At 38.5% G+C, this 72089-nt stretch overlaps 2 protein-coding genes across 2 annotated transcripts; one reads left to right on the forward strand and one right to left on the reverse strand.

The window, feature by feature from the left end:
- Nucleotides 1-26889: 26889 nt before the first annotated feature.
- LOC110700208 lies at nucleotides 26890-29355 on the reverse strand. The gene is made up of 5 exons (XM_021877716.1): nucleotides 29305-29355; nucleotides 27874-28249; nucleotides 27596-27775; nucleotides 27358-27476; nucleotides 26890-27258 (listed from the first exon to the last, which is right to left on the reverse strand). The coding sequence occupies exons 1-5, from the start codon at nucleotides 29353-29355 to the stop codon at nucleotides 26890-26892; spliced, it is 1095 nt and encodes a 364-aa protein (XP_021733408.1).
- Nucleotides 29356-44048: 14693 nt separating this feature from the next.
- Nucleotides 44049-44582, forward strand: LOC110700210 (ATP-dependent DNA helicase pif1-like). The gene has a single exon (XM_021877717.1). It carries the CDS (start codon nucleotides 44049-44051, stop codon nucleotides 44580-44582), a length of 534 nt encoding a protein of 177 aa, XP_021733409.1.
- Nucleotides 44583-72089: the final 27507 nt, after the last annotated feature.

The raw sequence follows: 72089 nt of genomic DNA on the forward strand, positions 1-72089 counted from the left end.
GGGCTGTCATTAGGCAACACGCAAACACGGTTGTGCAAATAAGCTAACTCCTGAGATACCGATTGAAGCACCGTGTCTTCAACTAATGGAGTAGCTTGCGTAGCTGAACATCGTGAAGGGCTCTTCATCGACGCTTTTCCACTCACCGAGCCATGTTCACTCCTGTTCTTTGGCCCCTCCACCCTCTTCTTTGGAGTTTGGCTTTTCTTCGATGACTAATAAGACAAATCATATAAATAGTTAGAAAAGATTTCCATCCAACTCTTGGGAAGAAAAGATTAAATCGTGAAATCTAAATCTTAATTACCTGGTTCATCAACCGTATCCAAGCAGATGGCCATTGCACAAAACTACCTTTTGCTGCCCAGAGTGTAGTGAACTCATCCTCCTCCATGGGCACAGGTATTAAGATCTCCTCGAACCCAGGAACCACAGAATGGATCCCGACAGAATAATGCTCAGGCAGAAGAGGTCGAAGATGGACCGTACCTTGTTCAGCCGGTTGTACACTACCATAGGCAACAACATTCAAAGGTCCATCATATGATTCGCCCGGGTGAAGAAGTTCACAACGGGTCTCTTCCTGCACCAATTACAAAGATACTTCATTTACATATTCATAACTAAGTATCTTAGGTGTAATATAGGAGTTAATTCAAGCATTGAGCTGAAATCATGAAAAGTGGGCAAGTTAGAACTCATTTAGGCAATTTTGAACCGTAAATACTCTAAATGAACCTAAAACTTGTGGAATTGCTTTTTTTATGTTGTTTCAAGCCATAAATATTCATAACTAAGTATCTTAGGTGTAATAAGGAGTTAATTCAAACATTGAGCTGAAATCATGAAAAATGGGCAAGTTAGAACTCATTTTGCCCATTTTGAACCGTAAATACTCTAAATGATCCTAAAACGTGTGAAGTTGCTTTTTTTTTATGTTTTTTCAAGCCATAAATATTCATAACTAAGTATCTTAGGTGTAATATAGGAGTTAATTCAAGCATTGAGCTGAAATCATGAAAAATGGGCAAGTTAGAACTCATTTTGCCCATTTTGAACCGTAAATACTCTAAATGATCCTAAAACGTGTGAAGTTGCTTTTTTTATGTTGTTTCAAGCCATAAATATTCATAAATAAGTATCTTAGGTGTAATATAGGATTTAATTCAAGCATTGAGCTGAAATCATGAAAAATGGGCAAGTTAGAACTCATTTTGGCCATTTTGAACCGTAAATACTCTAAATGAACCTAAAACTTGTGAAATTGCTTTTTTTATGTTGTTTCAAGACATAAATATTCATAAATAAGTATCTTAGGTGTAATATAGGAGTTAATTCAAGCATTGAGCTGAAATCATGAAAAATGGGCAAGTTAGAACTCATTTAGGCCATTTTGTACCGTAAATACTCTAAATGAACCTAAAACTTGTGAAATTGCTTTTTTTATGTTGTTTCAAGCCATAAATATTCATAACTAAGTATCTTAGGTGTAATATAGGAGTTAATTTCAAACATTGAGCTGAAATCATGAAAAATGGGCAAGTTAGAACTCATTTTGCCCATTTTGAACCGTAAATAATCTAAATGATCCTAAAACGTGTGAAGTTGCTTTTTTTATGTTGTTTCAAGCCATAAATATTCATAACTAAGTATCTTAGGTGTAATATAGGAGTTAATTCAAGCATTGAGCTGAAATCATGAAAAATGGGCAAGTTAGAACTCATTTAGGCCATTTTGAATCGTAAATACTCTAAATGATCCTAAAACGTGTGAAGTTGCTTTTTTTATGTTGTTTCAAGCCATAAATATTCATAACTAAGTATCTTAGGTGTAATATAGGAGTTAATTCAAGCATTGAGCTGAAATCATGAAAAATGGGCAAGTTAGAACTCATTTTGGCCATTTTGAACCGTAAACAATTTAAATGAACCTAAAACTTGTGAAATTGCTTTTTTATGTTGTTTCAAGCCATAAATATTCATAACTAAGTATCTTAGGTGTAATATAGGAGTTAATTCAAGCATTGAGCTAAAATCATGAAAAATGGGCAAGTTAGAACTCATTTTGGCCATTTTGAACCGTAAACACTTTAAATGAACCTAAAACTTGTGAAATTGCTTTTTTATGTTGTTTCAAGCCATAAATATTCATAACTAAGTATCTTAGGCGCAAAAAAAGAAAAAGAAAAAAAAAACCAAAACCAGTGCAAAAAAAAAAAACCGGAAACCGGGCGGGAAGGGCAGCGTGTGCACAGCGAGGAGGCTGCACAGCTGCAGCCTCCTCGCTGTGCTGCAGCCTCCTCGAGAAGAAAGAGAAGGAGGAGGAGGAGAAGGAGAAGGAGAAAGAGAAGGAGAAGGAGAAGGAGAAGAAAGAGAAGGAGGAGGAGGAGAAGGAGAAGAAAGAGAAGGAGGAGGAGGAGGAGAAGGAGAAGAAAGAGAAGGAGGAGGAGGAGGAGAAGGAGGAGAAGGAGAAGGAGGAGAAGGAGAAGGAGAAGGAGAAGCAAACAACAACAACACATCACATCAACAAAGCAACACCAACAACACAACACAATCCAAAAACAAATATCATTATCACAAACAAGTAAGTAAAAAATCACCTGTAGAATAGGAAAGTCATGAGGTGTCAGAGTATCAAGCCCCCTTGAGTTCGCATGTGAAGGAGTACCAATCTGCAATAGTGTATTGATAGTGAAACATTAATTAGAACCGCACCCACGTAACTCAACATATCAAAACTTATAGAGTTGAATTCTAATCACGTACCTCCTCGTGTGCATTTATCTCCTGTTCTCCTTCTCTTCGTGGGTGGCTACTTGAGTCGGTCGGTGTTGTCGAGGAAAAGGGCAAAGTCGGCAAATTCATTTGCTTCGCCCATGCATTGAACTCTTCGCGCATCTCATTGCGCACTTGCTCTTTAATTGATGCCACTGTGGCATCGAAGTTCTATGGCGAGTTCACACTTGCTCGGGATCTTCCAGATTTGGTATATTCGGGACCCATTACCTTCTCCCATCCTAGCAAGCTCCCCCCAGCACCTAATACCCGTCCCGGATGGTAGGGCTTTCCCATAGCCAAGGTGAAGGGATCCTTCTCTACCGTCGAGACGAGCTTGCCTTCAACAAGCTCTCCAGTGTACTCAAGCTATAGCAAAAACAAAATGGCAACATGAAGTAAGTGTTTATATAAAGTGATATACATGAAAATGAATAAAGTAGTTCACTAGTTCAAGCTTGCTTACTAGCTTATCTGTCATTTCTTTGGTTTCCGAAGCCTTGATGGACCATTTTCCGGTCTTCTTGTCCCGCGAATGCATAGAGCAAAAGAAAATCCCCAGCACGACTCACCAAAGTACTGGTTGTGGAGTCAGACGGCGCTGTGGAGGACCCTAGAAGCGCAGTGGGGTATACACCTTCACTCACCCACGTATCCCTCCATTCATCATACGTCATTGCTCCCATATGATGGTGGTATTGCTTTTGCAATGCATTCCTGGAATTCTGCTCCCTCATTTCCTACATAAAAAGATATATATGTTAGTTTCATTACTAATAAAAAAGACGATAAATTACAACACAATTTTCATCAGAGTTCTTTAAACTTACAATTTCTTCTTTTTTACATTTTTGATGAACGAAAGCTTCCCAATCATCCTTCGATATGCTAGGCCATATTTGCCAAGGGAGTTTCTCTTCATCGATGACATCATCATCACTGCCACCTCCTTTCTTGTTCTTTGGTTTCCTCACAAGTTTCTTTGTGATAAACCGACGAACTAAGTTACACTTGAAGCTTTTGAATCTTGCCGCAAGTAAGGATTCAAACACCCTTCGCTTGGCGTACTCATTTGGAATGTTAAATAGACTCTGCAAGCACAAATAAAAAATATTATTAGTTTGCCAATAACATAACAATAAATTGAAATTGTTTATAAATAATCACATCAAATCAAACTTACCCTGGTATCATTCCAAAACGTGTCAATCAAGCCTGTAGGTACGTCGCTCATACGAAGCGTAATGGGGATTTTGCGCGCACAAATCCCAACTTGACCAGCATACTGACGACGCCATTTACCTGAGGGTTGCCCTACCCTGTCATACTCCAAGACCATAGGACCGACATGTTTCTTGAAAGCTGTCGTCGGACCCCTCTGCTTTTTCTTCGCTGGTGCCTGCACCCCCCCTCCACTTTGATCCTCACGAAACGGCTCCATCATTTCATTATCGATTGGAGGCGCTTGCTCAGCTGCAATTTCAAAGTCATCTATCATTCTCTCCAATACATCTTGCGCCTGATCTTCTGGCTCACCTTAATCAGTTTCCTTGTTCATATCATACGGCTGGTCCCCATCATTAGATGAATCATCTGAGTTAGATTCAACATCCTCAACTCGAACACGGAATTGATCGTCCGCCATTAGATGTTAAAACCTGTCATTACAAACATAACACGTTATTAGCTGCTGAATTGAAAGGTAAACTTATAATCATATATAAATTGCTGAATTATAATACAAATAAACATAGAAAATGGTGATGCAAGTTACTTTATTCAATTAAAAGAATATAAGAAAAATGGGCAAGTAATTCAACAATTTCATTCATTTTCACCTAAAATGTGATTTTTTAATTCTTTCTACGCCTACAATTCAAACTAACAGAAAATATACAGTACCTCAATCTAATATTCCTTCATCGTGGTCTGATCTCATGTAATTGGCTTGGTCGTCTATCTCATTTGGCACAGCAGGTCTAGGAACAGTGAAAGGTGCCGAGTCATCAAAGGCATCATATTCTTCCTCATCCTCGACATCTCCAACGCCAAGGATTCTTCTTTTGCCGGCTACCATAATAGACCATTTTAAGTCGGCAAGGTCAGATACGTAAAACACCTGCTTAGCTTGAGATGCAAGGATGGATGGTTCCGTACTATCATTCAGGTTGCCAAGATCTACAAGAGTAAAGTCATCAAATTTGACGTTATGCCTGATATTATCAACCCACTTACACCGGAAAAGAGCAATCGTGAAGTCACAATAATCAAGCTCCCATATTTCTTGAATTTGACCGTAGTATGACAACTCTGCATCAACGGGTGATTTATCCTTAGCACTTGCAAACTCCCTTGACGATGCCACAATCGTTACACCACTGTTTTGGGTCGAGGACGATTTCAAATCTTGACGCTCAGTCCAAAATGTGTACCCGTTTATGTCATATCCCTCAAATGAGAGAACATCATCCCTAGGACCATAAGCAAGCCACCTTACTGTAGCTGTGACACTCTAATCCATTCCACCCATCACTCGATCATGAAACCAACTCACAAACTTCTTATTGTGCAACTGCATCAGTGCCCTTTCACCTTTCGACGGAAACTCATCACGCAAACTAGCCATGTGCTCGTCTAAATATGGGTGAACATCTGCAACATGGTGCAACACATAAAGGTGTGCTTGTAAGAACTTCTCTCGATCAGGTGACATTCGTTTCGACCCGATTGTGCCATGAACATCAAGTCTACCTTCATGTCGAGAAGTAGGAATACCAATAGGTTCAGCAATGGCTACATAGTCGGCCACAAAGTTCCCAATCTCCTCGGCCACGGTCCCTTGAATCATACTTCCTTCCGGGTGAGCCCGATTCCTAACTTTATCTTGCAATGTACCCATGTGTCTTTCAAAAGGATAGCAGCACCTCAAGAACACTGGACCGCACAACTTAATCTCACGCACCAAATGAAGAATCAAATGCACCATTATGTCGAAAAACGAGGGCGGGAAGTACATCTCAAATTTGCACAAAGTCACAACCACATCCGCCTGTAAAGCATCAAGGGTACAAGGATCAAGCACTTTGCTACATATTGTATTGAAAAACGAACAGAGGCTTGTAATAGCTTCCCTCACGTGCTTTGGCAAAATACCACGTATTGCAATTGGTAGAAAAACTTGCATCAGAACATGACAATCATGGGATTTCACACTTGTCAGCTTCAATTCTCCATTTAAGGATACAAACCTTTTCATGTTAGATGCGTACCCTGATGGAACCTTAATGCCATACAGACATTCACAAAACCTCCGTTTTTCTACCCTTGACAATGTGTAGCAAGCCAGAGGTAAATAGGCCTTCCCCTCTTTGGCTTTTCCCTCATTTTTCTTCTTCGATGCATCCGCGGCCTTTCCCTTTCCCTTGATCTTCCCCTTTTCCTTTTTCGAACCCATTTCTTTTTCCTTTTCCTGTTCCTTTCCCTTACTAACCCTTTGCTGAACCCACAATTCTGGACGCACCCCCATCTTTTCCAAATCTAAACGTGCACCCTTTCCGTCCTATGTCTTGTTTTGAATATTCATCAGCGTTCCCACAAGAGCGTCACACACATTCTTCTCTATATGCATTACATCAAGACAGTGCCTAACGTCATGTTCTTTCCAGTACGGGAGCAACCAAAAGATTGATTCTTTTTTAAAGAGAGCAATTGATTCCGCCGCTTTTTCAGATTTCCCAAATACTGTTCGTACACCCTTAACCCGAGCGTAAACCTCCTCACCAGTCAGTGGCCTAGGAGCAGTCCCCTCTTCCACCGTCCCATCGAAAGCCTTTTTCTGCCGACGGTACGGGTGATCGCGCCTGAGCAGCCTTCTTGTCCTCAAATACACCTGTTTGAAAGAATGATCAAGGCGTCTGCTTGGCGTATCATCAATACAAATGGGACATGCCTTTTTCCCTTTATTCTTATACCCAGACAAGTTGCCATATGCAGGAAAATCATTAACGGTCCACATAAGAGCTGCACGCAATGTGAACATCTCATTCTTATGAGCATTAAACACAGAAACCCCTTTGTCCCACATCTTTCTCAAATCATCAACCAATGGCGCAAGATACACATCTATGTTGTTTCCAGGTTGCCTTGGCCCCGATATCAAGAGTGAAAGCATCACATATTTCCGTTTCATGCACAACCAAGGAGGCAAATTGTAGATCACTAAAAGTACCGGCCATGTGCTGTGATGGGTACTAAGAGTGCCAAATGGATTCATCCCGTCCGTCCACAAACCAAGCCTTCAATTTCTGACTTCATCACCAAATTCCCCAAACTTCATATCAAGGTTCTTCCATTGTGGGGAGTCGGCTGGGTGCTTCAGTATTCTGTTTTTCTTTCTTCCCTCTGCATGCCACCTCAAGTTTTTAGCGTCTTTTGGTAAAGAGAACAGACACTTAAACCTTGGAATTATGGGAAGATACCACAACACCTTAGCAGGAGGTCCCTTCGTACCATCATTGCCATTCTTGCGCTTGTAGCGCGACTTCTTGCATCTTAGACACTCCTCCAATTGTTCATATTCATTTCGGTAAAGAATACAATCATTAGGACATGCATGTATCTTCTTATACTCCAAACCAAATGGACACATGAGCTTCTTAGCGTAATAGTAAGACTTAGGAATTTCATTCCCATCGGGCAACATCTCACTTAACACGCTCAACAAGGAAGTAAAACTACTGTCCGTCCACCCATGCTTCGACTTAATGTTAAAAAGAGTAAGCACGGCTGATAGTTTGGAGTATTTTTTGCACCCAGGATACAAAGACTTTTTAGAAGCCTCCGATAATGACTCAAACACGTCACCTTCAAAACCACGCATCATCTCATCCACACCTTCATCCTCAACCTCATCCACATGATCATCCTCAAATCCCTCCTCAACACCATCATCAATAATATGTTCATCATTCTAGTATTCCTCGTCCACACGGATATCATTGCTTCTATCATCATGCACATCATACCCAATAACATCCCCACTGTACTCTCCTTCTTCACCATGCCAAATCCACACATGATATTTAACCCTAAACCCACGACAAACTACATGATCTCTAATGATATCAACACTATTGACCACCTTCACATTATTACAATCAACACAAGGACAATAGAGGCACTCGAAACCCATTCTGCGCTGATAAGATGAAGCCGTCTCGCAAGACTCTTGAACCCCATTAAAGAATTCCAATGTATCACGTCTACCATACATCTATCCACGATCCTTCTCCATTAAGTAAATTGTCTCTAAACATGGCAACATATTACGAATAATAATGTATAATTGCTACATCTACTATATATATAAATCAAATTCAAACACACACCATGCATATAACTTTCATATACATACACAAATGAATATATGCTTCCAAAGGGTCCTTATCACTCCAACCTAACCCATCCTTGAGCGTTTACTCTCACTAGTGAATGTATGTCAACTTTCCAATTTTAAGGAAAATCCGGCAGCATTTCCCCCCAGTTCTCCAAGTACACGACGTAGGTAATTACTTACCCACATATGTACCCAGAGAACATGGTGATCGAGGAAATGGTAAGCCAAGATGTTCCTTAAAATCGAAAAAAGACATACATTCACCACCTAAGTGAGAGTAAACGTTCAAGAACAGTCCCAACCGGGGACTATTCAAGACTTTGTCCTAATGAGAAAGCCTTGAACGGGTATCTAGGCATATGATGATGCAATGCAAACATTTCATATATTTATTGTTGTATTTAGTTTGTCATGAAAACACTTTTATTAAGACAATAAAGAGATAGATATATATATATATATATATATATATATATATATAGCTTATTAGAGAAGTTTATAATTCATACCAATACAATGGATAATGTATTCTTTTTAACTTCGCACTTGAGGTATATATGTAGTCTTCAAGCTTAAACTTGAACTTCAAATTACATATGAATCTATAAAAACGCAAAAAGAAAAAACAAAACAAAAAACAAAAGTTAGTAAGTATGAGAAATGGATAATAAGAAAAGATAGGGCCATATATATAATTAAGGAACTAGAGAGAAAATAGGGTAACAAACCACACCAACCACAAAAGGTAAAACACAAAAAGGACAAATATAAGCTACTTCAAACAATTTCTATATTAATTAGGGCAACAAATGACCAAAACTTGGGACATATTCCCCATAGGAGCATCATCAATGGAGAATTTCAATACTCCTAACCTCAACATTGAGGGGCACTACCTAGCCTCAAACAAGAAGGGACCTTATAGGAAGGGTACTTCGAGCAAGGACTAGGACATTAAAAACACCCAAAACAAGAATAAAACAAAACCAAACACCAGCCAAACAGGCCACAACCAAGACAGCAGCTGGACAAAAATAGCAGCTACAGAAAACAGCACGTTTAGCATAAAGGCAGAACCGAGCCATCAGAAAAACAGCACAACTCAAACCTAAGCAAACTTTTTCACAGGAAAAACCATAATTGCATTAGATAAAATACAAGTAAGTGGTTAACATGGAAAAAGGAACTTGCATCGATGCATATCAAATACTCCAAAATCAAACTATACTTAAACATTGTCTGAGAGTTCTAATCCCCCTTGAACCTAGCAGAACAAGAAGACTAGCCCAAATTGCAGTCAAGGAATAAAACCCAGTAGGCATGTTGGACTGTCGTACACATATTGAAACATAACTTGCAAATACGGCTTAACACAACCTTATTCACTAAAATCACTTACATTTTCTATACCCAAGTATATATGTGGATGGAGGGTCATTGTGGAGGGGGGCCGTATGTGCGCTTGTAGTTGAGAAACCCTATATTTCAACATACTAATTACAATTACTAAAATGCAAAACAAATCCTCAAAAAAAGCATGAATGTGAAGGAATTCAATGGAATAATTGAAACCTAGGTATACTAGGTAGCTTACCTCGAAGATGCTTCAATGGAAGGGCGGCAATTGCGTATGGAATTGGTGGTGCGTATGGCGGCAGCTGCGTCGGGTGCTCCAATGAAATGGCAAGAAGAGGGAAGCAATGAAGAGGGTCGAAGAGAAGAGGGACGAAACAAAGAAGAGAAGAGGGAACGAATTGAATGAAGAGACGTTGGAATTGCATGAAGCAGTATACCCGGGGTTTTTTTTTTTAAAAAAAAAATTGGCAACTGTTAACCGTTGCCAACACTTAACATTTTAATTTTTTTTTTTAATTGGCAACGGTTAACCGTTGCCAACTCTAACTATTTTTTTTAAAAAAAAAAAAATACTCAATTGGCAACGGTTAACTCTGAAATTTAAAATGGGGCTCATTTAAGTTGGCAACGGTTTTTATAAACCGTTGCCATAGGGGGGTTGCCTATTTCTTTTTTTCTACTACTGAAGAATGATTTTGGACTCTGCAGCTAACGGAAGATTTATGAATTTGGATGAGAATATAGCGAGCAATGTTGTCGAAGTGATGGCTATTCATAATTTCCAATATGGGAATCCCAGAGGATTTGCAAATAAGGGAAAACACCAAGTCGATTCTATATCCTTTTTGCAAGCACAATTGACTTCTATTAGCAAAAAACTAGACAATATTAATAATTCTAATTCATCTTTCGTTGCTAATGTTTCTGCTATTGGTACTAACTCTGCAATAATTTGTGAAAATTATGGTCTTTTAGGTCATTGGGCACAGGAATGTAGGAGTTCACTTGAGAAGATTAATGTTTTTCAGACCTATAAGCAAATTAGTCCATACTCTAACACCTACGATGCAGGGTTGAAAAATAACCAAAATATGTTGTACAATAGTACGAATGTGCTTAACCTCCCACCACAGGTACAACAACAACATCAGAGGTACTACCAACCTCCACATCAGAGACCACAACAGGTTGTTACTCCTCCATCTGATTCTGGACTATCAGAAATCAAAACTATGTTAGCCAATATGCAGAAGCATATGTAAAGTAAGGATGCGCAAATTGATTCGATGCTAGCTCATAATAAAATTATAGATAATCAAATTGTGCAGATATCCTCTACTCTACAAACTCTCCAGCAGGGAGCCCTGCAGCACAGCTAGTACAACCTACAGATCACGTGAATGGAATTACCCTGAGAAGCGGTTCAAAATACGATGGACCTTCTATGCCCAAAGATGATGAACCTATAATTACAAATATTGCTAATCTTGATTCCGCTATACCAAATATTGTTGTTATTAGCCCTACAAGGCCCCAGAGTAAAACTAACTCTTCTGATAATAAATTGCAGGGTAAAAATCAAGATAAGATCAGAGATGTGCAGAATCTTGCTATCAAACTTCCATTCCCAAATAGACATCTTAAGAGTAAGTTAGATAAGCAGTTTGGTAAGTTTTTGGAGGTTGTCCAAAAATTTGCAGGTAACAATTCCTTTCACATAATTAATTACTCAAGTTCCTGCATATTCTAAATTTATGAAAGAAATTTTGACTAGAAAAAGATCTATTAGTGAGGTAGAGACGGTTGCTTTTACTGCAGAATGTAGTGCTATATTACAGAATAAATCTCCACCTAAACTAAAAGATCCGAGTAGTTTTTCTATTCCTTGTCATATTAGTAATCTGATGATTGATAAAACTTTATGTGATTTGGGTGCTAGTGTAAGTGTTATGCCATTATCTGTGAGCTCTAAATTAAATATGGGTAAATTAAAAGCTACAAATATTATTCTGCAATTGGCCAATCGTTCTGTTATTTACCCTTTATGTGTTTTAGAGGATGTTCCTGTTAGAGTAGGTAATTTTATATACCTGTTGATTTTGTTGTTCTTGATATGGAGGAAGATTTGCAAATTCCGATTATTTTGGGTAAACCATTCCTTCATATTGCAGGGGAAATAATAAATGTGAAAAGTGGTAAACATACATTATGTGTAGAGGATGATAATATTACTTTTAATCTAAATAATGTCCCTAAAAGTCCCATATTAGAGGAAAAGTGCTTTAGTATTGGTGTGGTCGATGTAAATAATTTTTCTAATAAGCCCTAAGCTCTCGTTAGAGATCCCTTGGAGGCGGTATTTTGTGTTACATCCTCCACAGGAAAAACTACTACATGAAAAGATGAAGTGGATGCTGATTAGGGCATTTCAGGGCATTTCATCCCACCACGTGGACCAATGAAATCCTGCCACGTGTCATCCACATGGATCAACCATAGTCCGCCACGTGTCATTCAGTGGAGAGTCTAAAGTGGATCAATCAGAGCACGACATGTGGCAGATGGATTGCCAACCAGGAAAGGTGGCCTTTAATGGCTAAACTCCGAGGCAGCCCAGTCCATCCTAAGTTTCCGTAACCTAGGACTAGGCACGCACTTCAAGACCCTAAAAAGGGAGATGTTTCCTCCTCGAAAACACAGATTCATAAATATACAAAAAAAAACTGAGCAATCATTAATTGCGAATACTCTCTTGGAATCCGCGAGAGACTTTACTCTTCCGCACTTTACATCTTCCGAACATGTTCTAACTTGATCGTCGGAGGCGGAACTCCACCCAACCGGAGTCTCCGTTGTTTTGTAGGTACAGGCGCCCAGAGACAAATTTTGGAATTGTAACTTTCCCGTAGGACACTTAAAAAACCCCGAAACATATGACGCCGTCTATGGGGAGAGTACTTCTAAGATGGCTTCACAAGAATCTGTACTTCCTCCTAATGAGAAGCGGCCTACGGCCGACGCTCAAGTCTATACGGACCAAGACACTGATGACGACTTTGAGGTCGAAACATATGTGGCTGTCGACGGTTCACTGAGAACAAGACGCACTCGTCCCATAGAAAGAAGGGAACGGGACAATGATCAAGCAGGTCCTAGTCAACCATCCGGACAACCGAATAGACAAAACCAGGCGGCTAAAGGCGCAACCCCAGTTACCAGAAGTGAGCTCATGGAATTTATGACCACCTTCAAAGGGGAAATAAAAGATTTGATCAACAAGTAGACGGCTGTCTCCACCAGGGGATAGTCGACCAAGAACCCTTCTTCCTCAAAGAAGAAGAAGCCAATCAAGGACAGAGTTCCTACTCCCCATCCTAAATCAAAGGAGGGGAATCAGACTTTGATTAACTTTTCCAAAATCCACTTCCCTGAAACGGAGAAGAGGAAAGTCATCCGGCATACTCAGCCGGATGGTTAAAAAAAGATGTATTCTGATGCCCGGTTACTAATTAAGCATAAGAAGAATCAATAACTGTCTAAGTCGGCTTCAACGTCGACTTACCCAGACAGCTTTCAGAATACCTCAATAAGGTATTCACCATCCAACCGAGAGGGTCAGTCAGGCGGCCTGTCCGTCCACTCTGGCCCTCAGATGATCCTTTCGGCTCCGTATGTGCCTCACCAACCATACATGTCGTATGGACAACCATACATACAGCCGGCCCTCTTCGGGGGGCAGGAGGCACAACATGTCCAACCTTTGGACTGGCAGCTCCGACTGCTAAGGCTTGGGGAACAACCGTTTGCGTTCTCCAAGGAAATAACCGAGGCGGCACAACCGGCCAAGGTTAAAAATGTTCTGGTAGGTACCTATGACTGTAACACCAATCCAGAAGATCACCTTATGGCCTACACCAACCTTATGTATTTACAAAGGTTGGATGATGCCGCATGGTGCCGGTGCTTCCCAGCCACATTGAAGGGCGTCTCCCAACAATGGTTCGGCAACCTGCCAGCCGGATGCATCAATAATTTCAAGACGCTTGCATACTTGTTTGCGTCCAACTTCTCAATGAACATCCCTGCTAAGAAAACAAGTCTTGACTTGGATGCAATTCAGCAGGGAGAGAGGGAAGGGCTTCGGTCATATATCAGGCAGTTCAATCTGATGAGAATTCAGATTTAAGGGCTGTTTGATGAAGTGGCCTATACAGACTTTTTCAAAGGTCTAAAAGATGGGTCGGCCTTTAAGTTTGACCTTGTTAGAAAGAGGGTTGTTATCTTCCAAGAAGCACTGATGGAGGCGGACGCCTATATACAGGCGACTGAACTCTGCAACATTAGTAAGCAGTCGGACTCAAAGCAGTGTGAAAAAAAAGAAAGTCGGCCATCACAGCTGGCTATGAAAGAAGAAAAAAAGAGAAAAGAGGTCTGGGCGGCCGACAGCTCTGAGCAGCCGTCCTAGAAGAAAAGGAAAGAATTTAAATCGTACTCCCCAAAGTACGAGTTTAATAAATACTGTTACTCCATCCTCATGGAGATAAAAGACCGGGTGACCATTAGAAGCCGGCTGCTATGAAGAGTTCCGCCAAAAACCGGAACAAAAATAGATAGTGCCATTTCCATGAGGACATTGGCCATTGCATGACACCAACGACTGCTATAGTCTTAAGAAGATGTTCGACCGTCTGGTTTACAAAGGGGTGCTGAAGTCTTACATTTTGAGGTCCAAGGTTACCCTGCGAACTAACCATGGGCAGTCGTCCAAAAAGAAGCCCCAAATTGCTAATAGTTCAGACACTGACGAAGAAACAATCTATACAATAGCAGGCGGCTTTGCTGGAGGCGGCCTAACAAGCTGGGGTACTAAGAAATACATTAGACGGCTGGATGTCAACTCAGTCGATGAGGGGCAGGCGTCCATGGACTCTTTCCCCAAAGTTATTATCACTGAGAAAGACAGATGCAAGGTTCGGAGGCCGCATGATGACCCCATTGTCATTGAATGCAAAGTGGCCAACCAAAGGGTAGGCCGAATCCTCATTGACACCAACAGTTCCTCTAATCTCATCAGCCATAAGTGCTTAGCAAAGCTCAAGTACAAGCTTGAAAGCATGCACCAGGTATCTCACCCCTTAGTTTTTGTGGGTGGAGTGGTGCATCCGGTAGGCCGATAGATTTACCCATCCGGCTAGGGGAGAAGGGAGAAGGACGCCACATGGTGGTCCGATTCTTGGTTGTTGAAGAACTGATCGCCTATAATCTAATACTGGGACGTCTTACCCTAAATGAATCCAAAGCTGTTATCATTCTTTCACTTATGCTTCTGAAGTTTGAAAGTGATGATAGATCAGCCGGCTCCCTAAGGGGAGACTAGAAGACGGCCAGGGAGTGTTACCTCTCGGACGTCAAGCCTATTGTGGTCGCATTCGGCCATAGTGAGGAGGCTATAGACCATGATGCAATCAAGGAAGCCGCGCTTGCTCCCATAACAGGCGGCAAAAAGAGAAAGGCCAACCAGTTGGTGGCCGTGAAGAAAGAAAAGCAATAGCAATCACTGACTAGAGAACGGTCGGATGAACTCCGTCCCCAGCCAACTTGTGAGCATGTTGATATCATTCTGGATGACACAAGTCCAGAATGTACTGTTAAGGTGAGGACAACTGCTTTTACTAAACTGGGTGCAAACTTGCAAGATTTGTTGAAAGAATTCAAAGACATCTTTGCCTTTGAAGAGGATGAGATTCCAGGCATCAGCTCGAATCTAGCCGTCCAAAAACTTGTTGTGGATCCCAAAAAGAAGCCGGTTAGGCAAAAGAAAAGGAACCATGGCGAAGAAAGAAGCCAGGTGGCATTCGCTGAGGTGAAAAAGCTATTAGATGCTCGGTTCATTTGACAATGTTACTTCCCTAATTGGGTTACCAATATGGTTCTCATCAAAAAGCCGATTGGCACCTGGCGCATGTGTGTTGATTACACAGATTTGAACAAGGCATGTCTGAAGGATAGTTACCCTCTTCCAAAGATCGACAGTTTGATCAACTCTACAGCCGGCCATGCTTTGATGAGTTTTATGGACGCCTACTCAGGCTTTCACCAGATACCCTTGTGGAAAAAAGATCAAGAAAAGACAGCTTTCGTCACTGATTAGGGGTTATTCTGTTACACTGTAATGCCGTTTGGTTTGAAGAATGCGCCTCCTACTTTCCAACGAATGATTAATACAGTCTTCGTTAATCAAATTGAAAGGAATGTGGAGGCGTACATTGATGACATGATAATCAAATCCAAACTACAGGCGGATCACCTAGCTGACCTCCGAGAAACATTCGCCACACTCAGGCGGCACCAGGTCATGCTCAATCCCAAGAAGTGTGTTTTTGATGTGAGTCTGGGAAGTTCCTCGGATTTCTGATTGATCAAAGGGGGATAGAGGCCAACCCAGAAAAAATACAAGCGGTCATAGACATGCAAGTCTCCCCGCACTGTAAAAGAAGTTAAAAAATTAACAGGGTGTCTGGCGGCATTGGGGAGATTCCTCAGCCGGTTAGGCGACAAGTGCCTCTATTTCTTCCAAGCAATTAAAAAGAAGACCATGTTTGAATGGGGGGCTGATGCTAAGGCGGCCTTTCAAAAGTTGAAACAACATTTGCACTCTTTGCCAAGGCTGGTTCGCCCTTTTCTAAAGGAACTGCTATACATGTACCTAGTCGTCTTAGACCATGCGCTCAGTGCCGTTCTCCTTGCTGAAAGAGGCGGCACCCAACTCCCGGTCTTCTTCATTAGTCATGTCCTACGGAATGCAGAACTGAGATATCCAATGGTTGAAAAATTTGGCCTTGCCCTCTTCATGGCAGTGAAGAAGTTAAAACCTTACATCTTGGTGTATCCGGTTGTGGTCTATTCAAACCAACCTATCAAGCGGCCAATGACAACCATGGAATCATCCGGCCGAATGATCAAATGGGCGATTGAAATTCAAAGCCTTGAAATTTCCTTTGAACCAAAGAAGGCAGTGAAAGGACCGGCGTTTGCCGGCTTCATTGTCGAAATGACAAGGCCGACTGATCCTGAAAACCTTGATCAGGTTTGGAAGGTATATGTGGATGGGAGCTCCACCCTGAATGGTTGTGGTGTAGGCGTCATATGTCAATCTCCAGAAAGAGACAAGAATGAATATGCACTACGATTCAAGTTCCAAGTCTCGAATAATGAGGCAGAATACGAAGCCCTACTAGCCGGCATCCGCATGTGTAAGTCGGCTGGGGCAAGGAAAGTGGACGCCTGCTCTGATTCACAATTGATTTTTAGTCGGTACCATGGTGACTATGAAGCCACCTATCCGGCTATGATTAAATACTTGCAGGCAGTCAGGGAAGAGGCAGGGACACTTGATGAATTTCATTTTTAAGTCAAGTGCCCAGGTCAGAGAACAATCAGGCGGATGCTCTCTCTAAACTTGCATCATCCGCCTCTTGTCACACACCTAGGTCAGTCTTTTGGGAAGTTATGAAAAAAAGAAGTATTGAAGAAGATCCCATTGGAGTACTAGACCGAAGCTCAACCTGGATGGATGGCATCCGTGCTTACTTAATATACGACACCCTGCCGGATACTTACTTAAAGATGGTTGCAATAAAAAACGTGCGGTCAGTTTTGAAATTCATAATGGAGAACTCTTCAAGAAAGGCTATCTCTAACCTTTGTTGAAATGCGTCACCCCAGAGAGGGGACGAGAGGTTTTAGAAGACTTGCATTCGGGCTTCTGCGCCTCCTATATAGGCGGCAGGACCTTAGCAAAGAGAGCCAGGCGGCAGGGCTACTTTTAGCCCACTCTTAAAGCAGACGCCATGGAAATGATTAAAAAATGTGACAAGTGTCAAAGGTTTGGCAAGCTTATACACCGTCCGGCCACTGATCTGACGGCCATCCATAGTCCAGTACCTTTCGCCAAATGGGGCATGGACATTCTGGAACCATATACGCCTGTTACAGTGGACGGAGGTATGTCTTGGTTGCTATCAATTACTTCACCAAATGGGTTGAAGCAGAGGCGGTCAAAGGCATTAAGACCAAAGATGTTATCTCCTTCATCTGGAGAAATGTCATCACTCGGTATAGGGTACCCATGTCTATGGTCTTTGACAATGGTCCTCAGTTTGAGACGCCTGTTCTCAAGAATTGGTTGTGAGACCAAGGGATCTCTCATTGTTTCACGTCAGTCGGCCGTCCTCAAGCATATGGCAAGGTTGAAGCCTTCAACAAGTTAATCTCAGATGGCATTAAAAAGAAAATAGAAAGAGCTGGCGGCCTATGGGCTTACGAATTGCCGCATGTTCTATGGGCCATCAGGACAACTGAAAAAGGGGCAACTGGTGAAACCCCATTTCTAATGGTTTTTGGTGCAGAAGCTGTTCTACCTATTGAGCACTACGAGCCAACTCTTCGAGTCATGTTATATGACGAGGAGGCTAATTGGGAGGCCATTGCAGCTAGCATTGGACTCACTCTCGGAACGCAGGGGCAATGCGGCCTTGCGTCATGAGATATACTGTCTAAGAATGACGAGAGCTTATAATAAAAGAGTACACAAGCGACCCTTGAAAGTAGGGGACTTTGTGTTACGAAAATGGAAGGAGTCGGTAGGGCCAACGAGCAAGGAAAGCTGACTCCTAACTGGGAAGACCCCTACCAGATTTATGAAGAAGTAAGAGGCAACACCTACCGCCTGGAAACACCAGACGGTAGGCAGCTAGCCAGAATTTGGAACGTAGACAACTTGAAAAAGTACTACTTCTAAGACTTGTACAATTTTTGTAAATTAAATTATATCAATAAAGATTGTAGTTTGCTTTCAATTATTTTGTTTACTTGAATGCATCCTCCTAATAGGGAGGGCCGCCCGTGCAATGTACAGACGACCTTATGTGTTACTTAGCAGCTATGTGTTGTTCCTTTTAGGACAACCTAATGAGGCCTATGGTCGGATGATCTGAATAAGGCCTATGGCCGAATGATCTTAATGAATTAAAAAATACGTTTGTTCCAACATGAGAAGGCATCCGGGGACACCCATTTAGGTGAATTCGTCGCAAAGAGCATTTCCCATCTGGGTGGCACATTGCTCTATAAACTTAAAAACAAACGGCCCTACCGGCTGTCTAAAAAGACAAGCTCGCAACTGTTTGAATTGATCAAATGAGACTAAGTAAACAAAACTGTCGACTGTTTTAATACAAGCGGAACCCCAGTTACTATCTTGGTTAGATACCGCCTGCTATTGCTCGAGGGCAACACAGTCGGCTAAATTTGAGGATATAAGCTAAACATACGAAGCAACTGCATGCGACCTTTGGTCGTTTGCTTCTTCAATACACTCAAACTCAAGCGAAAATGATTGATTAACCCAAAGGGCTAACTCACAATCAGTTGATTTGAGGAACCTAAATGGTACGAACAAAACCGCCTGTTTTATCAACACCAGTCGGTATTCGACCACTATTCCTACTTAACGAAACCAAGAACAATTAAAAGCTACCGCCTGTAATATAACAAGCAGTCGCTATCTTGGTTAATTATACCATTTGACGCCTGCTATTATTCAGGAACAATACAAATGGCCAATTTAGAATCAACAAATAAGCTAAGTATAAAAACTTAGCAGCTAAGTGTGTTCTTTTTAAAACTACAACGAGGCCGAGAGCCGGATAAGACATACCCGCCTGTGCAATGGCCAACCGTTCGTATGGTTTGAGGCAATCACCATAGTGATTGATTGACTTGGAAATCAGTCACACTCCCTAAGTATCAATAGTTTCCAAGTCAATCAATTTACCTTTGAAAACCAGGCGCACAGCCGCCTAGGGGAAAAAACACTCGGTATAATAAAAAAAGCGAGTTACATTCTTAGCAAAATTCATGAATTGCAAAAATTTAAAACAAGTGTAAGTTGGAGAAACCGGCTAATTGGCTGGATGATTCATAAACATAGTCGGCCTTATGGCCGACAAAAAGAGTTAACCGGTACAATCGACAAAAATTGTTAATAATCTCGACCCCTTGGTCGGTAAAGTTACATTGAAGCATGCGACACGTAGGCCGAAGAAAAAGTACATGGTCATTCGGTCGCAGAAAAAACTACCTAAAGGCTTAAGCTTCAGGAGGAGGCTTCTCAGTATCAGGAGCCGCATCCTTCTCTTCCCCTGTCGGCTCCTTCTCCTTTTCAGCATCCTGCTCCTCCTCCTGGTCCGACCCCCTGGATGCGGAATCAGACTCCTCCTCCTCTTCCTCTTGCTCTTCCTCTTGAGCTTACTTCATGGTTTTATCATTGTACTCCTGAGAGGAGGCGACGAACTGATTCTTCCAGCTCTCGTAGCCAGAATCCGGGAAGAGAGCCTCCTAGGTCATCTTCATGATGGCATCGCAGTCGTCCATCATCTGTTTGACCAGGAACCCCTTCTCCTCCTTAGCCCTGGAAGTATACTTCTTGGCCAGTTAGACTTCCTGGTTGGCCAGCCTTGCCTTGAGCTTGTCAACCTGAGTGCGGAGGCCGGCTGCCTCTTGGTCCGCCTCTTTGAAGGGCTCGAGCTTAGCCTTGAGGTCCTTGACCTGCTTCTCCAGCTTAGAGACCCGCCGCTTTGCAGCGTCCAAATCAGCCTTGACCTGTAGGTTGGCGGTCGCCTGTGAATATAGTATGTCAGTCGTCAATATTTCATTTTGAGCAATCTGAAACATGGTCGTATCCAGAGAAGAGGCGGAGCGAGCATTCACAACTTTTACCTCCTTGGTCTTCTCATTGATGGGCTTGCGAAGACTGTGCACTCGCACCATAGACTGCATTCCACAAATGAGAACATTAGTAACAGGCGGCTCTAAGAGTTGTGTAAAAAAAAAAGGAAGTAAAAAATTACAAGGATACCTCAGCTAGAAGAGCAAGGATGGCGTCCAGGTTGAGGGTGCCGACTCCCCTTACCGACAACCTGTCCTCAAGGGAGACAACTCTAAGCATGGTCTTGGTCAGCTGTTAAAGATCTGGCCTCTGAGAGGCATCTGCACAATCAACACTCTGTAATTATTTGGAATAAATTCGACCAATAGACCGACTGCTTTCAGAGGTACTGGTTGATTGCTGTTGGAATTTGACCCTACACGGGTAAGGCAAAGGATTAAAGTTTTTGATACCTTCAGTCGCCACCTCCTTCTCCTTCTGGGGCCGGCTGACCTTAGGGACGGCTGGAGACTTGGGAGGATGGCTCTTCCTTAGCCTACTGGCCACATGCTTTTGGGTTTACCAGGAGTTGTCACGTCGCTAGCCGTCTGTTTCCGAATCTTCAGATCTGGCTATGAGGAAGGAGAGGGTTTGGCTGAGTCGCCCTGTAACAAAAACCACAAAGAGTAAGAAGCAGGCTGCAAAAAATAAAATTAAGACTTAGACAAATTGAAAAGAAGTTCACCTTGGGCGTTTGCGACGCAGGCGGGCTGTTCAGCTGACCGCTTGCCCAAGAGGGAGCGGTAGTAGGCGGCAGGTTTCCTTGATGCTGAGAGCTTCTCCATTGCTTTGTCTACATAAGAAAATTCATATGGTTAAGTAAGAAGTATGAAAAAACAAACAAGTCTTACTAAACATGTAACATTCGGTGATCTACCTCTCGGCCTCTCTACACTAAGGCCACAGGCGGCCAAATAGTTCCCATCGAACAGCTAGTCATATTTGGGAATGTATCCTAGGGGAACGAACTCTCTCGCCCCAGTCTTTGCATTTGCTTGGATGACCACCTTGAAGAGGCCCTTATCCAGGATCTCCTCCCTGGCTTTCTTGGGAACAGGCGGCAGTTCTAATGCGTCTGTTAGAAAAGGTGGGTTCAGGTTCCACCTGTTATACTTCTTGTTCTTCACTTTGTCAGGGTAGGAGACAATGTAGAACTTATTTCTCCAGTCCTTCCATTTGTTCTCCTTCCCAATAGTCATTATGTAGCCCTTGTGGCTAGACAAAGTGTACCAGCCGGACCCGCTTGTTTTTGGGGTTCGGCTAAGGTAATGCATGTGAGCAATGCCTCGAAGCTGGGATATACTTCCAGCATTTCACAGCCGGCAACATAACCAAGGATGTTAAACCAAGAATTAGGGGCAAGTTGCCAGACACCCAGTTGGTATCCGTCCAAGATTCGCTCCACGGCCGGATGGAGGGGAAATCTAAGGCCAGCCTGAATAGCCGCCTCATAGCAACCAAAGCATTCGTCCCCGTAGCTGGACCCCTTTGGCCAGACTACGGTGTCCTTAGCATCTGGCACGCATAAGATGAAACCATGTCCTATGACATGGTCAGCCCTGAAACTTCCCACTTTTTCAGCCATAGTCTTCCGCCTGCCTGCGGGAACATGACAGTAATAGGCGGCATACGACCCTTGGCGGCTAGCAGCCGACTCAGCCCAATATTCACCTTTTTCCACAGAAAGGGATTCTCTCGCTGTTTCCAGTTGAGAGTGCAATTCCTCCGAGGCATAAGATGGCCTTCCAGAGGTACTCGTCTCAGATTCACTTTCAGAGCAGTCGGACCTATCGTCCGTCTGAGGGGCCTGTTCAATAGAGCCTGAGACTTCACTTTGCACTTCCTCCCCTGATTCTTCTAATATTGAATCATTTGGGGTGCTTGGGGTGCCAGGCGGCACATTAGACAGTTCACTAACAGGCGCCCTAAAGGAGGAGTCGTCCGAGTTCACCACCCTGGTTGTTTGTTTGATTCTGGCCATGGTGTCCTGCACATAAACATAGATAGTCGGACTTGGGGAAGTTCGCAAAGTGTGGTACAGCAAAGGGCAGTCGGCACTCCTAGTTCAAGATTCAGCCGTCCCCGGTGACCGGCTGATCACTAACCTAGGTCGTGCCCTGTGCTTTTGGGATACCATTTTCAAAAAGAAAAAGAAACAAATAAAAAGTACGAGAGAAAAACAGGTGGTTACCTTTAGTCTGTAAAGTCGAAGGCGCTTGAAAGAGTCTTGGGCGACTGTAAGAGCAGGCGGCAGTTATTTTTCTCGGAAAATGACAAGTTCTTAAGTCAAAAAAGCCGTCTAAAAATCTTTGGAATGTCTTAAAAATGATTGGGACATGCCCCTTTTATAAAGGATTAATTTCAAGGGTCACCTTGAAAAAAAAAAACGGTAAAAGCCGCTGGCCAATCAGCATGTGACACTTGTCACAGGCGCAAAGTGGCAAGCCACATCACCCCTGTGAGGGGAAAATGATTAGGGCATTTCATCCCGCCACGTGGACCAATGAAACCCTGCCACGTGTCATCCATGTGAACCAACCAGAGTCCGCCACGTGTCATTCAGTGAAGAGTCCAAAGTGGACCAATCAGAGCACGACATGTGGCAGACGGATTGCCAACCAGGAAAGGTGGCCTTTAATGGCCCAAAATCCGAGGAAGCCTAGTCCATCCTAGGTTTCCGTAACCTAGGACTGGGCACACACTTCGAGACCCTATGAAAGGGAGATGTTTTCCCCTCGGAAACACAAATTTAGAAATATACACAAAAAACTGAGCAATCATTAATTGTAGATACTCTCTTGGAATCCGAGAGACACTTTACTCTTCCGCACTTTACATCTTCCGAACACGTTCTAACTTGATCGTCGGAAGCGAAACTCCACCCAACCGAAGTCTCCGTTGTTTTGCAGGTACAGGCGCCCAGAGACCAGTCTTGGAATTGTAACTCTCCCATAGGACACTTAAAAAACCCTGAAACAGAGGCTATAGAAAGAGCTCTAAATTGTGTTGGGCTTGGGTTTGAAGATGAACAAGTGGAGAAAAATGAGCAAGTTGCGAAAATCGAGCCCGTAGTGAAAGTCCCATCTGATCGAGTGGCATTTGCTCAATCAAGCAAAAATACGAAGAAATTCAAGGAAAAAGTGAAATCTCGAGCAGCGAGTAGCAAGAAACCACCTGTTCGTACCTTGGAGGCGGGCCCGGTCTTAAGCCTGCCCGGACGGGCGCGAGAGCGCGACAACAAAACTAGGCAACTTCAAAATGCCATAACTTTTGCGTTTCTTAACGAAATTTCGCGTGTGACTTATCGTTGGAAAGCTCTTCAAGTCTACTTTCCAATGCAATTATAATAACTGCATAATCATTTGTATAAAAAAAGTTATGATCAAAATAGTGAACTTGACTCGTTTTTGCCTCTTTTCCTACTAACACTTTGTTTCTTTTTTGCTCAAAATTGTACCAAATTGATGCATTGCGATAATTGGGATGGTGGTGGCTACGATTTTGATGATGAGGGGTAGTCTCTTGGATTACTAGCTTCCCTTTAAGCCAATGAGGACATTGTCTGATTTAGTTTGGGGGGGATTTCTTGTATATATAGGTACTCTTTCTTTCCCTTTTCTTTTTATTTTCTTTGGTGTGCTTAGTTTAGTTTGTTTTCTTTCTTAGGTTATATCTAATGCTTTCACACAAAAAAAACAAAAATACGATCCAATGAATGATAAATCATGCTTCCCTGTGCTCTATACATGAAAATTGTTTTGATTCTTGGTATATGATGATTAGTATTGTGGATAGGTTAGCCATGATTTGATGTTTGATTGCTTGGATGCCCTAACATGAGTCAATTTTGTCTAACTATTTGTGGATTTGGTGCTTGGCTAGTTGATTTGGTTAGGAATTGTGTGTTAGTTCCTGGTATGTCAATGAAGTTGAGTATTGGTTTTTAACTTTGAGTAATGTTTGTATGATTCATTATTATGCACATTCAGGAGGACGAAGGCATTGTTCTCTTAGGTAGCCTTCAAATGATATTAGATACATTTGTTCCCTTCTTGTTATCCATGTTGTTGCCTTGACTTTTTATTGCTTATTAGCCACATTACAAATCTGATTTTGCCCCATTGGTTACTAGTCCCAAGCTTGGCTTGGGGGAACTATTAGTGAGTGAGGTAAGGGAGTTTGTAATGTGCTTATCATTTACACAATTTGGGTGGTTGAGAAGTTGTGTTGTTCTTTATTGTAATTTGTTTTTGATGATTTTGAAAGTTGAATTTTCTTGAGAAAAAAATAAAGCATGATGATATGAAAAAAAAGAAGTTCAAGAAAAAAAAGAGCAAAGAGAAAGAAAATAATTGTTTAACGTTCAAATGTTCTTAGTGAAGATTGTTCAAAAGAGAAAAATTAAGTTTCATGAGAAAGAAAAAAAATCAAGTGTTAAATAATTCAAAAGTTTGTTTGATTCGCTCAAGTTCTTAATTATTAAATTTTTATGAGCGAGATTGTAAGTGTTAGGAAATTTTGATGTAATTGGATGTTTAGTGATTTTTTTTGAAGTTGAGATGAGTTGTGTTGGAGATGATAGGTCATTATTTATTTTTGACCTTGGTTTTATTAGGATTTGGCTCCCTAAAGCATGGCTTTACTCTCACATTTTCCCAAATATTTCCTACCCCTTTTTTCTAAGCCTTACATTATAAGCTTTGGAGACCTTCCGACCTTTGTGCATAGAGTTGTATGGACGTGAAAGTAGTTGTTTATCAATGCAAAGAATGATTTGATATATTTCAAGTCGACTACTAGGTTGAGTGCTTGTTTTCTTAAACACACGAGTGTTGTGAGTTTGGGAGAGCATTGTTCACATTAAAGGGGTTGGATGGAGAGCGATCGGATACATCTTATATCCGCCACATAAAGAGTGAAGAGTGTGTGAGCACTAGTCTTGAAATCCATATACACTTGTGGTTTTCTCTACTTGACAATTGTTAGGGAGGATGAGTAGTTGGATGGATTTGATAGGTTGACTTTGATGCATATCTGTTGGATTTGCCTTGAATTGGTTATGCTTGGTTTTAATTGATTTTTGGGGTGAAGTATGTTTTATTTGTTCATTGATGAGCTCTTTGCTTTGGGACAAGCAAAGGTTTGGCATGGGGGAGTTTGATATGTTCATTTTATATAGTGATTTACCCCCATCCCTTGGTCATATTTAGGAGTATTTTTGGTTCTTTGGAGCCACTTTTGTTACTAATTTGCGTTTTCTAGTGTTTTCGTAGATTTGGTATTGTTTTATAGGAAATTGCGGATTTGGAGCATTTTCCCGGACTTATTGGAGCCGCTAGAAGCATCAGAGCAGGAGCCCATTCATATGACCATTTTCCGTAGCCCAAGACCGGTTAGAGTTATCAAATTGGTGATTAAGGGCTCGGCAAAGAAGAAGAGTTCGAGGCAATGGACCGTGTTTCAAGGCCCCAAAGAGGAAATCCGAATTGGGCCAAGTTTATGGCCCAATCGAAGATCCATGGTTTCCCGAAGAGCTCGCCTGACTGGGTAGGCCCTCGCCCTGAGGTGCGCTAGGCCAGGCGGGGTTGAAGGAAGAAAAGCACTCCTCGCCCTAAGGCGCGCCCGACCGGGCGCGAGCGAAGAAGTCTCCAGCAAAAAGAGGCGCCTGACCGGGCGATTCTTTGCCCGACTGGGCACGTGTTTCTAAGAGGTGTTTCGACGATTTTAATTTGGAATTTTGAGCTTAAGTATAAATACGCTTTTCTAAGCGAGATTTGGAGGACGTCTTTTATTAATTAAATAATTTTCAGATTTTAGTTTTAAGCTTTTGGTATATAGTCTTGTTTTTTTATCTCTCTACATTTTTAGTTTATGCAATTCATTATTTCCATTTAATTTTGGTCACAATTTCTTCCCCTTTTTATTTTCAGTAATTAATTGCTTTGATTAATTATGTCTTGTTTATTTACTTTGCTTAGTTTAGATTTAAATATGTGTGAGTAGTTTTATTTTTAGGGTTATGGGGATCCATAAATAATATGAAGGGGTAATTTACTATTGTTGATTGTCAATGCTTTAGTTGATTTCCTATTGTTTGATTTAATGCTATGCAATTAGATTAAACCTGGTTTAATTGTATGAGTTATGTAATATTGATTCGAGATTCGGAATGGGAATTGATGTTTAGGTTTAGTTTCAATAGGCAGGTTAATTTATAAATGGTGAAGTCAAGATTCGAGAGATGCGATTTAATACCGGTAGATTAATTATGTGATTGTAATACGTAGAGAACGCCCTATATGATTTGATTAATTGATGCATTGATAGTTGATTGTTATGTTTTACCCTAGAATATTATTTATTGGTGAACCTATACCCTAGTCTTTGATTTATAAATTTCCTCTCTTATTCAATTTGTTTTAGTTTAATTATTCTCCTTTGTTCAATTCCTATAAAAATAATTTGGCTACTTAATAATCTAGATTATATTAATTATTTAGGAATAGAAAGACTTGTTTCCCTGTGGATTCGACCCTACTTCCCTATCTATCTTAGTTAGTGGTTTTAGGTATTACTTTTGATTAGGTGATACGATTTTAGCCTGTCAAAATTTCCTTCAAAACCAATACATGGGGACTCATTCCCCCAGGGCACAACTTATTAATAAATTCTGTAGGATAAACCGTACACATGTCATCCAGTACACAATCAAAGCTCTTGTACACAACAGGATCACCTGGGAAATGGTCAATTAGAAATGTATTTATGGAATCTACATCGTCTTTCATTGGAGTAAGAATGGCACACTCGGTGAATATTTCGGTGCTAAAAGAACCCGTCCCAATCTCAAGGAAAGTGACTGCTATGAGCTCCTTTACAAGATCACTGTCGATAGCAAGGGACCTTACAATATTTGGCGGCAACTGAACATAACCAAATTCTGTTTGCTGCAACTCCCCATTTCCCTAGGACAACAAAGAAGAAGAATAATGAGGATCTTCTCTAGCCCTGATATTTTCAGTGAGCTGAAACTTTTTAAGTTTAAACCATAAGTATGAGGTTACAATGCTTGTCTCAACTGCCTCACGTTGTGTTTTTCGTGGCACAATTGGCAACACCTGCTTAAAATCTCCTCCAAAAACTACAATCTTCCCACCAAACAAGAGCGTGTTCTCACACAAATCTTGAAGCAACAAATCTAAGATTCAATATTTTCCTTTTTTTCCATCGAAGCTTCGTCCTAGATAATTAATGTTGTTTCCCTAAGCAATGCAGCTAAGCTTCCTTTCTTTGGAACAACACATGCTAGCGAGGCTTCAGAGTCAATTGGAATCTTAAACCTCGAATGAGCAGTACGACCAGATGGGATGTTTGCTGCCGCTATTCCTGATGTAGCAGTAGGCAACACAATCTTTTTCATTAGTCGAATTTTAGCATATAGAGCGTTGTATAGAAATGTTTTCCCTGTACCACCTGGGCCATCTATAAAGAAAGCACCAGGCTTGTTTTCAATGACATGCTACATAACAACATCAAATGCACTCTTTGAGCTGAATATAATTGCCTTCGGCAATCAATACATTCTTGGGGAATAGGTGCATCTAAAGCATCAATAATATCCTTCGTGCGCCTAAATTCATCATTAGATTCAACATTCAAGGAATTTAATCCAAAGTCTAAAAGCGACTTACCTAGTGCTTCTAGATGCTTTTCAATTGAACTTGCAGTGAACACTCGAACCTTTACTTTATTGTCAGGAAATTTGTGGCTAAAATCTTCTGACAGAGATGAGTAGAACTTAGACCATAAAGAAGGAGGATCACTGGGTTGACCAAAAACAAGAAGAGTTGCAAAAAGACGGCGCAGTGCATCTGTCATCTGCACTTCACATGCTTCAGTCAAGCATAGATTTGGCGGATCATCTTCCTCTAGCAAGCCTAAATTTAGAGTTGCTTCCTGGAAAGTCGTACACAAATGACCATTCACATTTCTTAGTGCCTCAAATGATGTAGGACTTCTGATGTTAAGAAGCAATAAGCGTAGGTAAAATCACTCTCCCTCAGCTAGTTCTAATAAATTAAGTGATTTTATATTATCAAATAAGTTAAGTACAATAATCCAAACATTTCTTGGGTAAGAAACTATTTCTAATAATAATGACTAGGATTGTGGCGCACGCAATGCGTGCGCAATACCGGAAATTCAAATTAAAAGTTATTACTCCGTCCGTTTAATAATGTTCTGTGCAAAATGGTTTTTTGACACTATTTACACGTAGAGAGAATCTTTGATATAATTATCAATATATAAGAATAAATATAGTCATGTATGTGGGGTCTTGTTTTATTCATTTTAATGAGTACATTATTAATATTCCATCGCTATAGTTTTTACAAACATGCAATTCTAGATATTAATGATATAAAATGTGCTTTAGGTTGCGTAATGAATAGTAAATGCACAGAATATTAGAGCAACTCCAATGGTTGGGGGAAAGGGACTAGCTTGCAAATATTAAAAATCTTAAGTTATTAGCTATACCATTGTTCCACATCTTGTTGATTAGCTTTGTCAAGAAAAATTAGCTTTGTAGAGCTAATTAGCTTGGTAAATATTTATTAGATAAATATTATTATTAAAAAAAAATTAATTTACAACTAGCTTAACCATTGGAGCAACAAATAGCTAGAATTGTTATAGCTGAAGAAGATGATGTGGCATGATAAGCTATTTAAAGAATTAGACAACTATTGTAGTTGCTCTTATGGAACGGAGGAAATATAAATTTTTAAATAAAAAGATAAAAAAATATTTAAATGTAGGGTTAGTTGAAATTTGGTAGTTGAGTTAAATTTATTGTTACATAAAAATGGACCAAATGGAATTTATTTTCCTTGTTTGGAGCTGGTATATTCCTTTAAAAAATGAAAAAAGATAGTTATATAGAATTAATATTATTATTAAGTGGGAATGGGTATTTTGATCCACTGAAATTTGATAACCAAACATACCCCTTCTCTTTGTATTCCACAAGTACTCCATATACTACTTTCGTTTTTCATTGTTATATGTTTATCATAAATCAAACAAGGTGCAACCTAGCTCTAAAGCCATAATTAACTTGAAATGACTTGTTACTAATTCTATAATGAAATGCACAAGCAGTCTAACAATCTAGCTAGCTTCATTCACTTTCAGTAAAAAGAACCAGAATAGATTGTGGTCTTGTGGACATACATTTGTGAATATTTTCTTGTCAATTATACATGGAGAACACAAAGAGTAAGTATACTACTTATAGTTACTATATACGACTCAAAAACTAAAATTGAGAATCCTTTGCACACATGAATGAAAATTAAATTGGCCTTATGCATTAGCATAATAACATCATTTACACCTGCACATAAACTCACCATTAAACATCAATGTCTGTAGATAATGAAATCTTATGCTACCACCAGTTTAAGTGTGTAATTACTCGCCTTCTTAATTAAAAATGTCATGCATTTAGCTTCATTCCTCCATGCCTGTATTTAAGGATCATGCTGTCATATTTAATATCTTCTGTTGTCCCTTCCAACAGGACTTCATATCTGATCTGCTGTTCATGTTTAAACACCCAATTTCACCGCGACACCAGCACGAGCATCATTGCCAGATTGTTGAGCCCTTCATGTCTTAAGGAACTTATTTTATAGTAATGTGCATAAGAGTATTATACATTGTTGCTAGAATATTTTATAGTAATGTACAACACGCCCTTCGATCATGATACAGAATTGGTAGCGGAATACTTTATTCACAATTAAGTACCCCTACATGATTTTCACTGGAATTGACTAAGCACATTAGCTGGTATGTTCGTTAGGTGTTCAAAGACAAAGCAAAAACATTTGAAAACGGAGTTACAATTAAGATTAAGCCAACACCGTTGAGCATACATAACATCGTATTCTATTGAATAATTTATCGGTGTATTCATGTGCAGTATGATAAGGATCAATTACAATAATCTTCTTAAAAATCAATTTAATTAGTTGGCAAGTTATTGAAAAGGAGACATTATGAAACATAGCTGACTGTTTTCCTTTATAAATAATGAGACAATGCTGCTTGTCAACTAAGATGAGATTCCTTCTGTCTTCTTTACCTTTGGCACATATAGAGGAAGAAATAGAGCAAATCATAAAACCAAAACTTTGTATGTTGTACATTGCAGATCATTTGGATGAGTTGATAAGCATTAGTGTGTCAGGGTCAATGAGTTGCTGAAGCTTACCCATATAATCGGAAAACCTTATCCCAAACTCAACTCAATAGAATTAGGTTGAAGAAGTGTTGGATGGATCTCTAAGGCTAGCTCTTCAACATTTGTGCCACAGTTTGAGATGTCACTCTTGGTTCTGTCAAACGAACATCTCAAAGACGTACAGTCAGTGCTCTGAAGAAAGGTGTAATAATGAGCTGAACATTACTAATGAAATTCTTCAGTACTAAAAGCCCGAAAAATAACCAAGAAGTTGAACGAAAAGTGCTTGAAAGAAATAGAGGAAATATAATGGAAAATGATAAGATTGACGAGGTCAATTACACTGAGATCAAGTTGAAGGGAGTGCAAGCAATGACAGTTGAGTTGACGTCTTCAAGTCACATTGTCCTATTACATGGCCTCTCTCAAAAGTAGTCCATTAAAGAGCTTCAATAGAAACAACAACATACATCAGTAAGTCTGATTTTATTGATGTTACTTTGGAGTTAATGATCAGCCGGAAAAATAAGCTAATGTTGGTATGTCACAAATGATCAAATTAGCAGAATGTGAAGTTTAGAAATGTGATGAAGATTCAGGATGCTCATCTAGGCATCTGGTTAAGACTAGAGCAACTCTTCTTAGGAGTACAACGATTTGATCTGTGAATATTACTATATGCAAATGGATATTTAATAATCTCTAGTTCATGTTATTGTCTAATCTTATGTAACTTTATACTTTCAAACATGTTGTTATACTATTATTCCCTTCAAACATGGAAACAAAGAAGAAGAAAAAAGGAAAGCTGACATCCTTACAGTATGAGATGCATGGTTCACTAAAGAGTTATACAAGCTAAAAGGAGTAAAATAAATCTTTATAATTTTGAATACTTCAATGTGATTCTCATTTTTAATTGACCATTATAGGGGGGATATGACCTCCATTAAGAAATATCGCGCTACAAAGCGATAATAATAATTTTTTAGGCGATTTCAGGGTAGTTTCCGGGCTGTTTAAGTTCCGTCCTTGTGTGGTCTTTTTTGCTGCAGTTGCTAGGCGGTTTTGGGTGCATTTTGGGTGCAGTTTTGGGGTGCTTTTTGGGTGCAGTTTTGGGTGCAGTTTGGATGCAATTTATGTGATGTTTCTAGTTGTTTCGTATCGGTTTTTGTTGGTGTTTTAAGGTGGTTTTTACTGTGGTTATTTTGGTGGTGGTTGTGGGCAGCTATGTCAGCTGCCGTTGCGAAGTTTCATTGTCCCTTTGTGGGTCTTAGTGGCTGTCAAGATGGGAGTGGTAATGGCCTTACTAGAAGTTCTCTAATCAAGCATCTTAGTGATCGTCATTGTTGTATCGGTGCGCGAGATATCACCCGACATTCTCTTACTTCTAATTTGGCTATCTACACTAAGGCAGAGGTTACTTTTTTGCGTATGGGGATTTGGTTATGTGGGGTTTCCTACAAAACGCATACGCTTCGTTCTAAGTGTCGTCATGTTTTGGGTGAGGACGTGTCACCCCCGAATGAAGGCGATGGTATTGCTCGTTTTGTGCTTCATAATTTCACCAAGCCGCAAGCTCCCTCTTCTTCTGCTCGTAATGGACATGTAGTTGGTTTGTTGCGAGATCATAACGGTGGTTTTGATGTGGCTCTCCTTGATAGTTTGTTCTCTAAGGGGTTTCACACTGTGAAGTCTATCCCTCCCAAGTATCGTTTGGGGTTTTCTTGGGTTCTGAAAGGTTCTCTTGATAAGGTGATCTCTAAGCCTGAGGACATTTCAAATTGGGTCTCTTTGTTGGTGTTACCTCTTTGCACCCTCAAAACCTTTCGCCCGTGGAGTAGTCGTGAGTCTTGTTCTTTAGTGACACGTCGGCATCAGGAAGAGCGTACTTCCCGTGCTATTGGTTCTTGGAGTGCACCCGGTGGTAGTTTGCAGCTTGTGAGGGAAACTCTGGCAGAGGATTCTCCTACTTTGTCGGTCGTTGATGATGAGGACCTTGATTTGGAAGAGCATAATATCAAGCAGTGTCGTAGGAAGATATGTGATGGTCATTACACCGCTGCAGTTCGGGTTCTTTCTTCTTCAGGCGTTGCTCCTTATAATGAGGCCACTCTTGCAAATTTACAGTTAAAGAACCCTTCTTCTCCAGCTCCATCCTTGCCTAATATACCTGTGGATCACCTTCATCTCATTACTACTTCTGCTGTAGTTTTGGATCGGATTAAGAGTTTTCCGCGTGGCACATCTTATGGTAGGGACGGTTTACGTGCTAAGCACCTTATGGATTGATTGACTGGTGCTGCTGTGGCTGTATCAAATGAGTTAGTTGACTCTATTTCCGGGGTGGTTAATCTCTTTCTAGCTGGAAGATGTCCTATGGAACTAGGGGAGTATATTGCTAGTGCTCCTCTCACTCCTCTTGTCAAGCCTGGTGGTGGTATTCGTCCTATAGCTGTGGGTATTGTTTGGCGGCGTCTGGTTTCGAAGGTCATTGCTGTTATGGTTGGCCAGTCTTTAGGAAGTTACTTTGATGGTCTCCAATTTGGTGTTGGGGTTTTTTCGGGAGGTGAGGCGATTCTTCATGATGTGAATCGGTTGATTGAGGATCGTGGTTCCGATGTTGGTCTTTCTATGTTGTTGGTGGATTTTTAAAATGCCTTCAATCTAGTTGATCGTGCAGTCATGATACATGAAGTTCGTCGTCGTTGTCCGGGCCTTTCGCGATGGGTTGAATTCTGCTACTCTAATCCAGCTCAATTGTATTACGGGGACTACACCTTATGGTCGTCTCAGGGGGTACAACAGGGTGATCCCCTTGGTCCTCTGCTTTTTGCTTTGGTTTTACAGCCTCTGGTGTGTAAAATTAGAGACACTTTTGATGTATGTCTTTAGGCTTGGTATTTGGATGACGACACTGTTATTAGTGACACGTTGGTGGTGGGGAAGGTTCTGCAGTTGATTATGGAGGAAGGGCCTCGTTTTGGGTTACATCTTAACGTGGAAAAAATTGAAGTTTTCTGGCCTACAGAAGACCCCCGAAGCAGGCTTGTGGGTGTCTTTCCACCTAAAGTTGCTTGGTGGTCCGGCTAGTTCTAATTCTAGGTTTGGAGGTGAGCTTGTGATGCAAAGGGTTACCAAGATCATTGCGCTTATGGATAGGGTTGCTAAGCTTGATGATCAACAGTGCAAGCTGTTGTTGCTTAGGGCTTGTACCGGAGTTTCGAAACTCTATTTTGCTTTGCGTACTTGTCCACCTAGTAATTTTGAGGAGGCTTAACACACATTTGACGAGGCTCTTCGATCTTCCTTGGAGCGTATCGTTGCTGCTTCAGGGCCTGGGTTTGGCGATTGGCAGTGGCGGCTTGCCACCTTACCTTTTGCTTATGGCGGGCTTGGTGTTTATTTCGCAGGTGATGTTCGTCATTATACTTTTCTTGCTTCGCGGTTACAGTCTGCTGGGTTACAAACAAAGCTTCTATGGCATGCTGGCGTTGTTGGCCTTGGTCGAGCCTTTGAGGATGCGTTGAGCCTGTTCAATGAAACGGTGGAGTCTGACATTTTGAGTAATCCTAGTGAGGTCGCTGCCCCTAAACTCATGAAGAAATTGGCAGATACATATTTCAAAAAGGTTACCGATTCTGCAGAATCCACCTTCTCTTTATCTCCTCGTCAATCAACATTGTGGAAATCACAGCAGGGAGATCACACCTCTGCTTGGCTTTGGGCGGTTCCTATTTCAGGGTTGGGACAGACAATGAACGCAAAGACTTACCGATGTGTGTTGTGCTACCGGATGGGTGTTCCATTGTTCTCTGTCTCGACGCCGTGCTCTGCTTGTTCTCGGTTTTTTACTGGGGATATTTTCGGTGATCACGCGGTGTCGTGTGCTGGTATTGTGGGTCTTAAACATCGGCATAATGTTGTCCGGGATACCCTTGTTGATATCTGCTACAGATCTGGGATTTCAGCAAGAAAGGAGGTTGACATAGGGTTATCTAGAGGGAATGATGGGGCCCTCAGACCTGCTGATGTGTTACTTTATTCCTGGGATCGTGGTCACGATGTGTGTGTGGACTTAACAGGGTCTTCTCTTTTGACACAGACGGGGCTATTTGACTTTGTTCCAGGACGGGTTGTGGCTGATGCGACTCATCGGAAGCGGGTGAAGTATGCAGCTAGTTGCCAGTTGATTGGATATGGTTTCATTCCCTTCTCTTTTTCTTTGCTTGGGGAATTAGAGAAGGAGGCTGTTGCGTTGCTGAAGCGGGTTCAGAGGTTCTCGGCGACGCAAGACATTGGGACTCGTGCTGCAGCTCATATCTTCACTAGGGTAGGCTTTGTTATAGCTAGAGGAGTGGGGGCCCAGATTGTATCTCGGTTTCCCACTAATTTATTGTAGGTTGTATGACTTTGTCTGTTTTTGAATAATAATGGTATTATGTATACTCCAATATGTAGATAGGTGGAATTGAAGTATTTCCAATATGCAGATTGTGTTTTATTCAACCAAATACTATACAATAGTAAACAAACCTTGTGAAGCATAGTTGTCAAATATTCAGCTTGTCTGCATGTAGATAAATCTTGAAACTTAGGCATGTAGCATGAATGCATGATTTAATATTAACGAAAATTTTATAGCGGACTGCAAAAAGTAGTCTACCATAAGAAATTAATATAGTTTGAATGATAACCAATCATTTTTCCATGTAGGATTATATGATATATATTTTTTTTTAATTATAACTAGATTTAAATAATCAAATTTTCAATCTTCTATATTTAATTTAAGTAATTAAGTAATTTTTTTTATTCGAATATATAATGTTTGAAATGATTTTTTATTTTCTATAATAATTTTCAATTGTTTTAATTTTCTAATTTCATTTTCATTCATCAAAAAAAAAAGAAAAAAATTACGCTTTCTATTTCATTTGTTTTAAAATCAATTATTTTAATAATTTTCAATTGTTCTAATTTTCTAAACGTTTTTTGAAAAAATGATTTTCTTTATCATTCATTTAAAATCTTTCATTAATCATTCTTCATCTTCTTGTTCAAGAAGTGTCCATCCTCCATTAGTGACAACTTCATTAGACATCCTCCATTGATTGATCTTCTCCTCCTCTTTGTGCTAGGGTTTTGACCCAATCATTGGTTTCCCCAAATATTTTTATAAAATCATATCGATGTAATCATTATCGACGTTTAACAATTGCATATTAGATTGTTGTTCACTAAGTTTAGTTTAGGTTCATGTTTGTTGCCGGAATTCATGGCGGTCTGGTAAGAATGGGTTGAAGAAGAAGATGAAATTGACATAACATATTAGACATAACATATTTTATTCGATTATCAATTTTGTATGGAAAGAACATAACATATTTAATTTGAATCTTATTTTCATTATTATTGTGGGGTAACAATGACAGTTTGAAGTTTATGACATTTCAAATTCTTGAATACCATATTCACCATGTTTTTTTTCGTTTCTTTTATTGATAGACACCATGTTTCGTGTGTTTTAATAAGTAAACTTTATTTTGTAAGTGGTTGTATTTTATCAGAATATTTATTTTCCTTTTTTATGGTTTTTATTCTTTAATATCCTCCTATATTTTTGGAAAAGATTTTGGAAATCTGAATATTTTGAATATAACTTCCTTCACCTATACTTAATGAAGATAAAGGCAATTTTTTTTCTTGAAGGGAAGATAAAGGCAATCTTAACTTACCCTTTGAGAAAAATATGGGGAATTTTGAGTTTTGTACTCCTTATAATTTATTTTTTAAAACAACTTATTGTTGGAAAGAAATTTTTTTTGTGTCTTAGCTTAACCTTTGTTTTGACTTTCGATCTTTTTAAAAAAAAATAAAAAAATTTGACTTCTGACTTTTTGTATCCAAGATTATATTTTTTTCCTAAAGAAATTGCGTAAAAAAAGTAAAGTAGAGGAAGATTTTTATGTGATATGTTTGAGTGAAATTTTGCATATGCAATGACCAATTTAACTTTGTGATATTACATCAATTTCGTCTTCTTCTTCAATCTCTACCTATGAGACCGCCATGAATACGGGCAATAAAACATGAACCTAAACTAAGCCATCTATTCTGTAATTGCACAGCCAACTTTAATGAGAGAACACCAAAACCCAAATACTTGCCTCACATTCACTCCCACCCAAAATCACTAATCCCTCCAAAATTACCTACTACTTTCTAATTTAAAAAACAATTACACTTAAAAAAAAGGATAATAGATTAATAACTACCCACTACAAAATACAAACTACCCACTAAAATCTGAAACTCAAACTTATCAACGGTACCACACGGTTATGGTGACGTAGTACTTACAAAACTACACATTCTCCATTTCATAAATGGTACATCTCCCAAAAACATGATGCTATATGCTACTGACAATTAAGGTAAAAGGTAACTTTATTTTACTCTTTTCTTCTCTTCTTATATTTCCATAGATAATTACGTCCTTTTTCATCTGATCAATGAAATTAACAAGGCAATTAATTTCTTATTGAAAATTCTATCCATTTTTTTAGGAATATCCATCACCATCTACTAGATAATAACCAACAATTTCAAATATCTTGAACGACCAAGTACATTAATTTGCGGTGAGCTCCAACAAGGTATCACATCAAACTCTTCATCCTTTGTTATTCTACGTATTTTTTTCTGTGTTGAGACTTGAGACCTTTTGCAGTAAATTTAGAGCTTCTAAGGGAAGAATAAAGATTTATGAAAACAAATTTCCAAACACAGGTGAATAGTGACAATTTATTATTTTTTGTCCACGGTTTCTTAATTTTTGACACAATAATTAAAATACAACTTTGTAAGTTTTCTCTTACTATATCTACTTTTCCATTTTCTTTCCACCTTTAAAGATTTTGCTACTAATACCATTTTTTTTATTTATTTTTTAATTTTTTAAATGAGAAGCGTTATCAAAAGTTTGATGATAAAACTAAGTTTTCATTCGCTAATCACATTCGTCATCAATCTTTTTCTTTTCCATTCATTGTTTAACTAAGATAATACTATGTGCATAAAGTATGATTCGCCTAAATTATCAAAAGAATGAAATTTCAAAAAAAAAAAAAAAAAAATTCTACTATGCCATTTTTAATATTTGAGTCTTTTTTATTTTTACAAACGCTATAATATTGGGTACCGATATTTTTTTTTCTGTCTTTTTGTTTGATTTGAAATTTCAAAAAAAAAAAAGAATTCTACTATGCCATTTTTAATATTTGAGTCTTTTTTACTATTACAAACGCTATAATATACCGATATTTTTTTTTCTCTCTTTTTGTTTGATTTTTCAGGGTAATGTTGGTTTGATTTGAAAAAGTTCACCAGGTAATTAGCAATACAAGGTTTTTTTTAGGGTTTAGTTTGAAGCAATTTCAACATTTCTATCATACTACATTCAGTACATTGTATTTTTCACACATTATTAAGGGTTTACCCATGGTTTTGTATATTACTATATTTATATATATACTCCGTATATAGTAGTGTGACGATAGTGATAATGGATATATTCCGCAAATCTTAGCTTAGATTTCATTGATCAATGTCATGAAATATACAATTATATTCTTATCTTAAGCAGTCTAAAGATTGATATAATCATATTTTTTTGACATATATATGAGATATAATCATATTCTTATAGTCTTAAACTGTTTAAAGAAATCTTAATTGTTTTTATTAAAAGGTTGTCATTGACTTTGTGGTTTACTATAATGTGCCCAGTTATAAAAACTTATGATAGGATTTAAAAAAAAAAGTACAAAGTATATATGCACATAGCATTTGATAGAACATAATATAGCTAACATAAAAAACACCTAAAAATAACATATTACAAATAAAAATGATTACAAAGTTTGTTTACTTTTTATTTATAGTTATTTTTTAAATTGTTTTTAAAGTTAGTTATATAAATAAAGGGCTTATATGGAGTTTAAGTTGATCATGGAGAGTGGTTTTCATTATTTGTTGTTTATCCTTTCTTTTTCTTTCTTTTTTCTTTTCTTTTCTTTTCTTTTCTTTGGTAAGCTTGGTAGTTAGGCATTGATTGTTAGCTAATTCATTCTAATTTCAAAAAAAAAAAAAAAAAAAAAATTCCTAACAATATGTTTTTAAGTCAATTATATTTCTTAAAAATAGGTGGAGGAAAAATTCTACTACTTAACACCGAAGATTCAGGAACAACCAAATTAAAGATCTATAGTTATTCAGATTAAAATTTCATGTGCAATCAAGTGGGAGATCATAGTTGTTTCATGACTTGAATTTTTTTTATTTGCAAATCAAAATGTTGGTCAATTTACTTTTTTTTTTGGGTTGACAATATGAGAGTAACAGTTCTTTGTTATTTATAATTGGTTACAACATACATTGATTATACTTTTTATGCTCTTGACCAAAATAAAAAAAATTATACTTTTCATGCTGTAAATTCTACTAATGAAGATTTATATCTATGTAATTATATATTCCTTTGCTGTACGAAGTATTTTGCATGCTGGTGGATTACTAAGACTTTTTTTTATTTTTTATTTTTTTTTATTTTATCTGGGGAGGATTACTAAGACTTTCATTGTGCTGTATAAATTATAATTTATCGATGATGATTTTACATATTATATTGCAATTGCCGTTATAATGCATATGTAACTTAAAATAACCTATGGAGAAAAAATCACCTAATTTTTATACAGTGGACATATAAATATATTTAAAAAACAAACCATTTACTAACAACACGTACTCAACAATGAAACGTGGCACCAAATTTCAAACCACATGATTAATACAAATCCTGTGGCTATCTAAATATTTAAGAAAAAAAAGATAGGGGTTGATGAATTTATAGAGTTATAAAATTAAAAATTGCTATTAAAAAAAACATTTAATGAATTTAGAGTATAATAAGTACTTATATAATTATACATTGTATTATATTAAAAACGTAGGATACGATGGTGGATTTTTTTAGATTTATGATGATAGTATTTTGTAGAAATATGTTTACAGTGGTAATTTGGGAAAGTGAAATTTATCACCCAAAATCCCTCTTCACTTTATATATACTATATACAAGAATTAAAAAAAAGCATTTGATGAATTTAGAGTATAATAAGTACTTATATATTTATATACTTTGTATTATCTTAAAAACTTAGGACATGGTGGTGGATTTTTTTTTAATTTATGATGATAGTTTTTAGAAAAATGTTTTTAGAGTGGTAATTTGGGAAAGTGAAATTTAACACCCAAAACCCCTTTTCACTTTATATATGGGATTTATAATGCCACCCCAATTTTCAAAATTATACGATTTCAAACCGTAAAAAGGTAACTACTCATAAAATACCCACATCAATCCACCCTATTATACGGAGACAAATTCATTTTATTAATTACACAAATATATATATACTACACAATACAATCATAAACAAATTCACTTATGTATGGTAATCTAGCTTCGTCTAATCAATTTTAAATCGTAAATTCACTTTGGTATTTTATTTTTCATCAACACAAATTTTTAAGCGATCCATTAATCTTTATTTATTTAGAGATATTGGAATGATCTATTAATCTTTTTTATTTATGGTCTTTTTTACAGTATATAGATAAGTTGACTGCTTTTCACCTTTATCTTACTAGACCTTACAAGTATATATACAGTAATTTTCCTTTAATTTTGGTAATGTGAATGAGCATGGATATTTAGGTGAATTGAGACTTTTTTTTTGTCTGTTGTATTGGGCATGTTATACAATATGTCACTTTACATTGTATAGATATAAAATAGGATTATACAACGTAACATGTAATTATTAAGAATATTGATTAATAGTTTTTATATATTGTTTAATTACTTACGAAAACGAAGTATAAATATAAGTCTACACATACAAAATAAAATGGGTGAATTTAAATATATAAATATAATGATAGTGTATAAAACATATTCATTAGCCTCCACTATCATTTTAAGCTTTTGGTTGAGTTGGTCCACTAACAATAATATAAGTTAACAACTTAGATAAAATAAAACATGTCAATGTAAAACTACTAACACGAAAAACTAAATTGTTACAACTTAATTTATTAATTGATGATTGTTCAAACTATAATATCGGCTCTAATATATTTCCTTCTTGGTTATTGTATAATTAATAGATAAGAATGGACATAAGTACAAGTAATTATTGATTTAGAGAGATTTTGCAACATAAACAAGCTAGATTAGCTGTTAGGCAAAGGTTACTATTCAAATGCACTACAAACCATGAAGATCCTATTTTTAAGCGACGTCGTTACTTATTGGAGAAAGAAGCACGATCATTGCGATTACTAACGATGCAATTACGTCAATCTACACATCGATATCAAGATGTGACACGTGAAGTGGAACAATTACCCAATGGGATCAACATGAATGGTACTTATAAAAACCATTACCTTAGAATACTAATACCTGACTAAGGATTATATTAAAATTTTATAAACTTTGATTCCAGAAGGCTCTCTTAATAATGGGATAGAATATGGTGCTAGACATGATGAGCAAATTGTTGCAGGGAAAGGTAACCACCTTGCCAAGCTACTTAACCACACACATTATTGATATCAATATTGTTAATTTGAGATTCACTCAAATAAATCATTTTCATGTAGAAGTGACTCATCAATATCGTAGAGGTGAGTTTGATAGACGTTGGGAGTTTGGACCTAGAACAATTGTGTGTCCTAATTGCAAGGCCCTTATGTGGATAGAAGAAAGGGTAAAGGGTAGCAGTAAAACACACCCAAGGTTCTATCATTGTTGTCAAAGTGGGCAAGTTTGACCTTTGACACCACCATTACTGATGTCAATTTTTCCATATCAACAATTTCGAAACAATATTAGTGCTTTTAACTCTCTGTTAGCTTTCACCTCTATAGGCAGTCGGATTGATAACACAGTTAATGATGGTAGAGGTCCCTATGTCTATCATATAAGTGGTAGCAATTACCATCGAATTGGAACTTTACTCCCTGAGCCTGGAACTGGACCAAAGTTTGCACAGTTGTACATTTATGACACTGACAAAGAAACATCCAATCGGCTACATTACATGGGGGGTGCAGAGGCTTCTTCCTTAGATCTAAGAATTTTACAAGGACTACAAACAATGATTGATAATATAAATCCTTATGTTGCAGTCTTCAGAATCGGCTACATTACATGGGGGGTGCAGAGGCTTCTTCCTTAGATCTAAGAATTTTACAAGGACTACAAACGATGTTTGATAATATAAATCCTTATGTTGCAGTATGTTGCGCGATCAAGGTGAGCATCAAGATTTGAGAATAAGGCTTATTTGCGCAAGAGAAGGCAGACAATATATCTAACCAACTGTGAGTGGCTGCATTGATGGTAGGTGATGGAACTGAAGACATAGGTAATCGGGATATCATATTGAAAAAAATAGATGGTGGGTTACAAAGGATTGATGAAATTCAGCCAAGTTATATGCCTTTACAATACCCACTACTATTTCAATATGGTACCGATGGATGGAGAGTTGGGATACCTAAGGTGTCAAGTACATGTAACAGTCGAAATACTGTGACAATGCGACAATTATATGCATTTAGGATACATGATAGGGAAGAAGAGGGTGACACCTTAATAGATGTCGGCCGCTTATTGCAACAATTTGCTGTTGATGCATACACTACAATGGATCAATATCGATTATTTTGGATAAGGAGAAATCAAGGTAGGCTTTTCTCTGATTTATACAGTGGACCCCAAGATGCAATCACGGCTGGAGATGTCAATGCTACCGATATAGGCCGATTATTCATATTAACATCATCCTTCACACGAAGCCCTCGTAATATGGCCCATCATTATCAAGATGTTATGGCAATTGTTCGTGTTTTGGGTCCGCCTGATTTATTTATAACTTTCACTTGCAATACAAACTGGCTTGAGATTGTAAATGAGATATCTACACGTGGAAGTCGCCGCACTGAAGATAGACCAGACATTGTAGCATGTGTTTTCAAGATTAAATTGAAACAAATGCTTCGCAATTTGAAGGATAACAAGAAGTTTGGAAAAGTCATTGCTGGTGAGTTTGTTGATTAATTATATAATCGTACTATATTTCTTGACATATCTAATTATTTTACATGTGACATATTTCATGTTATAGATTTTTATGTCATTGAATTTCTAAAGTGCGGACTTCCACATGCGCATGTTCTCAAAAAACATTGGCTCTAGAAGATAAGCCTAAGTGTCCAGAGGATATTGATGTAATTATTTTTGCGGAAATCCCTGACAAGGATAGAGATCCTTTAGCATATGAAATAGTTACCAAGAACATGCTCCATGGACCATCTAGGCCATGTTTAATAGATGGAAAGCGTTCAAAGCATTTCCCGAAGAAATTTTGTGCTAAAACCACCTTTGATGATAATGGCTTTGTGCAGTATAGACGTAGACAAAATATAAAGCCCATTATTGTTAATGGAAGGGAGGTGGATAATCACTGGGTGGTACCATACAACAGAGATCTATGTGTTAAGTACAATGCACACATAAATGTTGAGCGTGTTGCTACGAGAAGTGTGGTGAAGTATCTATACAAGTATGTTACTAAAGGCCAAGATCGAGCAACGGTTGTCATTGAAAACAATTCAACCACACGACGTGGTCAAGAAGTACGACAAGGAAATAGAGTGGATGAGATAAAACAATACTTAGATTGTCGATATGTATCATCCATTGAAGCATGCCGGAGAATATATGAGTTTGATTTGCAACATTAATATCCTTCAACGGAACTACTTCAGTTTCATCTACCTGGTGAACAATTTGTAGTTTTTAATGATAATGATGATCTGCACACAGTCCTTGAACGACCGAGATTGCAACAAACCATGTTAACTATGTGGTTTCACGCTAACAAGGATAAACCAGAAGCAAATCAATACACTTACCAAAAATTTTCAATGGGATTCAAATGGGATTGTTCTAACAAAAGGTGGGCACAACGGCAAGAAAGACCTTGCATTGGTAGATTGCCTTTTGTTCATCCAAATTCTGGGGAACGATATTACTTATGGCTGCTTTTAACTAAGGTTTGTGAAGCAGAATCTTTTTAAGATATACGAATTGTTGATGGTGTCATCCACCCTACCTTCAGAGCCGCATGTCATGCCTTAGGGTTGCTTGATGACAATAATGAGTGGCATGAAACTTTGTCAGAAGCCTCTAACTGGGCATTAGGTTCACAGTTGAGAAACATGTTTTGCACCATATTGATGTTTTCAGAAGTAAGTGATCAGAAACAGTTGTGGGAACAACATTGAGGTGCACTTATTGATGACCTTGAGAGAATGATGCAATGTCAAACTAGAAACCCTGACTTACGATTAACTCTCGAAGAGATGCAGAATCAAGGATTACAAGAGATTGATCATATCTTGAATAAACTTGGAAGGTCATTGACAAATTTCCTTGACATGCCACAACCTTCTTCAGAGATAGCACGCAATGCCTTAAATCGGTTGATAAGAGATGAACTTGATTATGATACACATGATGAAGCCAACATATTTGATACCTTAGTTAGAGGGTTAAACACGAATCAATATAGAGTATATGCTGCAATACTTGATGCTCATTCTCGAGATGTAGGTGGCCTATTTTTTGTCTACGGTAGTGGTGGGACAGGAAATACATACCCGTGGAACACTCTGATTGCGAAATTCAGATCCGAAAGAAAGATCGTGCTCTCCGTGGCTTCATCGGGAATTGCTGCTTTATTATTGCTTGGGGGTAAAATTGCACATTCGACTTTCAAGATTCCTTTTGATCCTGATCAACATTCGGTTTGTAACTTCAAAAAAGACTCAACCCGTGCTGATTTGATCCGTGAAGCATCATTAATTATATGGGATGAGGCTCCAATGACCCATTGATTAGCATTCGAGGCGGTAGATCGACATTTCAAGGACATTTGTAATGACAATAGAGTTTTCGGAGGTGAACTGGTTGTTCTTGGTGGAGACTTTAGACAAATACTTCCTGTGGTGCCAGATAAAGGACGAGAATCTATTGTTGCAACTATCTTGCATCGAGCGTCCTTTTGGAGAGAGTGCCAAGTTATGTGCCTAAGGATAAACATGCGTTTATGTCGAAGTGAAGCTCCCTCCAATACCCTTTAACAAATTAGAGAATTTGCTGATTGGATAATAATAGTTGAAGAAGGAGATATAGCGAGTGCCCGTTACAGAGGAAGGGGAACCAAATTGGATTGAAATGCCACATGATTTTTTGATAACCGATGATGAACATGGTTTGCAAAATCTCATTAACTTTGTCTACCCCAACTTTCCTTGAAATTACACGGATTGGGAGTACCTCAAGGATCGCGGAATTCTAGCACCAACAAACAATGATGTAGATGAGTTAAATTTAAAAATTTTATCAATGCTACCAGGAAATGTGCAGAGCTATTATAGTTCGGATACTTTGGGTCATAAAGGAGATGATGGGTTCCTTGATAAGATGGAGCCTATGGAATTGTTAAACTCATTAAATTTGTCAGGTCTTCCTAATCATTGCTTAGAGTTGAAAGTTAGTGCCCTAGTAATAATGTTGATGCGAAATATGAACCAATCCATAGGGTTGTGGAATGGAACACACCTTATAATCAAGAAGTTGGGTCATAGGGTGATTGAAGCACAAGTGATCACAGGTCCAAGAGCTATAGAATCAGTTCTGATTCCGCGTATTGATCTAACACCATCTAACAAGAAGATAGATCTTCGTCTCAAAAGAAGGCAATTTCCATTAAAAATTAGCCTTTGCCATGACAATAAATAAAAGTCAAGGACAAACATTGAACAAAGTCGGCATTTTTCTCCCTAGGCCCGTGTTTAGTCATGGCCAATTATATGTTGCACTGTCACGAGTTACATCTCCTTCCGCGCTAAAAATATTACTACAAAATAAGAAGGATGTTTCTAATAGTTTGACTAAAAATATTAGGTATAAGGAAGTATTAAACAGTGTAAATTAGCTATGTATGTAGTTTTGTTATAACATTTATTTAGTAGCTCTTAGCAATAATGTTTGTTTTAGTGTAATTTCTGAGCTATACTTTTTTTTTTATATAATAATTCTCTTTGTCTTGTTAATGCTTCCATTTTATTTTATAATAGATTTAATTCATTATCTATAATATTTATATAACCTTTATACATGTGCGAGGTTGGATCGATAATGATATATTATGTAAATTGTTTTTTATGCCCACTTCAATGATGTTAAAATGCAGGAAATGGACACAAGATACACACCATGTTGTTGTATTACCCTTTCTACATTGAAAGTGAATATGAGAGTGCGTTTATTATGGATGGTCAACGAACAAGTAAGAGCTAGAGGTACAAATTATGTCCATCATTCATGGAGTATGGTATTCATTGACTCAGAGGTTTGAACTATATTTTTATTACTGCTTAATTTAATTTTCCAATATATTCATTTATTTGACACTTATGTATGAATTTTTCAATTTCTAAGGGGACGAAGTTCAAGTCACATTATTGAATACTGATATTTATAAATATAAAGAGATCTTGAAACAAGGAAAGGTTCATTCAATTATTCAACTAGAGCTTATACCTCCAGATACATCTTACAAATATGCCAATAACAAAATGAGGTTGAAATTTGGTAACAAGACCATGATAACAGAAGTTCTTGATGATTGTGATGAACTCCCAAGGTACAATTTCAGGTTTATAGAATTTTGCCACATTCCACAATACCTTCACATACCCATTCTCCTCTCATCGGTATGAGTCTTTTAGTAATTAAAATACATAATATGAATATTTATTGTATTTTTAAAATTATTTTTGGAGTTTTAATGGTCATATCATTTTTTTCTCAATGATGAATGTACACAGATGTTATTGGATTGGTTATATATGTGTCTGAATCATATAGAGTCTCAGGTGGGAGACAACAATTCAAAAGAGATGTGTTACTCTACAACACAAAGTAAGAGCATATTACACAATTTTCCATATGTTTATGTAATTATAACAACTTATGCAATGTTAAGGGTTTTTTTTTTAAATCAAAACACATATTTTGATTTACAGCATGGAAACAATGAGACTAACTATATGGGAAGGGTTTGCTCATGATCAAGGTCGTTTCTTATTCCATGAGCTTAATCAGGATCATGTGTTGGGTGCATCCATGGTATCAGTTGGCTCCTGTTATGGTAAAATATTTTTTTTTTTAAAATTAGATAACCATAGAAAGACTATGGTGTCATTTACTTTATTATCATTGCTTTAAATACTTTTACTAACCTTCCAATAGGTGCATGTCTTTCGACTGTTGGACGTACCAGACTTTTTATTGATCCTGATATTGATGAAACTGATGATCTACATGGATGGTAAGCCTAAAAACATCATAATCAACACTGTAAGTTTATGTTGCGTACTTGTGTATTTATATAACTCATATAGGTATGCGGATGATGGATATGTCCAAAAACATATCAGATGGAGTCAGATATTAGCCAATAGTATCTCTCAAAAGGAAATGATGTTTAATGTTAAGAGGATCAAGTTAAATCAGTTTTCAACGGCTCATAATGTATGTATATCAACCATTATTTTGTTTGACATTTTCTTATACATGAGGTATTTAATATTTGATGCGTTTTTTTAGGTAAAATACTTTCGAGTACTAGCAAAAGTGCTATCCATTGATTCTTCTACGCCTATTTGGTATGAATCATGTGCTCGACACTCAAGGAGAGCTGATATGTGCGTGGAGTGTGACCCCTCTTTCAGTAGGCCGAGGTATTTTCACTTGTTTTGTTTTATTTTATTTAAAAAATTTATTATAACTTGCTTTACACATCATTATATCTAATTATATCATATTAATAATAACAGATATAGAATCAATGTAAAAATTGGTGATGCTACATATACATTGTCTGTTGTACTCTTTGGCCAATATGCTGAGATGATTATCGGTTGTCCAATATCAAGTATTCAAGCGATGACAAATAATGTAAGTATACCCTTTAAGCATATATTAAGGAATTACACACCTGCATAATGCCTAAATATGTTATTTATGATCAAGAATTTGGAGACTACTTTTTAGAGGATTATCTGAGTGAAAGTTTGATGAATACATTCACCTTCATACTAAATGTTCCCGATATAGAAAATGATGATATCATAATTGCATCTGTTTTACAAGTAAGATGGGAGGAAGAATTCTACTATCTGAAACAAGAGATACGCGGACAATCAAATTTAAGAATTAGATTCATTCAGCATAATATTTCAAGACTTATTTTTTTAGGGAATCAAGACTTGGTTATTTTTTTTTGTTTTTTTTGTTTTTTATTTGTAAACAAGTTGTTTTTTTTCTTGGTTGTTACTATTTTTGGTTTTATTAAAGACTATCTGCATCTATATACTTTGTAATCTTTTTAATCCTATCCTTAATTATAACCCGTGCATTAGCACGGGCACATTCTAGTTTAGTAAATAATTTAACAATCTAATTTGCAGCAAATAGATTTCAATAATGAATTTATGAAAAGATTTGGGGAGGCAACAATTGAATTGAAACCCTAGCACAATCGATTAATGGAGGATGTCTAATGAAGTTGTCATTAATGGAGGAAGAACACTTGAACAAGGGGAAGAACATCAATTAATAGAAGATGTCTTATGATTAATAAATAATGTAAAACCTTTTTCTAATGTTTATTTTTTAGAAATAAAAATGAATTTAGAAGATGAAAAAAATAATTTTGAAAATTATAAAAGAAAATAAAATTTAATATAAAAATTTATAAATATGAATGTAAGAAAAATGAAATGTTAAGTACATAAAAAAATAAATACAATTAAAATGATTATTTTAATATATTTATAATTTAAAAAAAGAAATATCATATAATCCTAAGTGGCAGAATGATTGGCTGTCATTAAATCTCTAGTAATTCCTTACGGTAGACTATTTTTTGCAGTTCACTGTAAAGACATCCTAATATTAAAACTTATAAGCTAAGCTCTCTTATAATTGAGCACTTGCATACTTTTAGGATCATACATGAAAATATCCAGTTTTATATTCACTTCACATCAAATGATTCGGATCTTCTAATTATCTTATTAGGTACCCAATAATAATCATGTGCATAAGAAATGTTGCACCAAAGAAAATCGTGTCTAGTTCACTCGTTCGTGTGCATTAATTGCTTAGGATCATGGAAGACATACAAAGAACACCTGAAATTAATCTAAACCAGATCGTTGAGTTCGTGCTAGTGTTTGCTGGCAAGCGAGCTAGGCTGATATGTAATACCCCATATTTTTATACGTATTTTAATTTAAATAAGTATTTCTTAAAGTATTTAAATAATTCGAAATGAATTATTTATGGTGTTTCATTAATTTAAAAAGAATTATTTTAATTAAAAGTTTATTTTTAATTATTTAACAATCTTGACAATATTTTATTTCATGATATGGAAATATTGGGGCATATTATTTTATAAAAGGAAATTTTAAAGTCAATGAGTTTTTAAGGAAAGTCAAAATACTAGTTTGACTAGGAAATAGATCATTAAGAGTAAAAAGGGAATTTAAGTCTAGGAGGGTTTTAGAAAAGAGAGAATAAATACCCATCACATGGGCAAATTAAACTTTGCCCAAGTTGGAGAATACCTAAAGGTAACTCTCTTTCTCTCTCCTCTTATTTTCTCTCTTTTTCTCTTAATTCACTCCCTTTAATCTATTTATTTTTGTTTCAATCACCACCACACACGCCGGCCACCACCACACGCCATCGGCCATCACCACAGCCATCAGCACGCGCCGGCAACAACACCCTTGCTATGGTGTCGGCTGTGCGGTGTTCGAATAAAAGAAAAAAAGAAAAAATTATTCTTTTTGTTTTTAATTAAATCTACCCTTAATCTAATTATTGTTTTTGGGTTTTGTGATGATTTTTATGATGTTTGATTTTAAGTATGATGTATATAAATTTTCAGATTTGGTTTTGAATTAAGAAGCCCCAAATTTTAAACCCTAGGTTTCTAAGTTTGTGTATATTGATGGAAATTGTTTATGGATGATTTAAATTATTGAAATTAGTGTTTTAAAACACAATCACAACAATTTTGAATGATTTAATAAAGCTGTAATTTTTATATATAAGCTATAATTATGTTTCTTGAAAGGAATTTTAATTACCCATTAATTGGGAATAAAAGTAAAGGCTTTAAATTAAATTTCAGCTTGTTTTAGAGGGTTTATGAGTGATTTAAAGAGTGTATATATTGCTAGAAATTTGTGTGTAATAGGTATTAATGCCTCTTTGTAATTTTGGCTTGTAGGAGACTTCCAAGTGAGTGATTTTATTTAGTCGTGGTGATTTTGAGATCATATTCAAGGTACGTTCGCATACTTGGTAATTATTTGAATATGTAGAAGCATGCTAGGCTTTGTTTAATTAATTCCAAGTAGTATCATGATAGGTGTTGGTTGGAATTTGTTGATCGGATTGATGTTGGTGAATGATTTGTGATGTATGAATTTTTTTATGATGAATTGGTGATTGGAATTAATTATGTTGGCATGTTGATTATAACCACACTTTTATTGTTGGCATGATAGAGAGCATGTTGAATTAAACTAAATGTTTAATTTGGTTTGTAATTTGAAAAGGGAATTTTATGATGGTTCATATAATTTTGATTGATGCTATAAGCATGAGGAAGGAGCTATTTAAGTGTCTTAGTGCACAGGAATAAATTATATTGCGGTGCCTATGTGCACTTAAGGTGTTTCTAACACCAAGGGATAGGATTTGCAACGCATTATGCGTTTAAGGTGTCTTTGACACCGAGGTAGATTAAAAAGGATTCAACATTAAATTTATGTGGTCACTAATGATTCAAGAATTAAATTGGTATGTTTGATTGCTTGAATGAAGTATAATGTTTGATTGTGTTATGGTTTGAGAGTCATTTCCAAGTCTAAAAATATGTAAACAACGTAAAGTGAAAGAGGTTATGTACCAAAACTCTTGGAACGTATATACCTTGAGTATGAACATATGGGGGGGAGTTATGGGGTTTTATATTTAACCATGACTTCTACTGGGAGTACAGGACACTATATTTTCCTTTTTTTATTTTATGCGTAGGATGTCCAGTTACTTCATGTGACATTTGCCTACCCGGTTAGCTCCCAGTGTAGTTTACCTCAATTTATTTGGGGCGGGGATTTGGTTGGAAACCCATTCGATGCGTAATCAAAAATTAAATGGACATTTGTATTTATCTAGTTAAGTCTTGAATGTCTTGTATGCTTGTTTACAGGTGCAATAAGGTAAGTTGTGTGATGATGGATGAAAGCATGTTAGTGTGTTTTATTACGCTTATGTACTTAGCATTGCTGATTGTGTGTTGTATGTTTGTTTGGCCTTGTCTTTACCTTGGCCCTACGACGACCCATTTCTAATGGCGAGTAGTGGGGACAAGTAGAGAGAAGTTTTTCAAGTGATGAAGCATTTTCATGATGGGCATGAGTGAAGAGCGAATCATGCTTAGTTCTCATATGAACATGATGTATTTTAATTGCTTTGAATATCATTTATTTTATTATGCTCATGAAACTAACGTAAAGGTTTTCAGTATTGCTTGGTTTTAAAGGCCTACAATAGTTCCAAGTTGTAGGTTGACTTTGTTTGACTTTACTTTCTTTTGGTTTGACATTTGAGTTGACTCGTTTTGAATGATTTTAAAGATAGTCTTCCGCTGTGTGTGTCTTTGATATCTGCCTTAGCCGTTTTCACGGTGGCGTTAATGTCTTAAATTTTCCTATTTCGTATTTTAAAAGGGCAAAATAGGAAATTTAAAGGGAAGAAATTTCTAGGGTGTTACAAAGTAGTATCTGGGAGCTTAGGTTGAGATTTTTATTACCACTAAAGCCAAAAACGTGTTTTATAGTGTTTTGTTTTAAACTTGGCCAAGTGATTAGTGAATTAGGTTATTTTTTAAAAGGGTTATTTTCACTTATTTTAATTTTTGGAAATTGGAAAATTTATATATTATTTTTTTTTAAAAGGTCCGATTTTTTTTTAATTTTTAAAAATCTGATTTTTTTTTTTTTTTTTTTTTTTTTTTTTTTTTTTTTAAGTTGGGACATTCGAATTTTTTTATATTTTGGGTATCCGAATATTTTTAATTTGGCCGAAAATTTGGGCATTTTTCAGGGCTTATTTTCGAAAATTAATTTTAAAAAGGAGTCAAAAATATTTTTAGTTTGTTCATTTTGCAGGAAAGCAAAGATTAAGATAAGTATTATGTGTTAAAAGCTTTTAAAAGCATGTTGGTGAGCTTGGGTAGGAAAGAATTTGGGCATATAAGTTAGAAATAATCATGTTCTTGTATGCATTACTATTTTAGGTTGTGATGTTATCATGTGGATTGATTAATTGAATGCATGTGATTATGTGATTAAGAATAAGTGAAATTGTTTGATTGAACATTGAACCTAATTCATGCATGAACTGTATTATTTTTATATTCTTTGGGAAGGGAATTCTTTTCTAAGCTTTTTCCTTTACAGGATGCCGATTCTTCCTAGCAAACTTTCCCAAATTGGTACTCTAGTTAAGAAAAACAATGAACATTCGTTTGACTATGTCAAGAAAATCCAATTCTATGGTTCCCATATGAGCGATATCCTAAGAGCACTATGATCTTCCTGATCATGTTTCTGCTATGATTATTCACTATCTTCCAGATGAACCCCCATATCTTGCTGTTAAATCAAAGTTCTCTGATTTCTATCTACCAGGGGACATCCCAAACTACTCTAGATATAAAAATTTCTATGGACAGTGGTACCCTGACTATAGATACTTGATTTCTTACCTCGTTAGAGTTGAGAAAGATCCTTGTCAGCACTTACACATCCCATGTCCCAATTACTACTATGAAAATCCGGTAGGAAATAATTCCCCTTCCACTAGTCATCTGTCAGGAAGTTTTTCTCCCAATCAGGGTAATCAAGCAGGGTTAGATGGAGGGCAGGAAGAAGGAGAGATGATGGATGAGAGTAACCATACCGATGATAGTTCCATTATGGAGATTCCAAATCCAAATCCAAATCCACCTCCAACTCCAATTATAATTGATATTTCATCTGACGATGAGGAAGATGAAGAGTTTGTTCAAGTAGAGCGAGAACCAAAGTCACCTGAACCAATAGAGGAAGAAGATGACCCCGAATTCGATCTTGGAAGCTACAAACAATCTACCGACAAGAAGGAAAATGTTCGAAAGGACTAGATTTTTGTAGTTTCATTTTTGTTAGGATTCTTAGATTTGTTTCCGCACTTTAATTATTCCAGTTTTAGTAAAGCAATAAGTGGCATGTCCACAGTGAGTCAGTAAACTTATGTAATTGCATAAGTTATTTAAACTCATCTTATTTCAGTATTCTACTAATTTTCTTACTCAATAAAATTTCATTTATTTCCTTGTCAATTAATTCATTTTATTGACAAATCATTCATTTCGTATCACTACTCCAAGAAGCCATTTCTTACTCACAAATATTCCAATAATGCATTTCTAAACTCTGGGAATCCATGGGAATTATTTTTATTTATTAATGTGATGCTTTATTAAATGTGTGATTGGTTAGCAATCAATATTTGGATGACAAAGCTGCAAATTTTGGGAATTTTAACTTTTGTAATCCCTATTTGCTAGCTTAAAATTTAATGTGTATGCTTCAAGGGTATTAACTAGTTAGATGGGTGTCTCACTTGAGAGCTAGCCAGGACCGTTTAATAAAGAACCCTTTGTGTTAATTCAGGCGAAGAAAGATGGCAGGAGGGAGTGGTAACAACAACGATGGAGGAGAGCTAAGTGAAGTTGTGAGGCACTTGGAAGCTGTTGCCCAAAAATTAGCAAGGAACTCAACCAATAATGTAGATGCTCAGGGAGAGCTATTTAAGAAGGTGGCTTAGAGAAAGCCACCAACATATCAAGGAGAGCCTAATCCAAATATATTGGAAAATTGGTTGAGGGAGTTTGAGAAACTGTTAGGGGCAGTAGGGTGTCCGGAAACTTCAAAAGTAGGTTGTGCTACCTATTACCTCAGGGGTGAAGCTGACCATTGGTGGCAGCAAAATGAAGTTACCATAAAGGCATTACCTGGATTCAACTGGACTATGTTTCAGGAGAAGGTTAGGGACAAGTTTTACCCTAGCTTCTTACAGAAACAAAAGGCTGAAGAATTTTCTAACCTTGAAATGGGAAATATGTTGGTCACTGAATACTACACCAAGTTTATTGAGCTGTCACGATTTTCTAAAGAGTCTGTTTCTACAAAAAAGTCTAAGGGTAGGAAGTTTGAGAGTGGACTGACTACTAATTTGCAGTTAAAGCTGTGTGGGAAAGTATTTGAAACCTTGGATGAAGTGTATGGGAGAGCTGCACACCTATATGCCTTAGAACTAAAGAAGAGGAAAGAGATAGCTGAAGTGGAAGGAAAGGAAAAGAGAAAAGAGGTGGGACATAACTCTAGAAACCTGCAAGGTAACCAAAACAACTTCAAAAAGCAAAAGTACCACCATAATAACAACAACTTCCACAATAAAAATAGTATCCAAGGCAATAATCTTCACGGAGGACGAAACTTTAATGGTGGAGCTAAGAACTCTACCCAAGGAGATAACAGGGGAGAAAGGCATTTCTACTAAAAGAGGTGTAAGAACGATCACCCAGGTAAAGATTGTGATGGAAATTTGGTTACCTATCGTGCTTGCAACAAGTTAGGACACAGGGAGTATGAATATTTCTTCAAGGATCCCAATCGAAACAAACATGGCAATAATCAAGGAGGGGCTCAGAGAAACTTTCAGGGAAGCAACAACTATTCAGGAAATAAGGGGGCACAACAGGATGGAGCGAAAGGCAACAACAATAATAATGGGGGAAATCAGGTGAAGAGTGGAGCTCCAGGGAAACTGAATGTGATGAGTAGGGATGAAGCTGATTCCACGAAAGATGTCATCACTGGTACCTTTTCTATTAACTCTATTCCTGTTAAAGTCTTGTTTGATTCTGGTGCAACTTTTTCTTTCATTTCAAAGGCCATTGTTTCAAAACTATCAAACTGTTTGAAAACCGTAGATGAGGTAGATTTGCCTATAGTTATTCCTACGGGTGGGGTAGTAAATTGTAACAAGACCTTTAAACATGTACCTTTAGAATCGAAGGAAAAGTGTTTTTGCCAGATCTCATTGAGTTTAGGTTGAGTGACTTTGATGTCATTTTGGGAATGGATTGGTTGAGCAAGTACAACGCAGAGATTAGTTGTCGATCATAGAAAGTAAAAATGAGTACATCTGATAATGAGTTGGTTACATATTGGATGCATGGGGAAACCAAGTGCCCAAGGATCATATCTGTGTTAAAATTGGCAAAGTATATTAAGAAGGGGCATCCAGTGTATTTTTGTAGTGTTAGGAATATGGAACATGAAGAGACAACTAAGCCTGAGGATATAGAAGTAGTAAATGAGTTTCTGGATGTGTTTCCAGAAGAGATTCCTAGAATGTCACCCAAAAGGGCAATTGATTTCACAATAGAGCTAGTTCTAGGAACAACACCAATTTCCAAGGCACCCTATCGAATAGCACTTGCAGAGATGAGTGAGTTAAATGAGTAATTGTAGGATTTATTAGAAAAGGGATACATAAGACCAAGTGCATCACCTTGGGGAGCGCCAGTATTATTTGTGAAGAAGAAAGACGGAAGTGTGAGGTTATGTATTAACTATAGGGAGTTAAATAAGGTCACCATAAAGAACAAGTACCCATTACCAAGGATTAATGACCTATTTGACCAGTTGAGAGGCGCAACTGTGTTTTCTAAGATTGACTTAAGGTCTGGTTACCATGAACTTGAGATTGCAGATGACGATATTCCCAAGACTGCATTTAGAACAAGGTATGGACATTATGAGTTCACAGTAATGGCATTTGGATTGACGAATGCTCCAACAATCTTTATGGACCTGATGAATAGGGTGTTTCATCCATTTATGAACAAGTTTGTGGTAGTGTTCATAGATGATATACTAGTGTATTCAAAGAGTAAAGAAGAACATATAGAACATCTAAGGGCAATTCTGCAAACACTAAGGGAAAATAAGCTTTACGCAAAGTTCTCTAAGTGTGAGTTTTGGTTGGAGAAAGTGGCATTTCTAGGTCATTTTGTGTCCAAAAATGGGGTAGAAGTAGATCCAGCAAAGATTGAGGCAGTGAAAGGTTGGCCTACGCCAAAAACAGTGTCTGAAGTTAGGAGTTTCTTAGGTTTAGCAGGGTATTATAGGCGTTTTGTGAAAGATTTCTCGAAGATTGCTAAACCTATGACCTCTCTAATGAAGAAAGAAAAGAAGTTTGAGTGGGATGATAAGTGTGAGGAAGCATTCCAACTCTTGAAACAAAAGCTAATCACAGCGCCAGTGCTTACATTGTCAGACGATACTGGAATTTATGATGTATATAGTGACGCATCCAAGAATGGTCTAGGATGTGTACTTATGCAAAATGGGAAGGTAATTGTGTATGCATCAAGAAAATTAAAGACTCACGAAGTAAATTACCCTACTGATGACTTAAAACTAGCTCAATCATTTTTGCGCTAAAGATTTGGAGGCACTACTTATATGGAGTGAAATGTAGGATTTATACAGACCATAAGAGTTTGAAATACATTTTCACTCAAAGGGATTTAAACTCACGCCAATGGAGATGGTTAGAATATACGACGGATTATGACTTAGACATACAATATCATGAGGGGAAAGCAAATGTAGTCACAGATGCTCTAAGTTGTAAAACCAGTCATGGACTGAATACTTTGATAGTGGCTAATGAGTTATGTAGAGAAATGAGGAAAATGAATCTAGAAGTGGTAGAATAGGGAGTGCCAGCAGGCATACTTGCAAACCTTAGTATTCAACTAACAATATTTGATGAGATAAGGGAAAATCAAGCAGGAGATGTAAAGTTGGATAGGATTCGTGAGAAAATAAAGCAAGGAAAAGCTACGGATTTCAAAATTCATGAAGATGGGAGTTTAAGGTACAAGGGTCGTTGGTGTGTACCACAAAAATGTGAGGAGGTAAAGAGAAAATTGATGGAAGAAGGCCATAATACACCGTATTCAATACATCCAGGAGGGGACAAGCTATATAAAGACTTGAAAACGATGTATTGGCGGCCCAGAATGAAGAATGAGGTTGCGGAATTTGTGGCAAAGTGTCTAACTTGTTAGAAAGTGAAGATAAAATATAAAAGACCGCAAGGAATTGTGCAATCATTGGAAATTCTTGGATGGAAATGGGATTGTATTTCAATGGACTTTGTGACTTGCCTCCCAAAGTCAAAGAATGGAAACGACACCATTTAGGTAGTGGTGGATAGACTTACAAAATCTACAGTGTTCATACTAATGAAGGAGACCTGGAAGATGGAGCAACTTGCAAAAGCTTACATAAAAAATGTGATGAGATTACATGGAGTTCCAAAAGATATTGTGGCTGATAGAGATTCTAGGTTTCTTTCAAGGTTCTAGAAGAGTGTGAAAGAAAACTTTGGTACAACACTTATGATGAGTACAACATTTCACCCTGCCACAGATGGGCAAACTGAGAGAACCATTCAAACCTTGGAAGACATGTTGAGGGCTTGTGTTATAGGTTTCCAAAGGGGATGGGAAGATAGCTTGGACTTAATTGAATTTTCTTATAATAATAGCTACCATACAAGCATTGGCATGGCTCCATTTGAGGCATTATATGGAAGGAAGTGTCGCAGTCCAATCTGTTGGAACGACATAAGTGAAACAATGATTTTAGGGCCTCAAATGATCGAGGATACAGTTAAGAGGGTAAGGTAGATTCAAGCTAAGATTTAAGTGGCGCAAGATCGCCAAAAGAGCTATGCGGACTTGAAGCGTAGAGAGGAGGAATTCGAGGTCGGTGACAAAGTATTGTTTAAGGTGTCACCAATGAAAGGTGTAATAAGAATTGGAAAGAAAGGAAAGGTTAGCCCAAAGTATATTGGTCCATATGAAGTGATTAGGGGATTTTTACCCCGCCACGTGGACCAACCAAAGTCCGCCCATGTCACCCAGGGATGTGTCCAAAGTGGACCAATCAGAGCACGACACATGGCAGACAGATATCCAACTAGGAAAGGCGGCCTTTAAAGGCCCAAACTCTTAGGCAACCCAATCAGTCCTAGGTTTCCGTAACCTAGGACTGGGCACGCATTTCGAGACCCTATAAAAGGGAGATGTTTCCACCACGGAAACACATTCAGGACATTCAATCACACGAAACTTGATCCCACCTTACATTCCTCCCTCTTTATCTTCCGAACACGTTCTAACTTGATCGTCGGAGGCGGAACTCCACCCAACCAAAGTCTTCATTGTTTTGCAGGTACAAGAGTCCGGAGTCCAGTCTTGGTGTTGTAACTCTCTTGAGGGACAGAGAAAACCCCGAAACATTTGGCGCCGTCTATGGGGAGAGTACTTCTAAGATGGCTTCATATAAGTCTGTACCGCCTCCTAATGAGAAACGGCCTATCGCCGACGCTTAGGTCTATACGGACCAAGACACTGATGATGACTTTGAAGTCGAAACATATGTGGCTGCCGACGATTCACTAAGAACGAGACGCACTCGTCCCATAGAAAGAAGGGAACGGGGCGATGAATAAGCAGGTCTTAGTAAAGCATCTGGACAGCCGTCTGGACAGCAACAGGCGGCAGAAGGCACGACCCCAATTACACGAAACGAACTTATGAAATTCATGACAAGTTTCAAGGGGGAGATAAAGGACCTGATCGACAAGAAGACGGTTGGCTCCAATAGGGGTCAATCGGACAAAAAACTTTCTCTCTCTAAGAGGAACAAGCCGGTCAGAGATCGAGAGCCGACTCCGCATCCTAAATCAAAGGAGGGGAAGTGGCCCTTGATCGATCTTACCAAGATCCAATTCCCTGAGACAGGGACGAGGAAGGCCATTCGACACGTCCAACCGGATGACACACAGAAGACTTATTTTGATGCCCGGATGTTAATCCAGCAAAAGAAGAGTCAACAACTGTTCGAGCCGGCTTCAACGTCGAGTTACCTAGACAGCTTTTAGAATACCTTAATGAGGTATTCGCAATCAAACCGAGAGGGTCAGTCAGGCGGCCTGTCCGTCCACTATGGCCCTCAGATAATTCATTCGGCTCCGCAGTTGCTTCAGCAACCATACATGCCGTATGGACAACCTTACATGCAGCCGGCCCTCTTTAGGAGGCAGGCGGCACAAAACGTCCAACCTTTGGACTGGCAGCTCCGTCTGCTAAAACTTGGGGGATTAACCTTCTGCGTTCTCCAAGGAAATAACCGAGGCGGCACAGCCGGTCAAGGTTAAAAATGTTATGGTGGTAGGTACTTATGATGGTACCACCAACCTAGAAGATCACCTCATGGCTTACACCAAAATCATGTATTTACAGGGGTTGGATGATGATGCATGGTGTCGATGCTTCCCGGCCACATTGAAGGGCGTCGCCCAATGATGGTTCGGCAACCTGCCAGCCGGATGCATCAACAACTTTAAGACGCTTGCGTACTTGTTTGCTTCCAACTTCTTTATGAACGTCCCTGCTAAGAAACCAAGTCTTGACTTGGGTGCAATTCAGCAGGGAAATAGAGAAGGGCTACGGTCATATATCAGGCGGTTCAATCTGATGAGAATTCAGATTCAAGAGCTGTCTGATGAAGTGGCCTATACAGACTTCTTCAAAGGTCTAAAAGACGGGTCGGCCTTTAAATTCGAACTTGTTAGAAAGAGGGTTGCTACCCTCTAAGAAGCTCTGATGGAGGCGGACGCCTATATACAGGCGATCGAACTCTGTAACATCAATAAACATTCGGACTCCAAAAAGTCTGACAAAAAAGAAAGTCGATCATCACAGCTGGCTAAAAATGAATAAAGTAAAAAGAGAAAAGAGATCTGGGTGGCAGACGGCTATGACCAGCCATCCTAGAAGAAAAAGAATGATTCTAAACCATACATCCCAAAGTACGAGTTTAACAAGGACTGTTATTCCATCCTCATGGAGATCAAAGACTGGGTGACCATTGAGAAGCCGACTGCTATGAAAGGTTCCGCCAAAAATCGGAACAAAAACAAGTATTGTCACTTCCATGAGGACATTGGCCACGACACCATCGACTATTATAGTCTCAGGCGGCTGTTGAACCGTCTGGCTCAGAAAGGAGTGCTAAAATCCTATATTTTGAGATCCAAGGTGACCCTGCAGACAAACCATGGACATCCATCTAAAAAGAAGGCCCAACCTGCTAATAGTTTGGACACTGATGAAGAACTGATCTATACCATAGCAGGCGGCTTTGTTGGAGGCGGCCCAACCATCCGGGGTACCAAGGACTACATTAGGCGGCTGGATTTCAGCTCAGTTGATGAGGGGCAAGCGTCCAAGGACACTTTCCTTGAAGTTATCATCATTGAGAAAGATAGGGGCAAGGTCAAGAGGCCACATGATGACCCCATTGTCATCGAATGCAAAGTGGCCAACCGGAAGGTAGGCCGAATCCTCATTGACACTAGCAGTTCGTCTGATCTCATTAGCCACAAATGCTTGGCAAGGCTCAAGTACAAGCCTGAAAGCATGCATAAGGTATCTCATCCCTTAGTTGGTTTTGGGGGTGGAGTTGTGCATCCGGTAGGATAGAGAGACCTACCCATTCGGCTAGGGGAGAAGGGAGAAGGACGCCACACGGTGGTCTGTTTCTTGGTTGTTGAAGAACTGATCGCATATAACTTGATATTGGGTCGTCCTACTCTAAATGAGTCCAAGGCTGTCATCATTCCTTCTCTAATGCTTCTGAAGTTTGAGAGGGATGATAGATCTGTTAGCTCCCTAAGAGGAGACCAGAAGACGGCTAGAGAGTGTTATCTCTCAAACGTCAAACCCACTGTGGTCGCATCCGGCCATAGTGAGGAAACAATAGATCTTGATGAAATCAAGAAAGCTGCGCCTGCTCCAACAACAGCCGGAAAAAAGAGAAAGGCCGACCAGTTGGTGGCCATGAAAAAAGAAAAGCAATAGCAATCACTGACCGAAGAACGGCCGGATGACCTCCGTCCCCAGCCAGCTTGTGAACACATTGATATCACTCTGGATGACACACGTCTAGAACATACTGTTAAGGTGGGGACGGTTGCTTTTGCAAAGGGTGCAAACTTGCACAATTTATTGAAAGAGTTTAAAGACATTTTTGCCTTTGAAGTGGATGAGATGCCAGGCATCAGCCCAGAGCTAGCCGTCCACAACTCGCTGTGGATCCCAAAAAGTAGCCGGTTAGGCAAAAGAAAAGAAACCATGGCAAAGAAAGAAGTCAGGCGGCAACTGCCGAAGTCAAAAAGCCGTAAGACGCTGGGTTCATTCAGCAGTGTTACTTCTCAGATTGGGTTGCCAATGTTGTACTTGTCAAAAAGCCGAATGGAACCTGGCGCATGTGTGTTGATTACACATATTTGAACAAGGCATGTCCAAAGGATAGCTATCCTATTCTAAAGATCAACAGTTTGGTCGACTCTACAGCCGGCCATGCTTTGATGAGCTTTATGGACGCCTACTCAAGCTTTCATCAGATACCCTTGTGGAAGAAAGGTCAAGAGAAGACGACACTGTGATCAGCGGTTATTTTGCTACACTGTGATACCGTTTGGTTTGAAAAATGCACCTGCTACTTTCCAGCAAATGATTAATACAGTCTTCACTAATCAAATAGGGAGGAATGTAGAGGCGTACACTAATGATATGATAGTCAAATCCAAGCTACAGATGGATCATCTTGCTGATCTCCGAGAAACATTCGCCACACTTAGGCGGCACCACGTCATACTCAATCCCAAGAAGTGTGTCTTTGATGTTGAGTCCGGGAAGTTTCTCGGAAATCTGATTGATCAAAGGGAGATAGAGGCCAACCCAGAAAAAATACAGGCGGTCATAGACATGCAGTCGCCTCGCACTGTCAAAGAAGTTCTAAAGTTAATAGGTTATCTGGCGGCATTGGGGAGATTCCTCAGCAGGTTAGGCGACAAGTGCCTCTATTTTTTCCATGCAATTAAAAAGAAGACTATGTTTGAATGAGGGGCGGATGCTGAGGCGGCCTTTCAGAAAATGAAAGAACACTTGCACTCTTTTCCAAGGCTTGTCAGCCCTTTTCCAAAGGAAGTGCTATACATGTATTTAGCCATCTCAGATCACGCTCTAAGTGTTGTTCTCCTTGCTGAAAGAGACGTCAGCAAGCTCCCCGTCAATTTCGTCAGCCATGTTCTTCGAAATGGTGAACTACGGTACCTTATGGTTGAAAAGTTTGGCCTTGCTCTTTTCATAGCAGTCAAGAAGTTAAAACCTTACTTCTTAGCACATCCAGTAGTGGTTTACACAGACCAACCCGTCAAGCGGCTAATGACGACCATGGAATCATCCGGCTGAATGATCAAATGGGCAATTGAACTTCAAAGCCTTGGAATCACTTTCGATCCAAAGAAAGCAGTGAAGGAGCAAGCGTTTGCCGACTTCATTGTCGAATCTACAAGGCCGACTGATCTTGAGAACCTTTAACAAATCTGGAAAGTATATGTGGACGGGAGCTCTACAATAAATGGCTGTGGTGCAGGCGTCATATGTCAGTCCCCTGAAGGGGAAAAATATGAATATGCACTACGGTTTAAGTTCCAAACATCAAATAATGAGGCAGAATATGAAGCCCTACTAGCCGGCATCCGCATCTGTAAGGCGGCTGGGGCAAGGAAAATTGACGCCTGCTCTGATTCGCAATTGATCGTTAGCCAATACCATGGTGACTATGAGGGCACCCTTCCAGCCATGATCAAATACCTATAGGCGGTCAAGGAAGAGGCTGAGACACTTGATGAATTTCATCTAAGTCAAGTGCTCAGATCAGAGAACAATCAGGCGGATGCTCTTTCTAAGTTGGCATCCTCCGCCTCCTGTGATACACCGAGGTCAGTCTTTTGGGAAGTTATGGAAAAAAGAAGTATTGAACAAGATCCCATTGGAATTCTGGACCGAGGCTCAACCTGGATGGACAACAATCGGGCGTACTTGACAGACGACACTTTCCCGGATGCATACTTAGAAGCGGTTGCAATGAGAAAACGTGCGACCAATTTTGGAATCCATAATGGAGAACTTTTCAAGAAGGGTTATTTAAAACCTTTATTGAAATGCATCACCCTAGAAAGGGGGCGAAAATTTCTAGAGGACCTGCATTCGGGCTTTTGCGCCTCCCACATAGGCGGCAGGTCCCTAGCAAGGAGGGTGAGACGGTAGGGTTACTTTTGGCCCACCCTAGAAGCAGACGCCATGGAAATGGTGAAAAAATGTGACAAGTGTCAAAGATATGGCAAGCTCATACACTATCCGGTCACTAATCTGACGGCCACTCACAGCCCAGTACCATTCGCCAAATGGGGTATGGATATTCTAGGACCATATATGCCTGCTACAGGCGGACGGAGGTGTATCTTAGTTTCAGTCGACTACTTCACCAAATGGGTAGAAGCAGAGGCGGTCAAAAGCATTAAGACAAAAGATATCACCCGGTTTGGGGTACCTATGTCTATGGTCTTTGACAATGGCTCTCAATTTGAGACGCCCGCTCTCAAGAATTGGTTGGAAGACCAAGGGATCTCTCATTTCTTTGCATCAGTCGGCCGTCCCTAAGCAAACGGCCAGGTTAAGGCCTTCAACAAGTTAATCTCATATGGCATTAAAAAGAAAGTTGAAAGAGCTGGCGGTCTATGGGCGGATGAGTTGTTGCATGTCCTATGGGCCATCAGAACAACTAAAAAAGGGGTGGCTGGTGAAACTCCGTTTCTCATGGTTTATGGTGCTGAATCTGTCTTACCAATTGAGCACTATGAGACAACTCTTCGAGTCATGCTTTATGATGAAGAGGCTAACTGGGAGGCCATGCGGCTAACATTGGACTCACTCCCGGAAAGCAGGAGCAATGTTGCCTTGCGGCATGAAATTTACCGTCTGAGGATGACGAGAGCTTACAACGAAAGAGTACACAAGCGGCCCTGGAAAGTAGGGGACTTTGTGTTACGAAAAATGGAGGCAACCGGTAGGGCCAATGAGTAGGGAAAACTGACTCCCAATAAGGAAGGCCCCTACCGGATCTATGAAGAAGTAAGAGGAGACACCTACCGCCTGAAAACACCAGACGACATGCAGCTAGCCAGAACTTGGAACGTAGACAACTTGAAAAAGTACTACTTTTGAGCCTTGTAAAATTTTTGTAAATAAAGGCACATCAATAAAAAGTTGCTATTTGTTTTAAATACTTTTTATTTTTTGCATCCTTCCAATGGGAATGCCGTCTGCGCAATGTGCAGACGGCCTTATTTAACCCTATCATCTACTCCACACGAGTAGATATAAGCTAGGTTCAATACTTAGTAGCTATTAATAAGGCCAATGGCCGGATGATCTTTAAAAAATACATCTGCTCCAATATGAGAAGGCGTCCGGCGACGCCCATATGGGTGAATTCGTCGCAGAGAGCATCTCCCATTCGGGTGGCGTATTGCTTTATAAACTTAAAACAAACGGCCCTACCGATTGTCTAGAATAAGATAAGTTCACAGCCGTTTGAATTGATCAAATGAGGCTAAGTTAATGAAACTGCCGACTGTTTTAATACAAGCAGTACCCAATTACTATCTTGGTCAGATACTGCCTGCTATTGCTTAGGGACAATACGAACGGCTAAATTTGAGGATATAAGCTATGTCCAATACTTAGCAGCTAATTGCAAAATAAGCTAAGTATAAAAAACATAGCAGCTAAGCATGGTTTGTCTTATAACTATAACGAGGCTAAAGGCCGGATAATGTTGAACGCTTACCTGCCTGTGTGATGGCCGACTGTCTGCCTGGTTTGGGGCAATCACCATAGTGATTGATTGACTTGAAAATTAGTCATACTCCCTAAAGTATCAAAAATTTCCAAGTCAATCAATTTACCTTTGAAAACCAAACGCACAGCCGCCCAAGGGCAAGAACAGCCGGTATAGTGAAAAAATTAAAATTTCATAGAAAAAAGCAAGTTATACTTTGCTTAAATCTATGCAAATTGAAAATTCAAAAACAATGCAAAATGGAAGAACTGGCCCAATGGCCGAATGATTCATAAATTAAACTTAGCCGACCTTATGGTTGACTAAAATGAGTTAACCAAAAAAACCAGCAAAGATTGTCAAATAACCCGACCCCTCGGTCGGTAAAGAAACAAATAAACATACGGCACACAGGCCGAAGAAAGTAATACATGGCCATCCGGCCGTAGAAAAATAACTCAAGGCTTTAGCTTCAGGAGGGGGCTTCTCAGTATCAGCAGTCGCATCCTTCTTTTCCCCAACCGGCTCCTGGTCCTTTTCAGCATCCTAGTCCTCCTCCTAATCAGACCCCTCGAACGAATTATAAAAGCTCAAATTTGAATTAGGGGACTAACTCCTAGTATTTTACAATTATCAATCACTGAACATAAAATCAAGCAGAAAAACGAATTACCTTATCATTACCTAAACAGTTTGTACTTGAGCTTCTCCACATAGATGTAATCCCCATTACTCACCTTAAATTGATGCAGTCCCACCTACATCCCAAAACAAAGTTAGATAATAGTCCACAGACCGACTTAGAGGTCATAATAAGTTTAGCCACGGCAGGTATCACAGGAGTAAGTCTCTTGCATCATCAATTGATGTATTTTGCAGAAAAACTTACAATGGTGGCTGTGGTGAAATTCCAACACCATGATATTCCTATTCCCAATAAACAAAATAACAGATGGAAAATGGAGAATGCCAGAAAGGAAAAAAACGCCTGAGCCAAAATAGCGTCTAATTAGAATGATCATAAAATACTGAATTTTCTAGTGATAGTGATTTGCTATCCAGATAAGCATGAACGACACATAGGCACAGACTCATTCCATAACTGGATGCAAAGAAAAGAAGGCATATGGGGGGATAATTATGTCAATGAAAAGTGGAAAGAATAAAATACATGCATAGAAACACCTAAACAAATATTCTACAGATTATAGAAGTCAGCTACAAGAATACATTCCAAATGAGTTCAATCTACATCATAATGGGGTACATTTTACACAATTGAGCAATGCTATCACCGCTATACATGCGAACATCATACCCAGGAGGCCAGAATTAACATCATATAACCTTGAATGTTGCATTAGAATGAAGAAGAATGTCCTGTCAGAAGTCTGCAAATAGGTATAATGCAGACAAGACAACAGACAGCTACATGGAAGCTACAAAGATATCAACTTTTGACTATTAAAATTACCTCGCATAATTTAGACATTGACATATGAATACCATGCCATGAGCATAGAACTCACATGTGTTGCTGAGAAGTAGATCTTCACCTTTTCAACCAACCATGCAGGCGAATCAGAATTTCAACCAAAGCACTGGTTAATATGAGGATTCAGAAAGGAAGAACTCAAAACTAAATTTTGTTTCTTAAGGACAGAAGTTGAAGTTTGCAAAGATGCATCTGGCTAATTAATGTTGCTTGAAGAAGCACAAGCTATCCCCTCACTTATGGGGACACAAAAGATAAATACGTCAAAATCAGATGGATAAGCTATAATTTCATAAAATAAGACATATAGCACACACTCATTTATGGGGACCAATTGGATTTTATTCTACAAAGACCTATAAATTTGCAGAACAAATGTTATAAGAGTGCTCCACATATTACCTAAAAGAAGAAAATTATCCTACAGAGAGTTCGAGAGGAGAGAGAGCGAGATGAGAGAGAGGCAGATGAGAGAGGAGGAGAGATCGAGGAAAGAGAAAGAAAGAAGATAATTAAAGGCCATTTTTTCTTTTTTTTTTTTGAAAAAAAATAGCATTCGTACCGGTTCGAACCGAATCGGTGTGATTAATATCATATCGCACCAGTTTGGTTTGAACTAGTGCGAATTCCCCTTTCCCTCAATCCCGCCAATGCTTTATGGCACCGGTTTTTAAAAAGCAGTGCGCATTTTGCGGTGCTCATTTCTATTTTTCTACTAGTGAAAGTATAATACGAGAGAAAAGCAGACGGTTACATTTAGTTTGAAGGTACTGTTGGCACTTGCAAAAAATCTTAGGCGGCTGTAGAAACAGGTGGTTAGTTGCAGGCGACATGTGCTTTTCTCAGAAAAAGACAAGTTCTTTTCTAAAAAAGTCAAGGATTCTATGTCCGAAAATCTTGATAATGTACGAAAAAATGATTGGGGCATGACCCTTACATAGGAGGGTAAGAATTTCAAGGGGCATCCCTGAAAAATGTTCCCGAAAAAAAAAAAACGGTAAAATCCGTTCGCCTATCGGCGTGTGACACATGTCACAGGCGCCACATGGCAAGCCACGTCACCCCTACAAGGGGCAAATGATTAGGGGATTTTTACCCTGCCACGTGGACCAACCAGAGTCTGCCACGTGTCACCAGGGAGGAGTCCAAAGTGGACCAATCAGGGCACGACATGTGGCAGACATATATCCAATTAGGAAAGGCGGCCTCAAAGGCCCAAACTCCTAGGCAGCCCAATAAGTCCTAGGTTTCCATAACCTAGGACTTGGCACGCATTTCGAGACCCTATAAAAGAGAGATGTTTCCACCACGGAAACACTTTTATGACATTCAATTCACACGAATTACGAGAGTAAATACTCAGATATTGAGGTCGTCTATGATAGCCGGATGATCATTTCTCACCATAAAGAAACTTGATCCCACTTTACATTCCGCCCTCTTTATCTTCCGAACATGTTCTAACTTGATCGTCGGAGGCAGAACTCCACCCAGCCGGAATCTTCGTTGTTTTGCAGGTACAGGCGTCCGGAGTCCAGTCTTGGTGTTATAACTCTCCCGAGGGACACAGAAAAAACCTCGAAACATGAAGTATTGCAAAGGATAGGCAAAGTAGCTTATAGGTTGGCCTTACCTATGGAGCTAAGTAAAGTGCATGATGTATTTCATGTATCTCAGTTAAGAAGGTATGTCTATGATAAGTTACATGTGCTACAACCTGAAACCATTGAGTTAGATCAAAGCTTAACTTATGAGGAAAGACCTGTCAAGATCCTTGACAATAAAGTGCGTAGTACACGCAATAAGGAAGTTAAGATTGTTAAAGTGCTATGGTCTAACCAAGAGTATAAAGAAGCAACTTGGGAAGTTGAGGATGAGAAGAAAAAGAAATATCCCGAGTTGTTTAAGGTATGGTGAGTTACGGGGACGTAACTCATTTTCTTTAAGGGGGGTAGAATGCGGTAGAATTTCGCGCTTTTTCCTATGTTTTTAGTTATTTTTGTGCTTTTTTGCACATTTTTAACGGTTATTTCGAGTAATTTTGATTTCAAAGAGACAATAAAGGCAAAAGTATGACAAAAGAGTACAACAATATTATACAAAGTGAGAAAAAAGTTTGAATTTGGTTACCCAAGTTTCGGGACGAAACTTCTTTTAAGGAGGGTAGACTGTAATACCCCGTATTTTTATATGTATTTTAATTAAAATAAGTATTTCTTAAAGTATTTAAATAATTCGAAATGAATTATTTATGGTGTTTCATTAATTTAAAAAGAATTATTTTGATTAAAAGTTTATTTTTAATTATTTAACAATCTTGAAAATATTTTATTTCATGATTTGGAAATATTGGGGCATATTATTTTATAAAAAGAAATTTTAAAGTCAATGAGTTTTTAAAGAAAGTCAAAATACTAGTTTGACTAGGAAATGGATCATTAAGGATAAAAAAGGGGATTTAAGTCTAGGAGGGTTTTAGAAAAGAGAGTATAAATACCCATCACATGGGCAAATTAAACTTTGCCCAAGGTGGAGAATACCTAAAGGTAACTCTCTTTCTCCTCTTATTTTCTCTCTTTTTCTCTTAATTTTTCCCCTTCCCCTTTATTTTATTTTTTTTTTTGTTTCAATCACCACCACACACGCCGACCACCACCACACGCCACCGGCCACCGCCGCAACCACCAGCAGGCGCGCGGCTGTAGGCCTGCTATGGTGTCGGCTGTGCGGTGTTCGAAACAAAAAAAAATTATTCTTTTTGTTTTTAATTAAATCTACCCTTAATCTAAATATTGTTTTTGGGTTTTGTGATGATTTTTATGATGTTTGATTTTAAGTATGATGTATATAAATTTTCAGATTTGGTTTTGAATTAAAAAGCCCCAAATTATAAACCCTAGGTTTCTTGGTTTATGTATATTGATGGAAATTATTTATGAATGATTCAAATTATTGAAATAAGTGTTTTAAAACACAATTACAACAATTTTGAATGATTTAATAAAGCTGTAATTTTTTATATATAAGCTATAATTATGTTTCTTGAAAGGAATTTTAATCACCCATTAATTGGGAATAAAAGTAAGGGCTTTAAATTAAATTTCAGCTTTTTCTAGAGGGTGTATGAGTGATTTAAAAAGTGTATATTTTGCTTGAAATTTATGTGGAATAGGTATTAATGCCTCTTTGTAATTTTGGCTTGTAGGAGACTTCCAAGTGATTGATTTTATTTAGTAATGACGATTTTGAGATCATATTCAAGGTACGTTCGCGTACTTGGTAATTATTTGAATATGTAGAAGCATGCTAGGATTTATTTAATTACTTCCAAGTAGTATCATGATAGGTGTTGGTTGGAATTTGTTGATTGGATTGATGTTGGTGAATGATTTGTGATGTATGAATTTTTTATGATGAATTGGTGATTGGAATTAATTATGTTGGCATGTTGATTATGAACCACACTTTTATTGTTGGCATGATAGAGAGCATGTTTAATAAAACAAAATGTTTAATTTGGTTTGAAATATGAAAAGGGAATTTTATTGTGGTTCATATAGTTTTTATTGATGCTATAAGCATGAGGAAAGAGCTATTTAAGTGTCTTAGTGCACAGGAATAAATTATATTGTGGTGCCTATGTGCACTTAAAGTGTTTTCTAACACCGCGGGATAGGATTTGCTGCGCATTAATTATGTGTTTAAGGTGTCTTTGACACCGAGGTAGATTAAAAAGGATTAAACATTAAATTTATGTGGTCACAAATGATTGAAGAATTAAATTGGTATGTTTGATTGCTTGAATAAGTATTGTGTTTGATTATGTTATGGTTTGAGAGTCATCACCAAGTCTAAAAATATGTATACAACGTCAAGTGAAAGAGATTACACACCAAAACTCTTGGAACGTATATACCTTGAGTATGAACATATGGGAGGAGTTATGGGGTTTTATATTTAACCATGACTTCTACTGGGAGTACAGGACGCTTTATTTTCCTTTTATTTATTTTATGCGCAGGACGTTCAGTCACATCATGTGACATTTGCCTACTCGGTTAGATCTCAGTGTAGTTTACCTTAATTTATTTGGGGCAGGGATTTGGTTGGAAACCCGTTCGATGCGTAATCAAAAATTAAATGGACATTTGTATTTGTCTAGTTAAGTGTTGAATGTCTTGTATGCTTATTTACAGGTGCAACAAGGTAAGTTGTGTGATGATAGGATGAAAGAATGTTAGTGTGTTTTATTATGCTTATGTACTCAGCATTGCTAATTGTGTGTTATATGTTTGTTTGGCCTTATCTTTACCTTGGCCCTACGACGACCCATTTCAAATGGCGAATAGTGGAAACAAGTAGAGAGACCTTTTTCAGGCGATGAAGCATTTTCACGATGGGCATGAGTGAAGAGCGAATCATTCTTAGTTCTCATAGGAATATGATGTGTTTTAATTTCTTTGAATATTATTTATTTTATTATGCTCATGAGACTAACGTAAAGGTTTTCAGTATTGCTTGGTTTTAAGGGCCTACAATGGTCCAACTTGTAGGTTGACTTTGTTTAACTTAACTTTCTTTTGGTTTGACTTTTGAGTTGACTTGTTTTGAATGGTTTTAAAGATAGTCTTCTGCTGTGTGTGTCTTTGATATTTGCCTTAGCCGTTTTCACAATGTTGGTAATGCCTTAGATTTTCCTATTTCATATTTTAAAAGGGCAAAATAGGTATTTTAAAGGGAAGGAATTTCTAGGGTTTTGTGTGGGGTATAAAAAAACCCCCCTATGGCACGTGGCCCAATAACAAGCTGACACGTGGCAGCCCTTGAAAGGCCCAATGAGATCCAACCGGATGCTGACACGTGGCATTATAACCCTAATAGGGGAGCAGATCTTCATCTGCTATAAATAGAGGAAACTCTTCATTTATTGCACATTCAGAAACACTCATAAATAAAAAACACAAAAACTGAGCAATATTAATTGCAGAATCTCTCTGAATTAGAGAGAAAACCCATTTACTTTCTGCACTTTTATACATCCGGAGACGTACTAACTTGATCGTCGGAGGTGGAACTCCACCCAACCGGAGTTTCGTGGTTTTGCAGGTACAGACGGTCGGTGCGCATTCCCAGAATTGTAACGCTCCCGAGGGACTCCAAAAACCCCGAAAGATTTGGCGCCGTCTATGGGGAGAGTACTTCTGAGATGGCATCCGATACTATACCGCCTGGTGAGGGCAGACGGCCTACGGCCGAGCTTGAGGTCCATACGGACCAGGATAGTGGTGACAACTATGAGGTCGACACCTATGTGGCCCTAGACGAGTCATTTCGAACACTACTAGAAATAGGCTTATTTCCGAGAGAATGCTTCCGACGGACTTTAATTCCCTCGCAAATTTTAAAAATTCCGGCGGAAACTGACTTCGTAGGAAAAATCCGTCGGAAAGGTTACCTACCGACGTAATATTCCCTCGGAAAAGTTCCGATGGATTATATTTCCCTCGGAATATTCAAGTTCCGACGGAATATTCCCTCGTTTTTCGCTTCCGACGGAATTTATTCCCTCGGAATATTTAGTTTCCGACTTTATTTTGTCAGAAGCGAAAAACAATTAAAAAAAAAGGATGCGTTTTACAGATCTGAACGACAACCAAAAAACGCAGAGAGAGAAAGGGAGACGGAGACAGAGGAAGAGGAAGAGAGAGAAAGGGAGAAAGAGAAAGAAGAAGAGGAAGAGAGAGAGAGAGCGGAAGGGAGAAAGTGGAAGAGGAAGAGAGAGAGAGCGAAAGGGAGAAACAGGTCGCGAGAAAGAGGACGCGAGAAAGAGGAGGGAAAGAGAAAGAGGAAGAGGAAGAGAGAGAAAGGGAGAA

The sequence above is a fragment of the Chenopodium quinoa genome, unplaced genomic scaffold (genome assembly GCF_001683475.1).
Source record: "Chenopodium quinoa cultivar QQ74 unplaced genomic scaffold, ASM168347v1, whole genome shotgun sequence".
In the NCBI taxonomy this organism is placed as follows: domain Eukaryota; kingdom Viridiplantae; phylum Streptophyta; class Magnoliopsida; order Caryophyllales; family Amaranthaceae; genus Chenopodium; species Chenopodium quinoa.

What these genes read in the sequence shown, in the direction of transcription:
- LOC110700208 (XM_021877716.1), bottom strand. Translation starts at nt 29,355, where the DNA reads ATGAAAAACGAAAGTAGTATATGGAGTACTTGTGGAATACAAAGAGAA. An exon ending in TGCACCTATTCCCCAAGAAT is followed by an intron (nt 27,776 to 27,873) that starts GTATTGATTGCC and finishes CTTTCTTTATAG; the next exon opens with ATGGCCCAGGTGGTACAGGG. An exon ending in AGGCAGTTGAGACAAGCATT is followed by an intron (nt 27,259 to 27,357) that starts GTAACCTCATAC and finishes TTGTTGTCCTAG; the next exon opens with GGAAATGGGGAGTTGCAGCA.
- LOC110700210 (XM_021877717.1), top strand. Translation starts at nt 44,049, where the DNA reads ATGCAGAATCAAGGATTACAAGAGATTGATCATATCTTGAATAAACTT.